The 72,089-nt window shown below is 44.9% G+C and overlaps 1 protein-coding gene and 1 pseudogene across 1 annotated transcript; one reads left to right on the top strand and one right to left on the bottom strand.

Moving 5' to 3' along the window:
* Positions 1–27,112: 27,112 nt before the first annotated feature.
* On the bottom strand, positions 27,113–62,038 carry LOC135459276 (transcription factor BTF3-like). Its single transcript, XM_064735057.1, has 6 exons — positions 61,719–62,038; positions 61,319–61,387; positions 38,880–38,993; positions 38,467–38,668; positions 28,915–28,977; positions 27,113–27,487 (listed from the first exon to the last, which is right to left on the bottom strand). The coding sequence occupies exons 2-6, from the start codon at positions 61,385–61,387 to the stop codon at positions 27,441–27,443; spliced, it is 495 nt and encodes a 164-aa protein (XP_064591127.1). The 5' UTR covers positions 61,719–62,038; the 3' UTR covers positions 27,113–27,440.
* A 5,683-nt stretch (positions 62,039–67,721) lies between these two features.
* Positions 67,722–69,977, top strand: LOC135459262 (forkhead box protein D1-like; annotated as a pseudogene).
* Positions 69,978–72,089: the final 2,112 nt, after the last annotated feature.

The raw sequence follows: 72,089 nt of genomic DNA, 5'->3' as shown, positions 1-72,089 counted from the left end.
GGCACTGCAATGAATTTAGGCTTTTCTTTCAAGATTTCCCCTCCATTATCTTCTGCCCTGAACACAGTCCATAGCTTGATCTTAGCTAAGGGCAAAGTGGGTGAGGTTTTGTAGACCAGGAGAGACATTCCTGCTTGCCACACATCTGAGAAATCAGGTGCTTTGGAGGGAGAGGGAGAGGTTAGATTCCCTGAGGTCTCTACATTTCAGAACAAACATCTGCCTCAAGTATGACCTAAACCTCTGTCAGGTACACTTGTGTAGTGTGTCTGAATTTGCAGTATGAGCCCAGCACATCCCTCTGGCAGAGAGAGATGATCATGGACAGAAAGCAGTTCCTGTTCCCCATAACAAACATCTAACTGGCATATTAGGGACAAGATTAGGAGTTTTAAATAGAATTGATTCAGAAATACTGATGAATAAACTGGCTGCTGCAGCAGGTAGCCTAACAAAATTGAAGCAGCCTTTATAGCAATCTCTATTGGCATTAGGAACTAGCCAGTGACAGATTTCAAAAGTACTGCCAAAGTAAAGCAGTATGAAGAGGCCGGGGACCAAGACCACAAGTTGATAGTAGAAGCACTTAGTATAGTTCAAGATAATGTGTCTTTAGCTTTCAGATGTATACAAGCACAGTTATGGATACAAGCAACAGCAGCTCTGATCATATAGGAAAGGGGTGATGGTAATTTTCCAGCTGAAATTCAGAAAATTGTGTGGGATAATGCAATTGATTTTGAAAGGAAGTTTCAATCCTGGTGGACTATGGTGAGTTTCACCTATGATCCTGTTTCTAATGTGGCCACTGCCTTTGTGCTTACCATATGTAATGCCACTGTTTATGTTATCCATCCCATCATTGCCCTAAGATTAAACCATGAAGAAACAATACTCTATCCTTCAGAACATAGAGTGTGGGCACGAAAAGATGAATGAAAAGTGGCAGACAGTAAACTTAGAATCCTGCATTACTAGAGAACAAATGAGATTCATTTGTGAAAGCAATACTGCTAATGCCCAGGATGTGTTTGGACACTGAACAGGGAATTTGCCACTTTGAAATTCATCCAGTCACTGACCAGAAAACTGTGCTCGTATATACTGGAAAAGGGTGTTTGTTTGAGAACTGCTTGTGCTGCTGTGCAAATTGATAGCAATGTTATTCTGTCTAGTAGAAACCATTCTAATCTCTGTATTTGTAATTTTGTTAAGATTATTGGGTGTGATTTTTAGTATTTGGTACCAGTAACATCCCACCAGCTGATTACAGTCAATTACACAGTGTATCACAGACTACCACCTACCCCTATTAGAGTGAACCTTACATTAGTAAAGCAATTAATTAAGCACCAAGACCTATTAGAATTGAATAGAATTGATTCCTTGAAAAGAATCCAAGAAAGGAGAAAGAAAACCGTAATTACTGTCCAACATGATAAAAAGGAGATAACCAGAGTTCTACAAAGAATAAAATAAAATACAGATCATCACTAGTGAGATGTGATCTTTGAGTGGTCACCAACTGCAAATAGAATCTTTAATAAGTTGTGCCACCCTATTCTAGTTTTACTAATATTAGTTGAGATAAGCTTAAAATTATCCATTACATTGTTAATTTGGAACTGGAGAATACTACAACGAATGGCTGTACTAACCTCTTTATCAAACGTACATAGTGAAGCATTAAAAGACACTTATTGTCATGAAAGTTTTCATTAAGTAAAAGAATTTACTTATTTCCTAGGAAAGGGGGGAATGAGACAGAGTAGGGATCCATCCTGAATTAGGTGAAGTGTCTAACAACGGTGAAAAGTCAAACGGCCAAAGCTGAAGGAAAAACTCACATGCCGAGACAGCAAGGAGACAGAGAAAGAAAAACAGAAAAGACCACGAGGTCAATTTGCCCCAACCTAGAAATTCCTTTGATAAAGAAGAACTGGTGCTAAGTGTCATGCAAGATGAATATGTATGAACTTATTGTGAAACTGTATGCATATGCATTTGGAAGGGGGATAAAAAGAGGTCTGAAATCTTCAGGGGTATTCATGCCCTTTTGGGGAGGCTTGCATCCGGCGCGCGTCGTAATAAAAGCATACCGGGCTTTACAACTTTTACAAGTTGTGAGGTTTCTTCTTTTCTCTACAAAACACATTTTACCAACCAATAAGTGACCCTAAGAGAAATATACTGGGGGTTAGACATATAGGACAGTGTATGGGGCAAGGCTTGGGGGGCTGACCCCTAACCTCTGTCTAATCACTGGATGACCTGGACCAAAACTTCTAGATGGAGGGATGGGATGCTGAGTGATTGACAGAGAGCCATGGTGGGGATTTGGGGATGATCTCATCCCAAGAGAGGGATAACACACATAAAGGCAGTGGGGTACAGTTTGGGATAAACCATTTGGGAAATATATGGGGATACGAAACAAAACTACTTCAAAGTATTACAATGTATAAAAACGCACTACAACAGGCCCTGATTGGCTAATGAGTCAAAACAACTCACACCAGAATCCAATGAAACAATCACCTGTGGGTTGACAATCTCCAAACACATTCCAGAGGAGAAGCAAATGAGATAAGAATTGTTTTCCTTTTCTCTGAGGCTTCTCAACTTCCCAGGAGAAAAATCCTGGGTGAAGGAATTTTTTCAGACAATGTGAATGCCACAGTTTGTTACCCATGTTGCGTGCATTAGTATACATGCACATCTACTGGGCTACTGATTTCACCCCTAACTCAGGCTGACCACCCTTGGGCCTGCTTCCAGAGAGCCCAGCTTCATCCCCTTCCCCCTTCAAACCTAGTTTAAAGCCCTCTCAATGAGTTCCACCAGTTCATGAGCTAAAAGCCTTCTGCCCTTTACAGAGAGATGGAGCCCATCCAGTCCCAGCAGGTCAGGTGCCGTAAAAGTTGTCCCATGATCAAAAAATCCAAAATTCTGCTGATGATGTGAACCCTTGAGCCACTTGTTGATAATGTGGGCTCTCCTATTCCTTTCATTGTTTTTCTCTGACATCAAAGGGACTGAGCAGAACACTACCTGTGCTCCTGCCCTATCAACCACTTGACCCAGTGCCCTAAAGTCCCTTTTAATTGCCCTGATGCTCCTCTTTTCAATCTCATCACTGCCAGCTTGGAGTATCAGCAGTGGGTAATAATCAGAGGGCTGAATCAGCCCAGGGAATCTCTCTGTAATATCCCATACCCAGGCCCCAGGGAGGCAGCAGACATCCCTGTGGGATGGGTCTGGTCAAAATATGGGGCCCTCTGTTCCCTTCAGAAGGGAGTCACCTACTATGATTATCCTTCTTTTGAACATTAGAGGTGGTTATCTGTCTGAGAGATGAAGCATAATTGGAAGACTCACTGGGCAGATCATTTTCTTCTACGTCATCTGGCTGACCCTCTGGATCCAGGGCCTCATACCGATTCTGAAGTGGCACCTGGGTAGGTGATGGGGGTCAGCAGGAATTTTTATTACCTCCTTGAGTAGGGAAGAGAGTGAAGAGGACAGAGTAGCAGGCACATGTGCTGAAATGACTGCATCCTCCATTCCCTGTCCCCCTGCTCGAGGGGGAGAGAGTAGAAGAGTCTGAATTAAAGTTGAGCCCAGGTAGGAGATAAGGTTGGGAAACATATGTTTAAAAACTATATTTTTATTTCTTGTTATCCTAATTCTCTTTTTGATTGGCAATAAATTCAATTAATTTCCCCAAGTCCAGTCTGTTTTCCCTGTGACAGTAATCGGTGAGTGATGTCTCCCTGCCCTTATCTCCACCCATGGGCCTTCTGTTATATTTTCTCTTCCTTGCCCAGTTGGGGAGGGGGAGTGATAGAGCAGCCTAGTGGGCACCTAGCATCCAGCCAATGTCAGCCCACTATAGACTTCCTGCTGAAGCCCACTGCAACCTGGGCTAGCTCTGTACACTCCAGTAGCCACGACAGGAGTGGGGAACGACTGGAGACTGGGGTTTGCCCACAGCTGAGCCTGAAGAGCTGCAAGCTCTACAGTGCACGCTGTTACAGCCATGACAGGGACCAGGCGAAGAGGGAGGCTCTTTGTCTTGAGGTTCCACAGGGAAATTTTATTCCAGGTGAAGGGGGTAAGGCAGAAGAGAGCCCTAGGCACCTCAGTGCAAGGGGTTAAATATAGCTACAAACTAGGTGGTGAATACAGAAAATCCACCAATAGGGGAATTTCAAGGGTGGAGCAAGGGGATTACATCAACACTGTGGGACCAATCAGGATAGGGGGAAGAGAGGGGAAAGGTCACATGGGCCAATGGGGTGTCATGAATTAGGGGATTTCCAAATAGGTGTTTCAATCAAGGATTGGCCCAGGGGGTGAATGGCAGGGAACATTCAGGGAAAAGGGGGAGGGTCGCCTTGACAGGCAGGGAAAGAGGGGCAGGGTTGCCTTGATAGGCAGGGAAGGGACTAGAACAAAGGGAGGGGAATAGCTTAAGGGACAGCTCTAAGGGAAGATAAAACAGGAAAAAACAACTTGAGGAAAGCATGGGGGGATGATAGAATAAACCATTTTACAGTAACTTAATGAAATAAACACAAACTGCAACAACTTCCCTTCTAAACTCCATACTTTCTGTGATAAACACACAGATTTTACAGATCTAATCAGATAACATCTGGTATCTGAATGTACAATGTTTAAAATCTCTTAATGCAACTTTTGCTCAGAAGGAATATATTCAGTTATCCTATTTTGAAAAACACTCTTCTGAAGCACCTAATAGCAAGGAAAGCAAAAATTATTTACTTTAGTTCCTTAAAATGTATCAGTAATTACAGAATCACAAAATATATTGAGTTGGAAGAGACCCACAAGGATCATCGAGTCCAGCTCCCTGCCCTGCACAGCACTAGCCCCAGGAGTCACACCATATGCTATGCCCAAGAGTATTGTCCAAATGCTTCTTGAACTCTGTCAGGCTTGGTGCTGCGACCACTTCCCTGCAGAGCCTGTTCCAATGCCCAACCATCCTCTGGGTGAAAAACCTTTTCCCAATATCTAACCTAAACCTCCTCTGGCACCTTACCTAGAAAGATTTCTAAAGTACTTACTGACAACTTACAACTGAGTATAGATGTTGCATAGTTAAAGCTATGGACTACTTTGTGGAAAGTTGTACTGTAAATCTTCACATACCTCTACAGAAGAGTAATTACTAAAAGCTTTTATTGCCTTATTGTAGATACTTTAACGGAATTTCATTGCTCCAATTTCTATTAAATCATTTAAGGAAATTAAATATTTAAACAAAGATTTCTTCAGACTACCAGTGAGCGTCTTAGTCATTACCTCCCCTGTAACAACAAAAAGGTTCTAACAAAAGATACAGAAGAGACATGAAAGGATTACCTTTATCCAAAAAATATGAAAACAGGGCAAGGACACAAGAAGAAATTGAAGGCATGTGTAGTGACTATCTGACTTCAGCAGTACTTACTAGGAATTTGTTTTAAATTTTTAAGTGGAAGATCTATTGATAATTTCTGGAAGTAATTCTGGAAGTAAATCCATGGATATTATTGTATGCGGCTGCCCTTTAATGATTTGGTTGAGTGTGAGAAATATTTTTAAAATGTGAAAACAAAACATTATTTTACAACAAGTATGAACTTTAATGTTGTGAGCACTGAATGAAAAATAACTACACAGTTAGGGCAGTCCTTCAGCTTATGCTTTGTAATCATAAAGCTTGAGGAAACCTAGGAAATACAGGTGGGAGGAAGAAAACAGATCATTGTCATTTCAGACCAGCTCATATTTCTAATGTCTCAGAGACAACAGATTGTAACTAAACTCAGCAATTGGAAAAGACATAAAACCAAACCAAACAAAACAAAAAAGTGCTCTTGCAAGGAGGCCATATTTCACATGCACACCTTGGGCGCAACAAATAACAACAAATAGACAAAATGTGGGCACTTTTAAAGGTGAATACTAATATGGATTTCAGATAGTTAAACTATACTGAAGTAAGAACATTTACTTTACTGAGACTGCAAAGGCCGGTTTAGAGATTCAGAAAAATGAACGTTTATTCAACGATTTCCCACAAATGACACATGCAAATTTTACTCAGGTGTATTGGTTTTGCATGACCTGGTTTTCGGTAACAGGAGGCCACAGAGATGGCTTATGTGAGAAGCTGCTAGAAGCTTCCAGCATGTCCCTGATGGCTCTGAAGATGGACATGTGGCTGGCAAAGGCTGGGCCAATTAGAAATGATGGTAGCACCTCTGTAATAACATATTTAATAAGAAAATCAAAACAAAGTGTTGTAGTGCACTAGATAGTTTATTTGGTTGGTGTTTTGGCCCTGGGTGGTGGGAAAAGTTTTACTGGGTATGTAAAGGTCATGTGGACTGTTGGTTCCCCCTTTCTTAATCACATGGTTTGTCCCCATACCCCCCTTTTTCTTGGTGGTCTGTCCCACAGGTGGCCCCTCCCCTTGCCCTTGCCCAAGGCCATCCCATTGGCCATGGTCTTCTTTCCCCGTCCCCTTTCCCTGGAGTATAAAACTGCACTGCAAGGGGAGCACGCCCTCTTTGCTTCCTGGGTGGTCTCGGCCACAGAAGTGTCCTGTCTCAAACTGGACACTCGTTTCCACGTGGCAAAGAGCACTCTCGGTCTTTTATCCTACGTCTAGGCAGTTCCGTGTGGGCTTGAGTCCTGAGGAAGCCAGATTTGGACTTATATAAAGCCCAGAGACCCATGGTTCTGCAACAAAGGTTGTGATGCAATTGTAATTTTGCAGCCAGAAAAGAGCGGTGTGAGAATATGTGAGAGGAGAACAACATGCAGACACTAAGGTCAGTGAAGAAGGAGGGGGAAGAGGTGCTCCAGATGCCAGAGCTGAGATTCTTCACCATTGTGAAGCAAGCTGTCCTCCTGCAGCCCATGGAGGACCACAGGGGATGCAGAGATCCACCCGCAGCCCGTGGAGGAGGAGCCCACACTGGAACAAGTGGATGCCTGGAGGTGGCTGTGATCCTGTGGGGGACCCATGGAGAGAGGGGCCCTGCTCCCAGGCTGGAGCAGCCTTTCCTTGAAGGACTTCACCCTGTAGAAGACTGACCCACTCTGCAGCAGTCTGAGGAGGACTTGTGACCATAGGAGGGACTCACGTTGCAGCAGGTCACAGGGAGCTGCTGCTCATGAGATGGACTCAGGCTGGAGAAGTTCACAGAGAACTGTCTCCAGTGGGAGGGACCCCATGGTCTCACAGCAGAGGGACAACTCTCCCTGAGCAGTGGAAGAAAACCCCTATTCCCTGCTTCCATTTGCCACTGGGGTAGGCAGTAGGGCTGGGAAGGAGGGAGGGATGAGGGGAAGGTGTTTTTAAGGGCTTATTTTACTTCTCATTATCCTGCTCTGATTTTGTTAGCAATAAATTCACCTTATATCTCCAAGTGGAGACTGTTTTACCCTTGATGGTATTTAATGAGTGATCTCTCTCCCAATCCTTATCTCAACCCATGAACTGTTTGTTAAAATTTTCTATCTTGTGTCCAGCTGCAGAGGGGTGAGTGAGAGGCTTTCGTGGGTGCCTGGCGTCCAGCCAGCGTCAAACCATCACATCAGGCTAATAAGACAGAATAGTACATGTATATTGCAATACATACTTTGGCCACAATACATGTTTTCAAATAAGTTATATCTCTTAACAGCTAAAAGGACAAAAAATGTGCACAGATTTACACTGATGTATAATTAGCTTAAAGGTAAAGTACTGTGCTGACTTGGGCTGGACTAGAGTTGATTTTCTTCATAGTAGTTGGTATGGGGATATGTTTTGGATTTGTGATGGAAACAGTCTTGATAACACAAGGATATTTTAGTTATTAGTGAGCAGTGCTTTCTACAGCATCAAGGCCTTTCCTGTTTCTCACACTACACTTTGAAATTGCCCGATCCTGAACTCTTTAAAGATGGCTCTTAAAAATTGGCCAACACTGATGAACCCCAATACCTTCAAAAGCAGATTCCCAGGAGATCTTACTAACTGGCTCCTTTAGCAGCCTGAAATCTGAAATCTGCTCTCCCCACATCCAGGGTCAAAGTTTCACTGGCAGTTTTTCTTCTGTCATTGTCAACAATTTGAAACTCAACTACTTTGTGGTCATTGTGACCAAGACAGCCATCAATCACCACTTTGCCCGAGTCCCTCTCTGTTTACAAACAGATCTAGGAGGGCATCTGTCACAATCCATCCTTACGGACGAGTTTCGTGATGGTTTGTGGATTGATCTCAGGGTGCAAAAAAGAACCGACACAGTACAAGGGGGTTTGCAGTAATAATCAAAAAAAATGCACCTTTATTGAGTGACCACAGCAAAATGTGATAGAGGGATTAAGGGAGAGAAAAAGATATGGAGAGAAAAGAGGGGGGGGGGGGGGAATATAGCTACCAAACATAGAGACGAAGTCCTTTGGTCCAGTCCAGCCGAGGATCCGCCTGTTACGTCGGGGAGATCTCAAAATCTCTAGCTAACTCAGAGGTTTTTATTATGATAACTCCATTGGAAATTGTGAGAGGGGGAAACAGATACAATAAAGAATAGATGTAACAGGTAGTCCATGTTCTCAGCAGTAAGCAAGAGTCATTGTCTTCTTGGTCTAGTGGTCACAGCTGCAGGCAAACATCTCGATTTGGTCAGCTTGCCTTCCCCACATACCGCCCCCGGGTTAGGGGTTTCAGTCCCAGTCCTTGGAAAGAGAAGAGGGGCCTTTTCACATGGGGGTTTCATGTCTTGGTCTTTGATGGAGAGGCTTCTTACATCTCCGTCTGTCTGTCACGGTGGTTGTAAAACAGGTGAGGGTCTTCTGTGGGAGACCATCGGAAACTCAGGAGAAGTCCAGCCAGGCCGAGAGGTGGGACAGCTTCCAAGGCTATTGTTGCAAACGGGGCACGGTGCCCCCTTCTTCTTCTCATTGGGCTCAGTGTACCATACAGCAAACAACACCTGTGAACAATAGCTTAGCACTGTGCTCAGGTCTTGAGGCCCATGGCATGTGTAACTTTCTCCTACAGAGAAGACGGGGGGGAAGGGGGGGGGGGGGTCTTCTCTTCAGTGGTCCTCAAATGACGATCGTGAGGCAGATGAGGGAAAATTCAGACAGACTCTCACAGCATCTTAGTCAGTTCCCTTAGTATCTGCACCAAGAAGCTATCTTCAGTGTGCTTCAGAAATTTCCTGGACCTGTTTGTGTCTGCTGTATGATGTTCCCAGTTGATGTCTGGGAAGTTAAAATCATCTATTCTTTGAATTTTATTTTTACTGCTCCTTGTTTATGTAGTTGCTTCCTTTCCCTTAAAGGTGGATTGTGACAATAATGTCCTAGTAGAATTTTTGCAACTGTAAGGTACTTATCCTAAAAGTCTTTTACACCTAAATGTATCAGCCCAAAATGGGTAGGAGTTTTCCTCCCTGGTTCAGAAAGCCAGGTCTCAAATGAAAAAATGTCACTGACCTAGGTCTGCATCTGTGGGCACAAATAATGATCCAGACAAGGGGAGCTGAACTGCTCCCCAACCTTGTGCAAGGAGTGTATTTTGCACTGGACAATGATGAGGCCTGCCGTCCATCTGAACCCTTCATCCTGGTACTTGTTTATTGACATGATGGGATGTAATTTGCAAAAGCTTCTTCTCCTGTTAGACTAGTTTTGGCTTTAGCTCCAATTCGTCTTGAAGGCAGACAGTAATAGTGTCAGGATCAATGAGTTAGGCTCTCTTATTTGGCACAGCAAAACCAAGAGGCAAAAAAGGGACTCTTCACTCTTTTTGTACTCATGCTGCCTTCATTTTGAAAGCTGTGAAATAAATGTGGTTCCAGAAATTAACTGAATCCTAGCATAAGCCAGCACTGCACGTGTAGCATCCCCTGTAGCATCTTCTGTGTTTATGGGAGACCTAGTAATTTCACAGGTATCTAGATGTAAGACTTCTTCAAGATTTCAATTTCAAAATGTTCCATAGAAGTACTTCTTAATAAGCATTCTTGCCTACTCTCTATTTATAGGCTTAAAAATTTGCTTTCTGTTTTCTATTTGCCTATTCAAACCAGAGAACAGATCATCACCTCCAAAACCCATCTGCCTTATTGAGTGAATTGTTTTTGCATTAAATGAGGCTTTTACCTTCTGAAGGAATGCAAACTGCCTTTCTGGAGTGAATTTATTCCTGTCCAGCTTTATTAAATGATTCTGCAAGACAAGCCAGAAAAAATAGCACAGCCCTAAAGACTTGAAAAAACACTGAACACTGAGCAACTTGACTCTCAACCTGTTTCTCTGCTTTAGTTCAACAGGTTATGAAGTCTCTTTTTTTAGGGCTATTTCAAAATATCAAGGATTAATGTTTGGCTCTTCTGCAGATATCAACTCTTGCCTTGAAAATTTGGACTGCTTTTTAGCCTTGTAACCAGTGAAAGGGGTTGCTTGTAACTTCGCCCCAGTTCAACTATTTGCTGATTTTAGTTAAGCTTTTTAATATGCTTCCTCTTCTTTCATTCTTGCTCATAGAAGTATGCGTTCTCCTTTTAAACATATTTTATGCAATTTTAGAAGTCATGCATGAAAAACTTTGTGAATAAAACCAGTTTTGGCCATCTAAACGTTCACAGTGAGTGATGCTGTGCCAAGTGTCCTACTTGATCACATAACTGAAGAATTTGTTTAGATATTGAGGTGTATCACCATGGAAGATAGATGCTTTTACAATTAATAGGACCAAAATGTGCACTGTGTGTGATTGCTTTCAAGATCTTCAATTAATATTACCATGCCAGCTTTTGGCTTTGTCTGATCTTAAAAGTTAATAATAAATTAAGACTGTGATGATAGTTTAATTCTTATCAGATTTCTTTCCACATGCTTCTGCCTTCCTGTTGTAGTCCTGAAACAATTTGGCTCAGCGTGTCCTAAGTAGACATTTTTCTGGTATAAGGAGTCAAAGTACAGAATACCCAGCTGTTAAATATCTTCCTGCAGTGGCTGAAAAGCAGACATCAGCAGTGTGGGAAGATAAGCCAGAGCCTACTGCATTCCAGCCTTCTAAGTGTGGTCCTTTGGATGTCCTAGTGCAGCTGTTATAACACCAATTACAGATTTGAAATAGTTTAAAAATTGGGCAATGTTAAGTGACTTCCTGGCACTCCCGCACTTTTAATCAAAACTACAATGAGAGATGGGACAAGTGATAAGATCTTCCCGACAGTACATATGGATCCCTCATGAGGAGTTCACATGTGTTTCCCTAAGCATTTAGCCACTGTGTCCACTAGAGATGACACAGGTGTCTTAGTTTGGAAAGACATGTGTCTGCTAAGGAAGGCAGGAGCCTCCCCTGAAATGGAAAAATGTAAACCCTCTCCCTCCAAATTGTTATAAATTTGAAATTAAGGGGGTCTCAAGCAAAAATATAGGAGCAGGAATAACAGTTCTTTATTAGGGAAGAAAATATAAAGATAAAATAAACAGTGCAGCAGACCAAAGCAACACTGACAGAGTCAGAACACAACCTGACACCCTGTTGGTCAGGGTGTTGGTAGCAGTCCAATTGGAAATGTGACTGCAGTCCTGGAGTGTCAGGTGTGATTCTGTTGGAGCAGTGTTCTTGTAGAAGGGGGTAGTTTTCTTCTGAAGATTTAGTGGAAGAGGCAGCTGTTCCTCTGGGAAATCCAGTGGAGAAGCTGTGCTGGTGTTCCAGAATCTCAAGATTATATCTGGGTAGGAGTGCTTGGCTCTTCCCTCTGGACAGAGCATCTCACAATGGGATGCTATAGTTCTTATCAGTCATGTAGTGACATTCAATAGCCTGTTATCAGCAGATGTCTCCCCGGAGGGAAGAGTGCTTGTGGAAGAGATAAGGAAAACTACCCACTTAACAGAAGACAACTGCCATACAGATGGCAAATAGAATACAATTTGCTTGGCAATCTAGGACAACAGGTAAATTACTAGATGTCTTCCTAGTATTGTGTCTCTACCATATTTAGTTTTTCTATTTGAAAATCATTCCATACACAAATGAAATTAATACTGCTTGAAGTATGTGGTCTGTGATCCTGACCAAAGGTACTGGAAGGCTGGGAATAATCCAGATGACTTCTTTGGTTCAGAGTCAGAGAAACAATGAATTCAAAATGCTAACTATGTTATTTCAAAGTCACTGAATATACAATAGGGGAAAAAAATCTAAACCTACATGGATTAGACCTCTGTGGCCAAATTTCTCTCTGACTTTGTACTGAAATGTCTGTGGTGTATAAAAGGTGTAAATCAGGTAAGAATTAACCTGTGAAAGGTGGTTTATGTGAGGGCCAGGAAGCAGATACATTTCCTTCTGGAAGATGAGGTCTTAAATGGAAATAATCTTAAGGAAGTGTGAAAAATGATGCTCACTTTTTAAATTTCAAAGGTTTATTAAACCTTAACAAAATACAACAAAGGACTGAAAAAGGAAAAATTGCAGCGATGGGAGCATAGAACTAAACCACCATTGTTGGAGATTTTTTCAGAAATGGCTTAGAAGGCAGCTGTGAGGAGTAAAATTCTCACAGCCTGTTTCTGTAAACAGTAGAAGTTCTCAGGTTATTTTTAATTACAAGTAAAAGTGACAAACATGTAGCAGGTAGGGCCTGGCGTTCGGAAGATCTCGCGATGTTACGGGAAGACAGGGCCCCTGTTCCCTTAGATAAGAAAATTAACATAGGAATGCAGCCCCCTAAACCAGATGCCAGTAATTTTCCATTTGCCCAGTAACTTTCCATCCCTTACTAACCATAGATGGTAAAGACAGACCCCCTTTTTGACGTAGAAGCCCCTTAGACTATAAAACCCCACGAGAAGAGAGAATAAAGGCCTTTGATCATCCACCACATTGGTGTTAGCGTGTTTCTTAGGCCCGAGTGACCCTCGGGAAGGGGTCGCCGTGCTGTCTCTTGAAACCAGGCTGCCTGCCTTGTATCAGAAGGCAACACAAACATGAAGACCTTGAGAACCTTGCATACCAGAATTCTCAGGCAGCTTTCTCATAACAAGTAGATATTCTATCTTTGGCTGTTTTGGGAAAGTAAAAATAATTTTGAGAACCCAAATCTTGGTATTGGAAACATAAGGAGGGGTTGGTGTGTTATCTCTGACCTATTGTGAGCTCGGGTTTGCAATATGCATGAACTTAATTAACACGGTTTTAAAAAGTGATTGATTGAGTGAATAAACGGAGTCGATGCCGAACAAGGAAGTTGGGTCTTCTCCCTCCATCTTCAATACACCATGTGCTCAGCTCCAAAATGGCTGCTCCATCTTTTTATATACCTGGTGTTGCATCAGGTAACCTTAACCACTCCTAAAGTCCATCAGTCAACTCTTCTTCGCCATCCATTGGTGGAGGCTACTTCTTTGCAATTTGATTGGAGGTCAGGTGTTGCCATGTCACACCTTCTAGTTACAAGCCTGCCCTCCCCCCAAATGCCCTGACTACCAAGGCCGTCCAGTGACAACAATACAACGGGGAGAGGAAAGGGGATTATGGGGAGAACAAATCACAATAACATAACTATACATTAATAAAACTTCTCTTAACATACACTTAATATTAATCTCTTAATTGCAAGAGCCAACCATTGCATTACCTATCTATAACAGAAGGCATGCTAAAGGGGGAAAAAAAAGTAACTGATCTTGCAGTTGTTGGTGAAATCCATGCTACATTTAAGGGCCTATTATTTGTCTCTTAGGCTTTGATACTCTACTCATTTTGTATTAATTGATTTTTAGTGAGCAGGGAAAAAATCAGTCACAAAAGTTATTTTTCTAAGAGAAGCTGCTAGCAGTTTGCTCCGTGCCTGACAAAACCAATCAGTGACTAGTTTTGAATACTGACACCTTGTTAAACCACTAGAAAGCAGAACCCGCTTCTATGAACACACATGTTAGAAATGAATGAACCCCAGGAAACGCTCTCTTACTTCTGGCGTCTGAAAAGAGAAGTTCTTCCTCCCCCCTGGCCCAGTGGCTGGGTGGGGGAGGGGAGGCCGCTGGGCCCCCAGCCAAGGTAGGGCTGGGCCACAGCTGATAATATCTTACAACATTAAGTGCCGCCCTGCTGCCAGCCTGGGCTGAGCCAGGGTCCGCTGAGCTCCAGGAGTGGCTACGGGCTGGGCCAGGCCTCCTTGGCCTCAGCCTGGTGGGGAGGGCCAGGCTGGGCCCCAGCGGCTTCCAAGCAGGAGGAGGGGAAGCTATCAACTAGCAGCTGAAATTTAACAAAGCAGGGGCCAGAGACCAGCCATGCGGCCAGAGCAGCCACTGCTGTTCTGGCCGGGCCCCTGAAATCCTGACACAGCCCCCCCCCCCCGCCATGCGTCCTGAAGATCCATCATCACAACTGCTTTGGTCACAGTCCGGCTGGGGTCACATGACCATCTGCAGGCCCTGGGCGAGATAGTAACTCTTTCAGTGCACAGATGAAACTTACAAACATCAATTCTCTCTCTCTCGTGAAAGAAAAGGAAAGAGTAAAGCTACAGAGAGAACAACATGAGACATGAAGGTCCGTAAAAAGAAGTCAAGTCCCAGATGGGAGGTATTGAGGAGATGCCTCAGTCCTGGGCTGAAATCCTCTTGTAAGGCTGTGGGGAAGACATAATTGATACATCAGACTCTTTTCCCCTGTAACTCATTGAAAAGTATGGGGGATGGAGTGTTCAAATTGTAGATACAAGCAATGGCATCTATGTTAAAGCAAGCAAATTTTGAAGTAGCTGTGATCCCATAGGAAGTTTGAACAGAGAGAGAGAAGAGTGATGAAGATCCTTTGCCCCAGGGAAAGAAGAAGACCTCTGTTCCCAGAGATGAAGATGATCGCAAAGATAGACAAAGAGAACCTTTGCTCTTGAGCAGCTCATACTTAAAATAGTACCCCATAAATTGACATGGCCCATGAATGCAGATGTGGGAAGGCTGCAACAGATGGGAGGAACTTCACAATTGCAGATTCCTGGGCATCTGCTATCTGTAAAAATTAAAAGCCATGAGAGAACTGTTTTCTTGTGGAGAAGTCTCCATAGCATGACAAGAGAGACTCCTCTCCCTAAGTGAACTGAAGAAAGACTATTCTAGAAGTGATAAACTGACTGATTTTTTCTCTATGTTGTAAGTGGGAAAGAAAAGGGGGAGAAGAAGTGTTCTGAAGGTTTTATTCGGATTCTTATTATTCTTTCCCTTAGTTTCTATTAATAAAGTTTTCTTTATACCCTTTTAAAGTTTTGAGCCTGCTTTGCCTTCCTCCTAATCCTATCTCACAGCAGTAAATGAGTAAATAATTCTAGAGGGTACATGGACATTTGGCCAGCACTGAACCCACCACATTAATTGGTGCATTGGCCAGGAAATCTCAAATTGGCAAAACAAAACCACTACAGTCACTTCCTGGTTTTATGTCAAGTTTACTCCAGTTTTATTGCCTCATATTTCTAGGTATGATTGAATCAGATGAAAGAAACAGTGTGACATGTCTTGAAATCAGAGAGGGAAATTGTTTAATAATCAAAATCAAGGGAAGAAAACCAACTGTCTTAGTGTAAGTAATTTTAAAATAAAATAATATAAAATGGCAATTCCTGTAAAGTTGTCTATTTGAAATACTGAAATATAATGGTCTTTGGAAAAATAAATATTCAACTTACAGGTTTGTTACAAATATAAAATGCAAACTGTGTTTTCTTGAAAAAATACAACCTGAGGCATTTCTGATTAATTTTCAAAACATCCCATGAAAAACCATGCTATATTAGCATGAACAAGGAAAAAAATTTCCTTTTTCTGTGTTAGTTGTCACAGGAAAGTACTTATTCTAAATTATGAACATTCACTATTTGCTTGATATTGTCTTGAACTTCAGTAACTGTTGAGTTTCATAGATAAGAAATAGTCCATTTGTTTCGTATATATAACCTGAAAAATGTATTTTCAGATTATATGAAAAGATGGAAAAAGAAAGGGACATAGATTAAAACAGCAAGATGTACGGTTTTGTCTGTCTTTATGCTATAAAATATTAAGCAATTGTCAGATAGTCATCACCATGCATTGTTGTATTGCACTAAATAGGAATTTAGTTACTCTGGGTGTTGGGGAAAAACGTTATTGGGTCACGTGAATGGCATGTTCCATGTTCCCCCTTTCACATGGGTTCCCCTCACATAACCCCCTGGTTCTGTATGCCTTGTGGTCTGTCCCATGGATGGTCCCTCCCCTCACCCCTCCCGGATGTGGCCCTCTTTCCCCGCCCCCACCACCTGGGGCATAAAATCCCACTGCAGGTGAGACACACCCTCTTTGCTGCTTGGGTGGTCGCCTGCGCCAGAGTGACCTGTCCCACACGAATAAACTGGACACTTTGACCCACGTGGCAGGGAGCGCTTCTCGTCTCTTATCTCGTTCATGCGGTTCTGTGTCGGCTTGGGTCCTGAGTGAGCTGAATCATATAAGCCCAGAGATCTACAGATACTGCAGATGGCGCCCACATGTTCGTCGCTCACGACGGCCACGAAGTAGCTGGTAATTTCATGCATGGATTACAGTAGCTTTTTGACCTCCACCTTCCCCTGTCTTCTTCGTCGCGTTTTTGCGGGCAAAGAACGTGTGGGGGCAGAGTCGGGACCCCGCTGCACCCACAGTGTAATAAGTAACAATACATTTGTTCATTAATAGCTAGATAATTTAAATTATAAAACAATAGCTAAATAGCTCTTGTTTAGCAGGATACCTATGCAGCCACGTGTGGGAAAACTTTTAAGGAATTGCTTGGGTTACAAACCCCCCCTTGTAACCAGATACAGCTACATCTGGTAACAATTACTAACCTCACTAGAATTGCTTGGTCCGCAAAATTCCACCCCATAGATATAGGAGACTTTCTGAAACACATATGGTAACAATTATTAACCTTGCAAGAATTGCTTAGCTTGCAGAATTTAGACTTATAGATATGCCTTATAAGGAAAGCGGAAAAAAGAGGAAGACTTGGGGCCTTCATCCCATGACCACCAGAAGGCAGAAAAAGACCCCTAGCAACCGGAGGAGCAAGCGCAGAAGACGGACCACGTCATCCAGGAATCCGGAGAAAAAGGACAATAAAAAGCGAACTTTAAAGGGGGAAAGGCGCGCGCCTAAGAGGAGCAGAGACTCCTGGCCGCCCAGCGCTGAATCTTGCTTATTCTTCCTTGCATAATAATAAAGATAATTGTACGGTTCCTAAATTTGGTTGATTTGTTTATCACACACAGCGGGCCGATTCCAGGACGGGGACTTGGTTTCAGCTGTTCCAGCCAGTCACGTCCCCGCGCGGGGTGAGTATTACCCGCGCGGCTTAGTGGGACCCCGGGGGGGCCCTCACAGGGTGGGGGTGCACTCCCGTTGCAGGGAAACATATGGCCCTGAACGGATTGCGTTTTTCCGCGCGGCAGCCTGGGAGGGGCGGCTCTGGCCCTCCGCCGGTCCCTGTGCACTGTTTGGGACGTTGTGTGTTTCCGGCAGCGTGCTCCCACGCCACGGGGCTCGCGGGAGCCGCGGTACCATTGCGGGCGGCGCGATTTAGCAGCGCGGGCAGTTTTCGCGGTGAACCCGGGGCTGCGCGCGGTTTCCGATGCTGCGGCAGCGCGAGCGGTGGCAAAGTGTCTGCGGCTGGCGTTTTAGCCTGGAGCGGACGCGCCGGGGCAGCGGCGGACCCCGCTGAGCGGTGCGGACTGAAATAAACAGGGCCAGGAGACTTCTTCTCCTTTATAATGCCTTTATTAAAAGTGATCAGCTCAGGATTGGGTGGCTTGGCAGGGCTGCAGTCCCCGTCGTGTCTCCTAGGGTGACTCAGAGGAGGAGGATATGCGCAGCTCTGTCCACTAGGGGCAGAGCCGGGGGATCCAGTCCTCGTGGGAGCCTCTAGGGTGTGATGTCCCCGTGAGATGTTGCTTTCCCTGGCTCGGTCTCGTCTGGTCCCGGCGTTGGGACCACTCCCTGCTCAGGGCGAGAGGGGCTCCAAAGGTGTTCAGCATCTCTGCAGGCTCAGCACTCGGCTCCTCACGTCCAGACATCACTTTAGTCTCTCAGTTCTTATTTGGCTCGTTGTTTTTGGGGTTTTCTCTTTGCATTTCAAGTCGGGGTCCCACAAAGCATTCTGGACTTTGGAGTCACTTTGCATAACCCCCCCCACCCTCTCAGGTGTCTTCCCTATGCTGTAAGAGAGCACAGCCTCGGGGAAGGGCCATCTACCCCACCCAGCCAGGTTTTTTGCTAATACAAAAGAGGAGATAAGCCTTAACGACCCGGTATTACAATAACAAAGCACTAAGAATCCTGGCAGAGCCTGAGACTTGGCTGCGTCCCTGCAACTCTTTCTCACAAAAAAATATTAACTGAATTTTTGTTCATAACACGGACCCGCTCCAGTCCCTCACACGGCGGCCACGTGGTGGTGGGGGTGCCGGCAGCTGTTGTTCGCCATTTTAAAACCCGCGCGGTCTCTTACGCAAGTAATTTCATCTCTCCCCGGAGAGGCGGGGGGGAGGAGGCTGCCCGGTTTTTCCCGGATTAGCTGTGGACTCAGTGCTTTCAGTTTTGTTTGTACTGGCTGTAAAGGAAGGTAGATTTGAGTGCTGCAGAGAGCAAACATGGGTGCTAAGTTTTCTGCGGCACAGAGAAGCATTTATAGCCTAATTTTAGAAACCCTAAGTAGTGGAAATGTTACGGTCTCCAAAGCAGTCTTAAAACGGTTAGTTCACTCGATATCTTCTCACTTCCCTCAGTTTACCCAGCACAATGTTTACTCTGTCTCTACCTGGAATAAAATAGGGGCCTTACTAACAGCTAAAGCTGAGCAGGGAGATGGGACAGTTTCTCAGTTTATCCCTGTGTTCCTGGTAATTCGGAAAGAAGTCCTGAAGACGGATTTGAAAGGACAGTCAGATGCATTCTCCCCTCCTGTAGCTTCCCCTACCTCTCCTCCCAAACCCTCTGCCCCTGAACCGAGAGAGACGAGCAAGATCTCTTGGCAGTCCCAGGGTACCTGGAACTGCCAATGCTCTCCTGAGCCTCCGCCTCTCCCCCAGTATCCTGGCCCTGGCAGCTGTGCACCGGCTGACAGAGCATCTTCCCTGCACCCCTCTAACCTAATCCCTGTTACCCCTTTTCCGTGTTCAACCCCCCCATGCCCAAAATGGCGGCAGCCACGTGTTTCAGCCTTCCACTTACCCTTCTTCTCCCCACAATCCTTTTCGCACACCTATCCCCTCCCCCAACCCCTTTCCGGTCCCACAACCCCATCCTTCTCTTGGACGCTCCTCCCCCTCCCTTCGTGTCTCCGCCCCCCATTGCGTCATCCTGTGACTCCGCCCCTGTTTCCCACGGTTGCCCTGCCCCCCTGCCTGCTCTCCACGCCCCCTTGCCCGGGACCCACGAAGGTGGGGCCGAGGCCTGGGGGGGTGGGCCCCTGCCCAGTTATGGGGGTGGGGCAGGAGGAGGGCACATCCCTCCTCCCAGGTACCAAGCCACCGGGGTGGGAGGGGCAGAGGGAGGGGGTGGTCCCCTTCCCAGTTCCCAAGGCAGTGGGGCTGGGGGAGGGGGTGGTCCTCCTGCCGGGTCCCATGGGGGTGGGGCTGAAGGGACAAAGCCTAGGGTCCAAATCAGGGAGGAAGAAGTCATCCCCATGGTGGCCCCTGTTCAGTACACGGGTGGTAGGACCGGTCCTAGAACTTACCAGCCCTTCTCATATCACTCAAAGCATGAATTATGTAAAAGTCAGTTGGAATTTGGGAGAAATAGTGAAATTTTTAGAAGCATGATGAAAGCTACATTAACATCCCTTGAATTTGTTCCTGCTGATATCGTAGATCTTTTCCGGTGTCAGCTTACCCAGTCAGAGTTTGATCTATGGGAAAGCTCCTGGAAGAGATCTCTCAGGGATCTCATGGAAGAACTTAAACAAACCTCTCAAGGTGCAAAAGATTTAGAAAATAATAACATTACTTACGAACATCTGTGTGGCGAAGGGGAGTGGGCTAAGCCTGAGGACCAAGCTCGGGTGTTATCAAAATTCATGCTAGATAATATTTCAAACGCTGCAGATAAAGCTTTTAACCAGCTACCAACTGCTGAAGCTAGTGGTAGTTTCCTTGACATTAAACAGTCTCCTTCAGAAAGTTTCTTGCAGTTTGTCGACTGGCTCCGTGCACAGGTTGAGAGACAAGTACGGGACCCCAAGACACAGATGGAGATAGTGAAAGAGATGGTGCAGAGGAATGCCAGTGAAGTCTGCAGCAGGGTGCTCCTGGGACTGCCTCTCAACCCCCTGCCTACACTGGCATAGATGATGGAATCCTGTGCTAGGAAGGCGGAACTGTTTGCTGCAGGGGAAGTGTGGTCAAGGCCGACAGACCCAGAGACAGTGGCAGCTGCCAGGAGTGAGGAGGCCACAGATGTCACCAGAACAACTTCAATATGTCATTTGCTTCATATGCTTCACTTTGCACAGGACTGCCCCCAAAACCAGCAACTAAAGACACCCTTCACACCAAAAAACCCCGATGCCAGCGCCCACCCGACCGGCACCACGACATAAATGCAGCAGGCTTCCCTGAAGGGGAAACCTCCCTCAAAACAGAAAAGGCGGAGGAAGGGAAGCAGGGTGTGGGAACAAAAAATAAGCATTTACAGGATAAAATCTGGTGGTCTCACAAGCGTTTCAAGCTTGTGACCGCCAAAGCTTTTGCTTTCAGGTCTACCCAGTGGACAGTCATTGGAGTGGACCTGTCAGAGGACTTGCAGAACTTGACAAAAGATCGCACAAGATTGGACAGTGCGTACTTTGTTATTGGGGACACTGCACACACACCCATGGAGATTGAGGTGGCTCCCATGACCATCAAAGGGGACATACCTAACCACATTCTCCTGGCGTACTGTCCACAGCCACCCTTCTATTTGGCCAAGGGGCAAATCATCGCCCAGGCCATTCCTGTTCCAGCAGAAATTTCAGTAGATGACAAGGCGCCAGGTGTATACTGGGCAGAAGTGGTTGGCGAGGACAAAGCCATTATGGGATGCAACCTAATGCGTGGAACAGAACACCTCCACGTGGAAGGGTTGCTTGACACAGGGGCAGATGTGACAATCATACCTGAAATGTTGTGCCTGTTACACTGGGATTTGCTGCCCACGGCTGGTCAAATCCAAGGTGTAGGAGGATTCGCATTGGCAAAGATATCAAAAAGCATGGTGCAAATTGAGGGACCAGGCGGAAAATTGGCCAGTGTCCGTCCATTTGTTACTAATTACAAAGCTCCCTAGTGGGGTAGAGACACCATGTTGCAGTGGGGGGATCAAATTGGTCATCCCTAAGACACCCCACAAGTTAACATGGCTGAAAAATGATCCAGTCTGGGTAAAACAGTGGCCACTAAGTCATGAAAAGACAGAGGAGCTTGAGGAGCTTGTGGCAGAACAATTGGCTAAAGGACACATTGAAGAGACAACTAGCTGCTGGAATTCCCCGGTCTTTGTAATAAAAAAGCCAGGGAAGGATAAGTGGCGGCTCCTCCATGATTTAAGAGAAATAAACAAGATAATTGTGGTCATGGGGTCTCTCCAACCAGGGATGCCCTCCCCAACGATGCTCCCCCAAAATTGGCAATTGTCTGTCCTAGACATCAAGGACTGTTTCTTCCATATCCCCCTACACCCAGAGGATGCACCACGGTTTGCCTTCTCGGTTCCCACCATCAATCGAAAAGCCCCAATGAAGCGCTACCACTGGAAAGTATTGACTCAAGGGTGAAATGCAGTCCATCCATCTGCCAGGGGTACCTGGCTTCATTGCTGTCCCCAGTGCACACGCAGAAAAAGGAGGCAATCATCCTACACTACATGGATGATGTGCTTGTGTGTGCCCCCGATGACATAATACTCCAAGACACACTTGGCCTAGTGGGTAAAGTTTTAACCTCTGCTGGATTCCAACTGCAGGAAGATAAGGTTCAGAGGATGCCACCTTGGAATTACCTGGGCTTGTAAATCACTGCGCTGACCATTGTTCCGCAGAAATTGGAAATTAGGAGTGATCCCAAAACCCTGGCAGATCTCCATTCCTTGTGTGGGTCTTTGAACTGGCTCAGGCAGGCCTTGGCTAGGTCTCACTAACAGGGACGTAGCTCCCCTTCTTAATTTACTGAAGGGAGAGAGAGAGCTAGCCTCTCCCAGGGAGCTGACCCCAGAGGCAAAAAACGCCCTCCAAAAAGTGCAGGAGGCTTTGGCCGAGAGGTAGGCTCATCGCTATAAGCCTCAGCTGTCTTTTGAGTTCATTGTTTTGGGCAAGTTACCACACATACATGGGCTGATATTCCAGTGGTTTGAAATACAAAAAGATCCACTTCTAATCATAGAGTGGGTTTTCCTCTCCTATCAGCGATCCAAAACCATCACATAGCCACAGGAGTATTGGAATAAGAATCCCAATATAACCAGTTAGATGGTGCCTGGGCCAGTTCTGACCCTCGCTGCTGGGCCAAAGGCAGCACTGTGGTGTTTTACCCCAGAGATACCTTGGCTGCTGGAGAGTGCAGCGGGGCACAGGCACAAGTCCAGGCTTGTCAGGACTCCGTTTACCTCAGGAGAGAGAGCTTCTGGCGATGGTGAAGAGAAAATAGGAGTGGATTCTGCTGGAGGGTTGCCAGATATTTATTCCATGGTTACAGAGGTCTGCACCGGGGCAACTGCTGCTAACAGAATACCGGCCGCATGGTCTCATTAACCTTATAAGCTCGGGGACAGGGGAAGGGGAGGGGACAGGTGAGTTACCAACCAGGTGAGAGGGGCAGGGTCTCAAGGGAGGATGACACTTAGACAGGCCAATGACCTCTGGGCATAGGGGCATCTTTTGAATCTGACTAACCACACGACGCCTTGCTGGAATCTTAAACCTGATTGACAGGGCTCACTCAGCAAGGGGGCGAGGGGGCAGGGAGAGAGGCATAGGCACACCTGGTAAGGGACCTGAAAGTTTAAAACAGGACATTGCAACACACCGCAACGCAGGAGCTAATAGCTCAGCTAGTCTGGAAGGCCAGGCTAAGATTGCGTGAGCTGGCCGGTTGTGACTTTGAGTGTATTCACCTTCCAGTCCACCTTTCTAAGGACGGAAAGAGCGCTCCCAAGAGGTTAACCATAAAGAGGTTCGAGGACCTGCTCCAGAGCAGTGCCAGTCTCCAGCTATCCCTGGACAGCTACACTGGACAGGTATCAGTCCAAGCCCTGTCACACAAGCTGTTCAACAAGGAATTCCACCTCATTGCTCCTGAGAAAAGGAGTCGTAGGCCACTCAAGGCGCTTACAGTGTTCACTGATGTGTCCGGGGCATCCCACAAGTCGGTGATGACTTGGAGAAATCCCCAGACCCAGCATTGGGAAGCTGATGTTGAGTTTGTGGAGGGGTCGCCCCAGATTGCTGAGCTAGCTGCAGTCGTAAGAGCCTTTGAGAAGTTCTCGGAGCCAATTAATTTGCTTACCGATTCAGCCTATGTGGCAGGGGTGGTGTCCAGGGTGGAGCAGGCAGTCCTCAAGGAGATTGAGGATAGGCATCTCCACAGATTGCTCTCAAGACTAATTCATTTGGTTTCGCAGCAGGAGCACCCTTTCTATGTGATGCACATGAGGTCGTACACCGATCTGCCAGGCGAGATCGCCGAAGGTAATCGCAAAGCAGATGCCCTTGCCGCTCCAGCAGAAATGGCACGCCTTCCAGACATCTTTCAACAGGCAAAGCTAAGTCACTAGCAATACCATCAAAATGTTCCAGGTCTAATCCATCAGTTCCAGTTAACACGCAGTCAGGCTCGAGCCATTATGGCCACCTGTCCCAATTGCCAGCTTCAGGCAGTGCCATCCCTGGGTGTTGGGGTTAACCCCCGAGGCCTTGGGAGCTGTGAAGTGTGGCAGAGAGACATCACACACATTCCCAGTTTTGGTCGCATGAAATACATACACGTCAGCGTAGACACATACTCAGGTGCGGTTTATGCCTCTGCCCATGCAGGGGAAAGGGCTGTGCATGCCAAACAACACTTGCTGCAAGCCTTTTCAGTATTGGGGATCCCTAGGGACATTAAAACTGACAATGGCCCAGCGTACGCCTCCAAGGAGTTCCTAGAGTTTGTCCAGCAGTGGGGAGTGGAGCATAAAGCAGGCATTCCCCACTCCCCCACAGGTCAAGCTGTGATTCGAGCGTGCCCACCATACACTCAAAGAAGTCCTGGCTAGGCAGAGTAATTCTGCAGCGTGGATGACTCCACAACCAAAGGTCTGCAAAGCCCTATTTACCATTAATTTTCTGAATTGTTCATTTGAAAACATGAATCCTCCAGTAATACGTCATTTCAATAATAACAACCGGTTTAAGTTGTCACAGTGTCCACGAGTTCTCATTAAGGACCCAGAAACTTGGAAAACCAAGGGTCCTTATGAGATTGTCACCTGAGGGCGTGGTTACGCGTGTGTATCCACCCCCTCAGGCCCTCGATGGATACCCCAAAAGTGGGTAAAACCTTTCGTCCCCAAAAATCCAGCTCCAGCAGACGGGGATAAGAAGCAAGCAGCTGTCGCTTCCAAGAGAAGACGCTGCCGGAAAAAGAAGGAAGAATCTTCCTAAGAGAGTTAGCTACATTCCGGCAGACCCATGAACTTGTATGTGTTTGGGTTTTTTTTACAAAAACGTTTGTTTTCCTTTGTAGAACAGAAAATGTACCTCCTACCTAACCTCACGATGAGCCCTGTCCGAGTTGTCATCCTGTTCATGCTGAGCAGTCTGACAGCTGCGTGGATCATTCCTCAGCCACGCCAGAACGTCTGGGTGACCCTGGCACAGATGCTCCAACAGGAAAATATATGCTTGTCCACAGCAGCAGCAAAAGACCCCATGTCTACCTGCCTGGTAGGGATTCCATTGCAAGCTAGAGAGTTCACAGACAATGTAAATACACCTATACCTCACCCAAGTCCCAGACCAAATCACACAACCACACAAAATCCATCACCAACGAGCTGTAACAATGAAAAACCCCATAGAGGAGTGGCTGCCAAAGCTACCCAGAGCAGCTCAGGAGCCTCAAGAGTTAGAGCTGTTGGGCTCCTCCCCTGCACCATACTGCATACACTTCTTCTTTATCCCACGTTCCAACACCAAACCTTTTAACAACATTAAACAGTACCGAGAGGAATTCACTGCCAATAGGTGGTGTAAAGTTTTAAGCCATGTTGCAGCAGACAATCCAGACCATTCACATCCCAAGAGCCTCCCCAAAGGTTTGTTTTTAATCTGTGGAGACCGGGCATGGGCAGGAATCCCTTCTCAGCTTTTAGGAGGGCCATGTACCATCGGGCGGTTGTCCCTGTTGGCACCCAACCAAACCATGATTGGCGAGTGGACTCATAAGAACAATTCAGTCAGCAAAATTCATAAGAGAAGCGTAGACAATTTGGACCCAAATTGGGATGCAGAAATCTTCCATTGGGCCAAGTCAAAAAGAGTTGCTGTATCCCTGTTCCTTCCATGGGTTGCAGCAGCCAAGGCTCTAGGTGAATTGGGCCACCTAGAGTGCTGGGTAGTCAAACAGGCAAACTTGACATCCATGGCCCTCAGCTCCCTCCTAGAAGACGAGGAAATTACCAGGCAGGCCACACTCCCAAAATCATGCAGCCATAGATTTCCTCCTGCTGCTGCATGGACACAAGTGCCAGGAATTTGAAGGACTGTGCTGCCTGAACCTAGCATCAAAAGCACCCAATGTCCACCTGGCTCTCCGAGAAGTTAAAAGCCTGATCAGACGACTCAAGCAGGAATCCGAAGACTGGTTCAGCGGATTGTTCAAGGACTGGGGACTCTCAGGGTGGTGGACCTCTATAATGAGGACAATTTTGTTGTTTTTTGTTGTTCTTTTCCTAATCATGTTAGCATTCGGAATTCTACGTTGCATGCTCTTTAAGGCTATCAATGGTTTGGTCTCCAACACAGCAGAGGTCAACCGCTCAGAGTTTGTGGAGCTAAAGCAAATTGACAAGCCTGCAAACCATGAGTGGTGGACAAATTCATAATCAGCAGCAGAAATAGTCCGACACATTTCTTATGCCCCAGGTGGTGGGGGCGGGGAAAGAGGACCACGGTCAATGGGAGCGACATCCGGGAGGGGTGAGGGGAGGGACCATCCATGGGACAGACCACAAGGCATACAGAACCAGGGGGTTATGTGAGGGGAACCCATATGAAAGGGGGAACATGCCATTCACGTGACCCAATAACGTTTTTCCCCAACACCCAGTGTAACTAAATTCCTATTTAATGCAATACAACAGGATGTGGTCCTCCATGGGCTGCAGATGCATCTCTGTTGCCCCATGGACCTCAGTGGACTGCAGGGGGGAGAGCCTGCCTCACCCTGGGCTGCAGGGGAATCTCTGCTCCAGTGCCTGGAACACCTCCTACTCCTCCTTCTTTCCTGACCTTGCTGTCTGCAGTTGTTTCTCTCACATATTCTCACTCTTCGCTCCTGGCTGGTGTTACCCAGCTTCTTCCCCCCTTCTAAAATTTGCTGTCCCAGAGGTGCTACCACCATCACTGATTGGCTCAGCCTTCCAGGTCTGTTTTGGAGCTGGCTGGCACTGACTCTGTCAGACATAATGGAAGCTTCTGGTGTCTTCTCACAGAAGCCACTCCTTCAGCTCCCTTAACCTTGCCATGTAAACCCCATACAATCATAAAGTAGTTGTAGAATACAGGTCTCTTTCTTAAATTCAGTACATTACAAAGTGTCTTAGGAATACAGTGCATGTGCTCTGACCCACAAACACTAGGAATTCACCAATGAAGTCTTAAATGCTCCATTATGCACTATAATTTTTTTTAGAAGCCAGTTTTCTAATAGAGCAGAAAGGAAGATGCTCTGAAAAAAAAAAAGCAAGACTTTTATGATTGCTTAATAATTATCGTCAATTTATTTTTCTTGCTTTTCTGACAAAAAGCCACACCAGAAAGTTCATTTTATATTCTTTATTGTATGGCAAAGTTCATTAAAGATGGGGTAGCTTGTAGACAAGATGCTCAAAACTTGTGTCTAGGTAGAGATTGATTAGCAATCTGACTTATTTCGAAGCATAGGCTTGTTAAACTAGGCCACAAAAACAATACTGTGTACAAGCAACAACTGAATAAGAGCTGCAGGTTCAGGAGTTTCCAGATATTACACATCTTAAGATCTCATCAGGAAATAAAAATAAAATCAAATAAAAGCAGTCACAATATAAAATAACAGTTCCATGTAGCTTTTCCAAGTTTTAATTTTATTCACAAGGTGTCACTTAGTTCAGTTTGCCTCATTCTTTGAAGCTTCATCAAAGTTTTCAACAAGATCTAGAAAAAGAAAAATATTGAAATTCAAGTCTGAGCTACTTCAGCTTTGCCAATTCCTTCGCATTCCCCCCCCCTCAAAAAAAAAAAAAAAAGTCCCAGGTCATATTAAGTGGTTACATGGTAAACAAAATAAAATCAGCTTATAAAGTACAAACTAAACAACATTTATGGGTTTCATGGTTCATTCGTCTTGTTCAAACAACTAAGTTTGAAATACTTTATTATAGAGCACAATTTTAGGAGCATTTAACTTCACCATATCCACAACAGAGCAGTGATATTGAAAAGGCAGTTTCTTAGCAGTCTTCTTATTGACTATTAAAAAATTATCTTAGCCATAGCTATTATTCCTATGTGGGAAAAATATACTAGCTCAAACCAATGATCCATCTAAGTCTCATATGGTATCTGAAAACAATGCTCACAGAAATTCTATAAAAGAATCACAGAATGGCCTGAGTTGGAAGGGACCTTAAAGATCATCTCATTCCAACCCAGACATGGGCAGGGACACCTTTTACTAGACCAAGCCCCTTCCAACCTGGATTTGAACACTTCCAGGGATGGGGCAGCTACAGCTCCTCTGGGTAAGCTGTGCCAGTGCCTCACCACCCTCACAGTAAAGAATTTCTTCCTAATCACAGAATTACAGAATCATTCAGGTTGATAAAGACTTCCAAGATCATTGGGTCCAGCCTTTGACTGAACACTACCTTGCCAACTAGACCAGAGCACTAAGTGCCACATGCAGTCATTTCTTGAACACTTCTAGGGATGGGGACTCCACCAGTTCCCTGGGCAGTCTGTTTCAATGCTTAACCACTCTTTCTGTGAAGAAATTCTTCCTGATGTTCAACCTGAACCTCCCTTGGCACAGCTTAATGCCGTTTCCTCTCATCCTGTCACTCGTTACCTGGGAGAAAATGCCAACTCCCACCTTGCTAGAACCTCCTTTCAGATAGTTGTAGAGTGATAAGGTCTCCCCTGAGCCTCCTTTTCACCAGGCTGAGCCCTCTCAGCTCCCTCAGCCCACTGCTCATAGGACTTGTGTTTTAGATCCTTCCCCAGCTCTATTGCCTTTCTCTGGATACACTCCAGCACCTTAAAGTCTTTCTTGGAGGGGTTGAAAACCAGACAGTATTCAAGGTGCAGCCTCACCAATACCAAGTATGGAGGGACAATATCTAAATAGTATCTAATTAATATCTAATGCATATCTACCCTCTTTCAGTTTAAAGCTGTTCCCCCTTATCCTGTCACTCCATGCCCTTGTAAAAAGTCCCTCTCCAGCTCTCTTGCAGCCCCTCTTCAGGTACTGAAAGGAATGACCAGTCAATACTCTTACTGTCCTTGGCCCAATCTTATACTACATATATTATGTCTCAGCAAAATTCACTTCATTTCCTCCACTGCATGCATGTTCTTACCTGGAACTTCATCATCATCATCATCATCACCACCAGTAGCAAGTGGTGCTTTTCCATCGATAGCTGCAAGAGTAAGCAGTTCAAAAGCATCAGTCAAGCTCACCATAAGCATCTTGATTACAAAGGTGTGTTGCTTTTTGAAAATATTATCAAAGAGTCTGAACTAAATTTCAATTCTCTATCCAGTTCCCATGCTCAATAAAAATCTACAACTAATTGTATGTTACTAATAATGCTCAAACAAACCAGCTGAAAAATGAGAAGATTCATGTCAAACAAGTTTACTACTCACCATCTTGGTTCTAGATATATAGAGTGCTTTGTGTGGTAATAATTTTCAGCTAAAAGCAAAGAGACCAATTTTACCAATTTCTCTTAAAAGCAGCTTGGTTTATTGATTACTCAGTGGTTCTTGAGGCTTATATATTTTACAGCATTAGCAAGTTATAAGGAAATCTTAGGATCTTATGATCCTAGGCCTTCAAGAAAACTAAGATGCAATTGTGAAGCTGCAAGTAGACACATGACTAGAGACGATTAAAGATATTGTTCCCTGGCAAAGCCAGAGGAATATGGAACTGGATACACAATTTTATACTTCAGTGATTAAGGTAACCACATGTCCTGGTCCACATCTCTACTGACTCAGTAATTTCTTAACTATTCCCATTACATTTGCCAGTGCTAGTGAGACTTAACCCTGTCCATTGTAGTAGACCAATGAGCATCTGTGAAACTGAAGCAGTATAATGCTAAAAATAGATATCTCAAGTCCTGAGGTGTTTGTGCCACTACTTTTACTGCTATTCTTAACTACTACCTTAAGAATATGAGACAGCTTAGCCCATGACCGCCATTAAATCCTAATTAATCCTTCTCCATTTTCAAGAAAAGCGTGAGCAAAGAGATAGGCTTATACTAGACTTCTGAAATTGCTGCATCCCAATATCTAGAAAACGAAAATAGATGAATGCATAAACTTTGTTCTGAAAGGGTTTCAGGGCAAGGTCACCACTGTCAGTGACCCATGGAGGTCCATGGTGGAACAGAGATCCACCTGCAGCCTGTGGAGGGCCCCACACCAAAGCAGGTAAATGCCCGAAGGAGGCTGTGACCTCTTGGGAAGCCCGCACTGGAGCAGGCTCCTGGCAGGATCTGCAAAGAGAGGATCCCATGCTGGAGCAGGTTTGCTGGCAGGACCTGTGACCCCATGGGGGAACCATGCTGGAAAAGCCTGTTCCTGAAGGACTATACCCCATGGAAAGGATGCTGGGGCAGGGGAAGAGTGAGGAGAAAGGAGTGGTAGAGACACAGCATTAGGAATTTAGCACAACCTCCATTCCCCCTTCCCCTATGTCACTCAGGGGTAGAAGAGTTGGAAGTGAATTTAAGCCCAGGAAGAAGGGAAGGGGGAGTGGGGAAGGGGTTTTAAGATTTGTTCCTATTTCTTATTATCCTACTCAATTTGATTGGTAATACATTCAATTAATTTACCCAAGTTGAGTCTGTTTTGCCCATAATGGCAATTGGTGAGTGATCTCCCCCTGTCCTTATCTCAACCCACCAGTCTTTTATGGTATCTTCTCCCCATCTTGCTGATGGATTGGACTGAGAGTACATCTTGGTGGGTACCTGGCAGTCAGTCAGCCAAAGTCAACCCACCACAGCAATCTGCAGGCAAGCTTAATGTGGCAGCATTTAGCCAGGCTTTTAGCACAGTTGAAAAATGCGCAAGCTGTGGCTAAACCCTATAAATTCCTGCAACTGCATTTGTTGCCTTTAAGATACACCTAGCTTATCTTAAGCATTATAACCTAAAGAGCTCTGTCCTAGGGTGATGTTATGATGCTTGTGTGGAGAAATAGCTACGTGACAAGAACCCAGCTAATCTGAGTTTCTGCACCTGCAAAAAACAGTGTCCTTGAGCATGGCTGTGGTACGATAACAAGCAGTGAGAGAGACATGAGAAAAAGAAATGTAAGTTTTAAAGAATGAAGAAGAGCTGATATTGTAGTATAACCAATAGACTGCTTAGCTTACAGAATATGCATGAGCTTATTACTTGTTGTAAATAAATGTAAGGTGCTCTCAACAATAAACGGAGCTTGCTGATTTTCATATTGAGGGTCCCGAGCCTCCCTGCGCTGCGACATGCTTGTATCCCAAATCATCTGTTCTGTTTATGCTGGATATTATATTCTGTGCCTTCAAGATTGGCTCTGACAGTGAAGGTGGGAAGAGGAAAAAGCACGGAGTTTCGTTATCAGCTGCACTCTCCCCCACAGTCTGCTGGAACACAGAACTCCACTGTTGTTGTCTGGGCATGGACGGGGCAGAACACAGTGCTCCTTTTGCTTTTTAGTTAGCTTAGCTAGCTGAGGCAGTCCGAATTTTCCCTGGACTGTTTTTCTTTCCCTTTTCTTGGAACCGTTCAAACCTGCTCTGGACTGGGATCCGGGGAAACAGCGAGAGCTCGCACTTTGTAGCCCACCAGGGCCTACTCTGGGCAGCAGCCTTTCCCAGTGCCGGAGGGACTGATAACAGAGCGACCACCCCCAGGAGAGACTTTCTGAATCTGTTATCTCTTCAGAGAGGTGAATGAGTTTTGTCATCTGGTATTGTTCATTTTTTGTGCTGGGGAGTGCTTTGCCTGTTAAATAAACAGGTTTTCTTCCACTTCTACCCGAGGAAATTCTTCCTGAACTGGTTGAGGGGAGGGGCCATGTGGGCTTGTGTCCTGGGGTGACGTTACGATTCTTGTATCCCCATTCATCTGTTCTGTGCCTTTAAGACTGGCTCTGAAGAGTGGAAGTTTTGTTTGGGTTTCTCTTATCAGGACACAGAGACAAGCGGTACACAGGGCTGTTTTTTCACTTCCAGCTTCAGCTTGCTGCTTTTGCTTGCTCTCTCTTTTTCTGCTCTTGCTTCTGCTCTGCTTTCGCCTCTGCTTATTAGCTAAAACAGTCCACATTCCTTCCTGGACTGTTTCTCCTCTCCTGTTTCTGTGACCATCTCGAACCTGCTCCGGACTGGGACCCGGGAACACCGAAGGTTTGGCTGCAGCGGCTGGCCCAGCGCCGGAGGGACTGAGAACAGAGCAACCACCCCCGAAAGAGACTTTCTGATTTTGCCATCTTTCTCAGAGCGGTGTCATCGGGTATTGTTCATTTTGTGTGCTGGGGGGTGCTGGGCCAGTCAAATAAACAGGTTCTTTCCACCTCTCTCCAAGGAATTTTTTCCCGAACCGGCTGGGGGGAGGGGTCGTGTGGGTTTCACTTTCTGGAGGGGCCCTCCTTTGCAGATTCTTTAACAAATTTGCCCTAAACCAGGACAGGCTCAAAGAACAGTTGCTTCCAAAAATGCACCACAAAAGCAGCATGCCGAGCTACTCTGCATATGTGGTATGATGTCTATCGTTAACAGGCATCATAACATTCCCACTGTATCCAAAAAGGCTTTTGTTTAAAAGGGTTATGTTTCTTTGCTTACATAAAATGACAAGGTTTCAAGTAGATGTGCATCCTCCTAGAAAATATACTAGTGCATTTTTGTGCATTAATACATATATTTTGAAGCCACAAGTCCCCCTTGGAATTTAACTTACAGTCTGCTAACATAGTTTATCAAATATACTCTATTTCTTAATGAGAATGGAAAGCTACAGAAGTGAGACATAACTGAAAAAGAAAAGGTAAAAGCCATTCCATATTTTGAAACAAATCAATTTACAAGGTACAAATAATTTCAATGCTTTATATGTGGAGCAAATATAATGGGAGTAGAGGATCTGTCTATTCTACAAATGTGAGCAGGCTGACACACTAAAGCAGAATGATAATCCATCTAGTCTACAGTTCCTGACAGAGGTCTGCCTAGACACCAGTGTAGATGCACATGAGGTCACATCTAAGGAAGTCTGAATTTTGTATGCTGGTGCAAGAAGAGAACTCAGTGAATCCTGGAACCCATAGGCTACTCCAGTGTAGTAAACCCCTCAGGTTTAGCCAGGGCCCCTTGGAGAATCTGAATGCTGACACAGCGGCAAAGAAGTTTCCTGTCTCCAGGGACATCCGCCTTATACCCTATCCCTATAACCATGTAAGGCAATATGTTGTTAACCCTACTATTGGTCACTTATGGTCACTCTAACACCTTTGCCATTGGTCAGGATTGGATCCAGGCCAAGTGTATAAAAGTAGCATACTGTACCCCTACTAACTCGGAAGAAGAAGAGCTGAGACCCTTCACAGACCCTCCAATAAAGCCATACTCGTGGAACAGCCAGTGTCTTCTGCTTCTCCTCTCTCTACCGTCTGCTGGAGCCTTAGGCCAAGGGAAAAGCTACCTAGCAAGCAAAGCTTAAATCACAAGAGCTGCTTAATCACTAAGAGCTGAATATTCTCTGCTTGCTAGGGGGCTGACCCGCAGCCTTGGTCTGAGAGCGAGCTGGCTTCTGGCACCCAGTGCCCTTGGGGACTGAGCTCTGGAGCTGTGAAAGCTTGCCCCAGGATAAGACCAAGCAAGGCTCATTTACTCCAGCTTCTACCAACAGTAAAAACCCACATAAAACATCTTTAAGGCTATCACTCTTGGGTAGGAATTACTGGAGCATGAAATGCTACAGATGTGCATGGGGATTGTTTATCCGAATGCCACTCCCAACATATACTAATGGCAAACCCTGACTGCATGAGCCAGCTATAATGGTTTTACTCTACTCAGAAACTTCCCTAAACCAGAAAGAACTGTACCATCTCCTGATGCTTAACATTAAAAGGTGTAAGTCAGCCAGAAGGGGAATAAATTAATTTTCATGGGGCTCAAGGAACCAAGCAGGGCAAGAGTGTCCTGAGTAATAAGCCAGCTGGACTTATAAACAGAGCTTTAAACTAGATTTACTGGAGGAAGGACATGGTTTTCTAGGCACTTGAGAAGAGCCAGGGCTGCCAAGGCATGAGGAATAAACAGAAAACACCTGTGAATTGCCTCAAGGGAATTAGGGTGAGCTCCTCTAAAAAGGGGATGTGGCTGACAGCCCAGCTGAAGTGCTTCTGTACCTGTGTATGCAGCATGGGAAACAAACAGGAGGAGCTGGAAACAGCTGCCCAGATGGAAAACCATGACCTGATTGCTATCACAGAAATTTGGTGGGATGAATTGCATGATTAGAGTGCTATGATTGATGGCTACAAACTATTCAGAAGGGACAGACAAGGAAGGAGAGGTGAGGGAGTTGCTATCTATGCCAAAACCAGGATTGATTGCATGAAGTGATCTTTGAAGAACAGCAATATGCAGGTCGAAAGCTTATGGGTGAAAATTAGAGACTAAGTCAAGAAAATAAACTTAGTGGTTCAGCTGCAGCCTTCAAATAAAGATCCCCTTTTATATTACCTCCTTACTAAAAATATCTCGAGTTTCATTTCCAGGTTGAGAAAAAGGCAACAGCAGGAAGCATCATGCTCGCATGCCCTGATCCTGATAGGGATCTTTAACCACCCAGATATCTGCTGGAAAAATGTCACAGTGAATTGCAAGCAGTCCAAGAAATTAGTGGAGTGCTGAAGTGAGTTGACTGTGGCCAGACACCAAGTGCCCACCAAGCTGCTCTATCCCTTCCCTCTTCAGCAGGACCTGAGAGAGGAGAAAATAAGATGGAACAAACTCATGGGTCAAGATAAAGGCAGGTTAATAAAGCAAAAGCAAAGGTCACATGCAAAAGCAAAGGAAGATAAATATTTATTCTCTACTTCCCATCAACATACGTCTGACCACTTCCTGGGACAAGGGATTCAGTATGTGTAGTAGTTGCTCCAGGAGACAAATATCTTAATGAATGCCCCCTCCTTCCTCCTCCTTTCTCTTAACTTTTATTGCTGAGCAGATGTTAATATCCTTTTGGTCAGTTGGGATCAGCTATCCTGGCTATGTCCCTTCCAAAGATATTTGCCCACCACCAGCCTACTGTTCTTGGTGGGTGAAGAGGGGGTATTGTTGGAGAGACAGCCTCAATGACAAAGCACTGGTATGTGATCAACACCTTTCTAGCTACCAGTACACAGAACTGTGAGAGCTGCTACAGGGAAAGTTAACTCCTTGTCAGCCAGACCCAATACAAGTGCTTTGAGGACAACTTTCTAGTACAGGTGATGAAGAGCCCAACCAGAGGAGAGGCACTGCTGGACCTGTTGCTCACTAATGCGGAAGAACTTGTGGCCTTAACCTGAGACATGAAATTCAGATCAGATATTACAAAAAAAAAAAAAATTACTGTTAGGGGGGTCAGGCATTGGAATAGGTTGCCCAGCAAGGTGGTAGAGTCACCATCCCTGGAGGTGTTTAAGAGGCATCTGGATCTGGTGCTGGGTGATACGGTTTAGGGGTTACAGTAGTAGTGTTGGGTTAACAGTTGGACTTGATCTTAAAAGGTCTCTTCCAACCTTGATGATTCTATGATTCTGAAGTTTCTTTAACTTATTGGAGAGGTCAAGATTGGAGGCAGCCTGGGCTGCAGCCATAATGCCTGGATAGAATTCTCAATTTTGAGGGGTACTGGATGAGTAAAACAGTAGTCAGGACCCTAAACCTCATAGGGGCAAACTTTCAGCCATTTAGAGCACTATTGCGAGGGATTCCTTGGGAAACTGCCTTCAGAGATAAAAGAGCTGGGAGCTATTTATGTCATGTTTATATCAGATTTCTGCCTTAATTCAAACCACAGGAGTTGTATGACTTGAACAAGTTTCTCCATTCTTTCCCAGCAGCAATGACTTACACCATGACAAACATGCTTGTCAAGTCAAACACAGCCCCACCCTTTCCCAGACAAAAGTACAACTTTATCATAACTATAGCAAAGCTATTATTTGGAACAGTATTATTCCACATATAAAAATGTGATGAAGTGAAAAAAAAATAACAATTGTAGCAGAAGAGTGGCAGGCACATTGATTTGAGGCATCTGTTACAAGCATTTGTCTCTGGGACAGGTGGCATCCAAAACAACAGGGAAGAATTAACATGAATCATAGAAACACAGAATAGTTTAGGTTGGAATGGATCTTAAAGACCACCATGTTCCACCCCCCCTGACATGAACAGGGATACCTTCCACTAGACCAGGTTGCTCCAAGCCCTGTCCAACCTCACCTTGAACACTTCCAGGGACAGGGCAGCCACAGCTTCTCTGGGCAACCCATGCCAGTGCATCACCTCCATCTGAATAAAGAATTTCTTCCTAATATCTAATCTTAACTTGCCCTCTGTTAGTTTAAAACTGTTACCCCTTGTCCTATTATACATTCCCTGATAAATAGCCCCTCCCTTAAATAAATAGTTGTCTCACCTTTTTATAAGAAGAGAGATCTTAACAGGTTCATTTTAAATCCTTCAAGTTTTCTTTCTTTCAAGCCCCACTTCTACCAGAAGGAAACCACACAGCTGACACTAGGAAGGAGGGACCTGAGTTTCATTGGGAAAGCAGTTTACCTCACCTCCTGAACACTACTTCTAGCAGAATTTTTTTCGGTGGGAAGTTGAGAGAAGAGAAGCATCATCATCTTGAGGAATAGAGTCTATCTTTGCTGGCAGCAAAGCACAGAAAGAAAAACCATTACAATCAAGATCATAACTGCCACAAAAAGCAGAAAGTAAGTAGGAAAACCCTACATGCAGGAACTGAAACATGGTCCTGATGCCTTGCAGTGGCTACCTAGAACAGAGACTAGACAGAGTTAAAAGAAGAAAGTGGGTATTTATTAAAGGCCTTCAATAGATACACCTTGGGCAGTGCAAAAGCCTTGCAGAGACTACCCCCTAGATGGGTGACAGTCATGAGTTTTTCAGACAGATATAAGTTTGGTCTATTTGCATATCAGAGGTTAATTCTCCAATTACAACTTTAGGTAATGAAATCATATTGCTCCGGTTTGCTTCCCCCCCCCCTCCCCCATTCACTTTTTTTTATATTTTTCGGGGCCTGAGGCAGAGGGTGTCCTTGGTTCTCAGGCCTGGAAGGATTGTTTTGTCTGACCAAAATGTGAAGAGAGCTTACTAACACTCTATATGGAGTTCAGAGTTATACACTGTCCAGGTTTAGAGCAAATTTGGGGAAGAATCCCCCCAAAGGAGCTCCGGTGGGAAAAGCAGATCCAATCGGCCCCTCCCCCCAACTGGTCCGGGAGGAAAGAAAAATACCTCCTTGGAGAAAGGTGGAAAAAAAACCCCCCCTGTTTATTAAACAATAAGACCAAAACAGTATCAAAACAATGAGACCCCTTGCCACTCTAAAAGAGATGACAAACTGAGAAAACCCTGGGTTCAAGCAGCAGCTCACTCAGTCTCTGATCAGTCTCTCAGTGCTGGAATTGTCGCAGGCCAGGCCCGGCCCGGTGGGCCTCAGCTGCAGCTGCCGGTGCTCTCCTGGGTGTTCAGTCCAGAGCAGTTCCAAGAGGTCCAAAGAAAAGGGAAAAAAAAACAGTCCAGGGAACTTCTTTGCCTCAGCTAGCTAACACTAACTAAAAAGCAAAAGAAGAGCTCTCTGTCCCGCTGTCTGTCCGCAGACAACACAGTCAGGAACAGGAATGTGGAGGAGTGAGTGCAGTGTCTGAAAACAAACTGCGCGCTTCTTCTCTCTCCCCCTTCACTCTCTGTAACACTCTTAAAGGTACAAAACTTATTATTATTCAACATAAACAGAATGAGACGATTGGGGATAAAAGCATCATATAGTCAACCCAGGACATACACTAATGCAGTACAGGATCTGAAAAATATAAATGCTAAAAACTTAAGGCATCACTCCCAATATCAACAAGCCTGTCTTCTGCTCCCAAAAGTTACCCTGTAGCAGCAGCAGCAGCACCTTTTCCAAACACCAGATACTTAGGTCCCTCCTCTACTTTTCAAACATAGTTTTAGGGAGAAAAAGTGTTCAGGTTATTTTACTAATCTAAGGATAGAATATGAAATTGGTGTATCTAGCTTACTGATCATGCCAGTCCTGTTTGCTACACTGTTCTACAAACACAGAAATTATAATATATTTCCTTACAAATGCTGTATAAATGCCTCTTAGCTATCAGAAAGCCCATGCAAGAAATAATACCTTCACCACACCTGTGAGGGAACAAAGCAGTAGCAAGATGTCTGTCCTCAAGTCCCTCTCCCTATTGTTTATGTTTCCATTAAAAGTGTCAAAACAGACATACCTTCTTTTAAAACCTAACTTTCTCAGAGTAACTCTATCTAGCTTTAATGAACTAGGTATGCCAAAGTATGGTAGCCACAGCAAGTAGTAAACTACCAAGAAATCAAGTCTGGCTACAACTTTCTAGTCCTGGACCAGCTGCAAGACATGCTGAGAAACAGGGGCCTCTGCTTTATTCTGTTATATTCATTGTTGGATTTGAGCTATAAATAAGATTTAAGTGTCTCATTTCTTCAGCATTTTATAATATGCTTGCAGACAGTAAGAGTGCATTGAATTTCACTGCAGCTATTCAAATAAGCCCCATAGCTGCCAGCAGGAAATGCATTCAAGTTTTAACTTACATTGCTTGGGTAGGGCTTCTGCCAATCTTCTCAGGCTAGTCAAACTGTCAGCTCCAAGCTGATTTAAGATGCTAGGAAGCATTTCTGTCAGCTGCTTTGTCTCAGCATGGCCAGTGATAGTGAAAGTGTTAGCAGCCAGGGATGCCTGAACTTTAGGGTTATTGAAATGAATGACTGTTCCTTGGTTGGTGAACATATTAACCTGCAAGGGGAGAAAACAAAACAACACCAGTATTTCAAGCAGTTTAGCACAATTTTTCAATTTAACAGGAAACTAGTTGAAGTTCCTAAAGCTCATTTAAGCACCCATAGATAATTTACAGGCAAGTTTAACATGTTACTTTCAAGGAAATTATGTTTTATACATTTTATACTTCTATAGAGAAAAGCATTTTCCCCTTTTAAACAATTACCTCTTCAATTCCAGAAATATTGTTGACACCCAGTTTCTTCAAAGAAAACTGAAGTTTCTTGTCATCTGCTGTAGCTGTTCTATGAACAACCTTCTTCTTTCTGCGGGCAGTACCCTTTGAAAAAAAAAAAAAAGGTTATGAATTAATATTTAATTAGCTGTTTGCAAACTCTAATTCTTGTGGCCATATAACTACTCTTCAGCCATCAACTTTGTATGCAAGGTTCTATTTCTGTGTTACAGCACACACAACCCCACTCCAACTGTACTGCAACAGTCTTTTCCTTGCTAAAGCAAGCTGTTCTGGTTTTGCATTAATTGATTTGTAGTGTTATAGATACATATTATAATACTGAATTTTCACAAATATTAAAATGGATTTATATGTGTAGTGGTAAAGTAACTTTGATATAGTTTTTATTTCTGTTATTAATTAAGCTTAGACATAGTAGTGAAATAGCTATGCTTGTGTTAAAATGCCTGCTTGGATGGGATAACATCCAATGAACATAGGATAAGGACACCTGCTACAGATATGCCAACTATCAGCACTCACTGTCTGAAGTAAGTATGGACCAAGGCCCAAACTGGAAGTGATAAAGAGGAGGCAAAACCACAGCCAAAACCCATGCATGTTCTAAAAAGGCAGATCCAAGGAGGGGCCATGTAAAATAGTTCCTGGAAAATGTAAACTAGTTTGGGGAAAAAAGTTTACTATGCATAAGGGTCTATGAATATGCAACAGGCTGATGCGATGAAAAAAGTATTTAAGGGGTAGCCTGAAGATGTGTGGCCTTGGCTGAATGCCAAGATGCACCCAGCCATAATAACCTTTGCTCGATGGTCCTTGTCTCCTATTGTCCTTTATTAAATTTTAAAATTTTCACAGGAGAGTGAACATGTTTTTCACAGTAGTAAAGAGGGAAAAACGTCAGCTACAGAAGTTATTCTCTATGAGGAGCTACTAAGAACTTCCTCTGTGCCTGACAAAACCAGTGAGTAGTTTTGAATATTAGCAACCTGTTAAACCACCTAAAAGACCTGAATCTGCCTCTGTGATATACACATTTAAAGACGAACAAAACCCAAGAATCGCTCTCTTGCTTCCGGCCTTGAAGAGGTAACTGGGTGCCAGTAAGACCGGCCCCGCTCTTCCGCGGCCCAGGCGGGCTGGCTGGGCAAGGCCGGGCCCCAGCGGTGGCCGGGCGGGAGGAGGGGAGGCTGTGGGGCCTCGGGTGAGGCTGGGCCGGGCCGCGGCTGCTAACATCTTGACGACGCTAAAGCCTGCCGCCAGCCCGGGCCAAGTGGGGGCCCACCAGGTCCCGGGAGCAGCTCCGGGTCCCCGTCCCTCCCCCCGCCGCCCCTCCCCAGCGCGGCCAGGCCAACCCACAGCTCAACTGAAATTCTGCCACTACTGAGTTACACCAGAAACTACCAGGCAAAGGGAGGGGAAGCCGTCAGCCCGCAGCGTGCTACTGCTGAGTCCTAGCCTGGCTGCTGAGATCCTAGCTTCCTTCCAGCGCGGCCCCATAGAATCTTCCATCGTAAACAGCTCTAACCACTGCCCGGCAGAGATCACATAGCCCTCCGCAGGCTCTAGGCGAGATTTTAAGTCTTTTAGTGCATAGATGAAACCTACAAATATCAATCCTCTCTCGAGTAAGAAAAAAAAAAAAAAAAGAAGATACATAGAGAACAACATAAGACATGAAAATCAGTGAAGAAAGAGCCAAGTCCCAGATAAAAAGAAAATTAAGAGATGCCTTAGTCTTAAGCTAAAATTCTTTTGATAAAGCCATGGTAATGAACTGTAATACACTAAAATATCCCTTTAATTAATGAAAAAGCATGAAGAGAGTGTTCAAACTATAGACATGAGCAAAGGCATCTATGCTAAAGCAAAGCAAGTGTTAAAGTAACTGATTTAAATGAGAAGCTTGAACAGAGATGAGTGATGAAGACCCCTTGCCCTTGTGAAAAATGCGTATTTTATGATTGGCTTTTCGCAAATATTAAAATGAATATTATATGTGTTGTGTTAGAAAGTTATGCTGTATTAATTCTCTTAAGTAGTGTTTTAAATATAGTTTTAGGTTATAACAAAATGTTATAATAGAAACTATGCTATGTAGCATACTTTTTTCCTAAAGAAAGGGCTCACACTGAGATAGCAGCCACAGGACACCTAAATCTTTCAGAGAAAAAGAATTTATTGCCCCATTATCAGGTGAAACTAACTTTTTCCTGCCTCGCTCAGTCAGGAAAACGCCGTTAGGATTAAGAGGAAGAAGTTGATGATGACCAGACAGAATCCTGTGTTTGAATGGAATTTATGCATCATGTATGAGATGTATGAATATGCAACAGGTTATTGTTTTTAAGGGTTAATCCTTTGTTAACGGGTGTCCTTTTTCGGGCTTATGCTGCCCAGAAAAAGGTACCCGGATGTCCGTAACTCTTTGTTTCTATTGTCTCATATTGTCCTAATCCAAACTGTCCAAAATATTATTACTCTAATTATATTGCTATTTTTATAACCATTTTATTATCATTAAACTTTTTAAAATTTTAAAAATAAGTGATTGGTGTGTTTCACACCCCCAAAGAAATAAAAAACCTCTGTTCCCAGAGATGAAGATGATCTAAAAGACAGATTAAAAAAAACTTTTGCTTTTAAACAGCTCATCCTTAAAATAATACCCCATAAGTTTAATATAACCCATAAAGGCAACTGTGAGAAAGCTGCAAAAGATAGGAAAGACTTCACAATTGCAGATTTCTGGCCAGCTGCTATCTGTAAAAATTAAAAGCCATGAGATAACTGTTTCTTGTGGAAAAGTCTCCACAGCACAGTGAGAAAGACTCCTCTCCCTAAGTAAACTAAAGAAAAATTACTTGAACGATAGTAAACGGACTAAAAATACCAAATTTATCTCTTTATACTGCCAGTAAGAAAGAAAAGAGAGTGAGAAAGAAATGTTCTGAAGATTTTTTGATTCTTATTATTCTTTCTTTTAGTTCTGTCATTAAAGTTTTCTTTATACCCTTTAAAGTTTGAGCCTGCTTTGCTCTTCTCCTAATCCTTATCTCACAGCAGATAATAAATAATTCTAGTAGGTGCCTAGCAATTAATCAACATAAAACCCACCACATAAGCTTTGCACGTTTGTGAGAAGTGTGAGATTTTAGGATGCAATGCACCACAGAAGCTTTATTTCCCAAGTCTCATGGGGATTCTGCAACATCCTACTTAGGAAAGAAAAACTTTCAAGTGTATCCTTGTCTGTTACCATAGGCATAAAACTGAAAACTGATCATCTCCTGAAGACTGACATACTCTACAGTCCTGCATGCCTAAAGAGTTGCAAGCTTAATTTGGTGACAAATCAACCTCTGCAGAAAGATCTATTCAGACATCATTCCTAGGACTAACCCCTAACAATATCTTTGATCTTTAAACTTCCGAGTAACTGAATTCTTTATTCAACTGGTTATACATTCATTTCCAGACAAAGCAGTGTAATTCCTGAAAGTATATGTACTGCACAGCAGGAGGTGTGTGCAAGCATAACTGCTACAGCAATACTAATGATGATCAGAGTAGTGACAGGCCATGTCTGCACTCCAGTAATTTATACCATTGTGGTAAGGGGGGGGGGAGGGGGGGGAAATCAGGTCCACAATGGTCAGGAAAACCTTTGCTGGAATGCCCCTAACCATCAGCTTCCTAGTGAAGAATGTACAACAGATTTTAGTCTACCATCCCAGTAAATACAAATGATCTCTCTTTTTTTCTATCCCTTATTCTTTACAGTGTAACACAATATGGAGTTGCATCTGGTTTATGTTAGGGATTACCTAGAGCTCTGAATGCCAACTGTTTAGGTGGAACAAGTTACCTAAAATTAGGATGAACTTCCATTGTTATTGGAATTAAATACCTATATAGATGGATGGAACGTGCCTGGGCTCGTCTGGCCCTTGCTGCTTGACCAAAGGCGGCAGCTATTGTGGTTTCACCTCAGAGACACCTTTGGCTGGCTGGATGCTGCAGCTGGGCGCTTGGGACAAGTCCAGGCATGCAGGAGCTCAGGTTTACCTCTGGCCGAGAAGCTTCAAGGCGAGGTGAAAGAAAGGAGTCGGGTTCTGCTGGAGGGTTTCGATCCAGAGCTTTATTCCTGGCCCACAGGCCTCTGAATCGAGTAACAGCTGTAACAGAACTTCCCGAACTGCGTGGTTCCTGTGTCTTTTAACCCCAGGGAGAGGGGGAGGGAAGGGGTAGGGATCCCACCAACCAGGTAAGGGGGGAGAGTCTCAGGGGACAAATGACACCTGGATGGCCCAATGTCCCCCAGGGCTGAAAGGCATCTTTTGAACTTTGCCAATCACACGATGCCCTTCCGGAATTTCTGGATTGACAGACAGCACTCAGCAGGGGGCAAGGGAGGGGGGAAAGGAGTAGTGATTGGCACCTGGGGAAGGATCGGGAAACTGAGGCAAACCATGACATCACACCGCAACAGCCCTCCACCTAAATAGAATATTTATCTTCTTTTTAAGATCTGCAGTCCTGCAATGTTATCAAAATCTTCCATCAGAGACAATGTGCAAACTTTTCTCACAAGAAAGAAGAAAAAAACCCCAAAACAGTTGTGATCAAGGTTAAAGCCCTCTGTAGCCAATACACACATGCTAGTAACATGCACATAATCATCAATATAATACAGCAGTCCTCTGCTTAACTAGTAATCCATATAAAGAATACACAAAATCACCAAGCCAGTTAATTACTGGATTAATCCTGATTTAAAGCTGCTTACATGTGAGAAATCATACTCACTTCCAAAATTTCAAGGTTTATTAAAACCTTTTCAAAAATACAATAGAAGACTGAAAAGAGAAAATATTATGGTGCCAGGATCAAAGGATCTTTCCCACCATGTGCTAATCTACACAATGGATGTTCCACCTTTTAACCCTTTAGCCCCTTCTAAAGTTCTGTCAATCAACTCTTTCTTTGCTGTTCAGTGGTGGAATTGACTTCCTTAAATTTTGATTAAAGATCAGATGTTGCCATAGTAACAAGCTGACCCTCCCAAATGTCCCAAACCCAGGCCACCCTCTGATAACAACGCGAGCAGGGTAAAACATAACTATAACTCTATAAAACTTCTCTTAACATATATACATAATATCTGCCTTTTAATTGTGAGAGTAAACCATCGCATTGCTCATATATCACAATCTCCCCTTTTCCACAAGTTATTTGGCTCGAACAATTGAATTCAATGACTCACACTAGCATCTGTTGATGTGGGCAAGGACAGAGGAAACCAAATAGAAAAAAAAATCCCCAGTTCACTCTAAACAACCTTATCCGGAATGAACAAAAGGACATTACAGCGGTCGGGCATGGCTTTTTACCCCCATCTACCGTGCCTAAGGGGTTGCTACCCATAGTAGGCGTACCTTAGGTGTGGGTACAGAGGCAAACTCGGTCTTGCCCTTCAGTCTCTCTTATTGAGGAAGACAGCTGAGGAATTATAGAAGTCCACCATGGTCTTTTTGCCCTTACCTTACCATGCCTATGGGGTTGTTACTCGCAGCAGGGTTATGGAGTCTTCCTGGTAGTGAACAAAGGGGCCAACCCAGTCTTGCCCTCCTTCATCTTATTTTCTTAAGGAAGCTGTCCCATTACCTTTTACGGCCCACTTGTGTCCCTCCCCTCAACAGATGCTGGTAATTCTCACCTATTAAAACAGTTCTCGAGGTGGCTGGTGGGAGCTTGACTCTACTTTTTGAGGATCTTGTTGGTTTTCTGGTCATCTCTTGGTCTCTGCTTGAAAATCAATCTTGTTTCACCTGGCCTGGATGTTATAGTCCATTCTTTGTGTTCTTCTACTGGGCCTTTGACTCTGTTGGCGTGAGTCCATCCCTGCTCTGCAGTTCGGACAGCCAATTCAGTGGTAAGCAGTACATGAAAGGGACCTTCCCACTGAGGAGTTAGAGGCGGATCTCTCCATGAGTTAGGGGCTGATCATCACCCAACCTCTGGGGTTAATATTATGAATTCTGATATCCAGGGTGGTGGTTTGAGGAATTGCCCCTTTATGTCTCAGCCCTTCTAAGGTTTCTGCTATAGACATAACATATTTCTTGGCATTGGTTTCTCCTTCCTCATAGGTGGCAACCTTCGGAGGTGAGGTCAAGAAGGGTAACCCAAACATCATTTCATAGGGTGACACTCCCAGATATGACCGGGGCTGGGTTCTAATTCTTAATAAGGCTAAAGGGAGATATTTTATCCATGACATTTGGGTTTCAATCATTAGCTTAACTAGAGTTCTTTTAAGAGTTTGATTAATTCTCTCAACCCCATCAGAACTCTGTGGATGCCATGGAGTGTGTAATTCCCATTTTACTCCCAGGGCTTGAAGAATTTTCTGCAATATCTTAGATGTGAAATGAGTTCCTTGGTCTGAATCAATCCTGTTTACCATCCCATATCAGGGAATGATTGATTCTAGGAGTGTTTTACTCACAACATCGGCATTGGCTTTCACAGTGAGTACCGCCTCTACCCAATGGGTCAAGTGATCTACTATCACTAGCAAAAACTTGCAACGTTGTTCCTGGGAAAACTCAGTAAAATCTACCTGGATGTTTTGAAAGGGCCGTAAGGCTAGTTCTTGCCCTCCCCTGGGTTTTTTCCTCATGACCTTATTTACTTGTTGACATATCCCACACTGTTCAGTCACCCGCTTAGCTATCCCATTTGCCTCCCATCTGCTAATCTCCACCTCCCTTCATTATCTTTCTTGGCTCCTATTTTAAGGAGTTCTTCCTCTTCTGCTGCACTAAATACCGTGACTTCTTGCATTTCTCCCATGAGGGTTTACCACCATCATTAGTTTTTCTGTCCCTTATTCAACTGCATTCTTAGCTTCTAAATCAGCTAAATTGTTCCCTCATGCCTCTTGAGTCTCCCATTTTTGATGTCCTTCAACATGTACCACTGCTACTTCTTCTGATAATTGTTGAGACAGAGTAGGGATCCATCCTGAATAAAGTGAAGTGTCTAACAACGGTGAAAAGTCTGTGAGGCCAAAGCTGAAGGAAAAACTCGTATGCCGAGACAGCAAGGAGACAGAGAAAGAAAAACAGAAAAGACCACGAGGTCAATTTGCCCCGACCTAGAAATTCCTTTGATAAAGAAGAACTGGTGCTAAATGTCATGCGGGATGAATATGTATGAACTTATTGTGAAACTGTATGCATATGCATTTGGAAGGGGGATAAAAGGAGGTCTGAAATCTTCAGGGGTATGCATGCCTTTTGAGGAGAATTTTCTCCATGTGCGTCCGGCGCCGTAAATAAACATACCGAGCTTTACAACTTTTATAAAGTTGTGAGGTTTCTTCTTTTCTCCGCAAAACATTGTAAGGTTTCTAACACTTCTAAAACAAGTTTTTTGTGAATCAGTCCCTTTCCCTTTGAATTTAATAGGCCCCTCTCTTCCCAAATTTTTCCAAAGGTATGAACTACACCAAAAGCGTATTTTGAGTCTGTATATGTTATTCCCCTTTTCTGTGCTAATATTTCCAGAGCTCGTTTTAGGGCATATAACTCACATGCTTGGGCTGACAAGTTGGAAGATAACTATCCCTTTTCTATGGCTACTAACCCTTCATTCACTATAGCATATCCCAATACTTGGTGCCTCTGGATTACTCTTAATGATCCATTAATGTACAATTGTTTCCCTCCTCAGAGAGGTTGATCCGTTAGGTCCTCTCTTATTCTAGTTTGATAGTTTATAACTTCTAGGCAATTATGTATTAATTCCTCACCTGGTTCTCCATACAAAAACTCTGCAGGGTTGAGTTTGTTACTCACGTTTACCTTTAAATCATTACCTATTAGGATGGCTTCATACTTTAGCACTTGGGAATCAGTGAGCCATTTCTCAGCCTTTTGGCTTAGGATACTTTTCACTCAGTGCAGGGTATATATTCTCAGTTTTCCCCCAAAGGTAAATTTTTTGGTTTCCTCTAGGAGTACGGTGGTCACGGCCACCGCCTGAATGCAGGTTGGCTGCCCCCGGCTAACAGGGTCCAGCAGTTTTGATAAATAGGGCACTGGTTTCCTGGATCCTCCCCATTCCTGGGCTAGTACTCCATGAGCTACCCCTCTTTCTTTATCTACAAACAGATACAAGGGTTTGTCTAAGGCGGGAAGACTCAGTGCTGGCGCACTGACTAATTTTTGCCTTAAAGCTTCAAGTTTTGCTCATCGTCTTCATCCCACCTAATCTCTTCTTCTACTAACTTTTCATACAAGAACCTGATGGCCTGAGTGTATCCTTCAATCCACAGCCTACAATATCCCAACAAGCCGAGAAACCTTCTAACTTCCCTCTTAGTATTTGGCCATGGGAGTGAGACTAACCCCGCAATTCTCACAGGGTTCAGTCATCAGCGGCCTTGGCAAATAACATGTCCTAGGCATTTTGCTTCCCTCTCTACAAATTGCATTTTCCCTTTTGATACTCAAAGTCCTTGGTCTCCCAGAAAATTTAACAATGCTTTGGTGAATTCCCGAACTTTTTTTTGTTCCCATCCTGAAAGAAGCAAATCATCTACTTATTGAATGAGTTTTATCACAGGTTTGATGGAGAAGAGTTGTAGTACTTCTCCCAGGGCTTGATCAAATAGGTTTGGGGATTCGGAAAACCCTTGGGGTAACCTAGTCCACCAAAACTGTTGCTTCCTCCCGGAATCAGGGTCCTGTCATTCAAAGGCAAATGTATCCCTACTTTTTCTCTGCCAGTGGACATGCCCCAAAACCCATCTTTTAGGTCTATCACACTAAACCACTGGTGTGATGGGGGCATATTACTCAAAAGTGTATAGGGGTTAGGCACTACAGGGTATTGATCCACTGTTCATTTGTTTTCTTCTCTTAAATATTGGACAAGCCTGAAAGTCCCATCTGACTTCTTTACTGGTAATATGGGTATATTATGGGGGGACATACATGGTTCTAAGGTCCCTTCTTCAAGCAGGTCCTGGATGACCAGTTGCAGTCCTCATCTCCCTTCCAGGTGAGAGTGGGTATTGTCGTACCTGAACTGGATGGTTCTCATTAACTATTTTTATTACTATTGGTTTCATGTTTAATTTGCCTCACTTTTTTGGTTTTGCCCACACCATTTCATGAATTTTCTCCTCATTCTCTTCTCTTAATTGGAGAAGCTTAACTACCATTTATTTTCCCTTCCTCTGGGAGTACTCCAATGTCTAACTGCACCTGTAAATCCCATCTTAATAAATTGCACCCTGCTTCTGGAATTAATAGAACATCCCCAATTCCTATTTTATTTGCCTCTTCAAACGTTACTTCCTTTACAACTAAGACTTTGAACCCTTCACCTTTTGCACCTACTACTTGCACGGTATCTTGACCCTTTTTGCACCCCTTTGGGATTCTACAAATACAAGTTCTTTCAGCCCCCATGTCTACTAGGAATTCGAATTCTTCGTCATGGGGACCTATTTTTAAAGTTATAAAGGGCTCCTGATGGTATTCTGTCCCCAGGAGGTAAAGCCCCTGACACCTCTAGTCTTCTGCTTCTCCTTTTTGCTCAGTCTCATAGACCCTCAGGTCCTTTTTCCTCTGGGGGCAATTCTTTCTGATATGCCCATTTTTTTAAATTAAAAGCAAACTGGTCCTAGGTTCCCCTGTCCCCCCAAACATTCGTCTTTGTGTCCAGTCCCAGGGGGCTTCATCCCCCCTCCATCTATCTTCCGGCATTCGGGCCCCCCCCTCCCTTACCTGAGCAATTCTTTATGTGCAGGTTTCCTTCCCTAATGGTAGTTACCATTACCTTGGCTTTCACCTTGGCCTTCTCTTCATCTCTCTTTACATACACCTTCTGTGCTTCCCTTAAAAGATCCTTTTAACCTCTTTTCTTGCCAACCATCTAATTTTTCTAACTTTCTCCATAGATCTGGCCAGGCGTGAGTGATGATATTTATCTTTAGTAAGATCTGTCCAGCCACTGTGTCAGGGTCAACCTCTGAATATTGCCTCATATTTTTCCTCAATCTTTCTAACCACTCTGTTGGGGTTTCTTCCCACTTTTGCTGCTCATCGAAAGCCTTACAGGCATTTTGATTACATGGTGATGCCTCTTTGATACATCTTATAATCAATGTTCTATATTCCTCCATGTCTTGCCTCCCCCCAGTGCTGTTGTGGTCCCCATTGGGGCACACTATGGGCATTTTCAGATCCCCAGGAGGTCCTTGCACATGCTCTCTTTCCCAAATCCATACCCCAGCTGCCCAGATCATCTGTCTTTCCTCTGGTGTGAACAACATGGTCATTATCGACTGCATTTCTTCCCATGTATAAATATTGGGCCCCAGAAACTGGTCTAACTGCTCCCCTGATCCAATGGGGTCCTCTAATAGTCCTTTTAATTCCTTTTTAAACATTCCCATGTCAGAGGAACTGAGAGGTATGGTTACAAATCCAATTCCTCCCAGCACCCCAGCCAGTGGCATTTCCCTCAGGGGGTATAATTATAATCCTGATTCTTGGCTCCCATCTTCTGATCTGCTTTCCTCCCGGGGTGCTACCCTGTTTCTGGTGTTTTAGCTAGGCCCAACAAGGGGTAGGGGAGGTGTAATTAGAGCTACTGGAGGGGGAGGGGGTGTGTAAGTGGTCTAATGGGTCCCATTCTTTTTTTTCTGCTACCTTAAACATGCTCACCTTTGAGGGTGCGGTTTCCCCTTCCCAGCAAACAGCATAGTCACTCTCTTCCTGATTTGTAGCAGCCACAGGGCCTGCAAGGCCTCCCTGGCAGTCAGTTGCCTAAGATGAGTAATGCCTAGTCACGATGACTGGATCTAAGAAGCCCCTCTTTCGCCTTCGGACCCTCATTATCTGTCTGTAAGACAATAGGTCATATTCGCCTTGACCCTTACTATTGGACTGTTTCTCAAAACCCCTATACCCTATACAAACTCCTATTTCTGTGCTGTTCAGCAGAAGAGCTGTCACTGTCACCCTTCGCAGAAGCTGCCAATAAAGACACCTCTGTGGAACCTCATACAGCCTTCTCCTCGTTCCCCATCTGTCTGCCAAGGCACTTAGCAAGCAAAGAGCTGAAATCATTAAAGAGCTGAATTCACCAAAGAGCTGATCTCACTTAAGAGCTCAGCTGCTTGCTAAGATTACCTGCGGCTGGGAGCCTGCCTGAGGGACCTGGACAGGTTGTGCTTAGCAAGACTTCGCTATCCAGACACCTACAGCAGTCAGGGTCGGACAGACCCTGAAAACACCCTGCCGTAATACTGATTTAATTGTTTCTTAGCTCTTACATACATGTTTAATGCCTGACATATCTATCCTTTGTCTGACCCATATCTGAGCCAGTATACATGGTCGCTCCTAATTTCCTTTCTGGTCCATTCTACTGTGCAGTACTGAATCATTTTGCTCTTGTCCTTATCTCTGGTTTTGGGTTCATATTTCCACTGGGCTAGTTTCTTTCCCAGTGGACTATCTGGGGGTATGCCCATTGGTTCCTCCTCAATTTCTGCTTCTACCCTTGGGGATTTGCTACTCATCCATGACCCCATCCTGACCAGCAGATCACAGGTCTTCCCTTGACAGAGCCCACCTTTCCAACCACAGGCCCTCTTGACAGAGCCTGCCTCCTCCAATCAGCCAATTACCCAGTCTCCCAGTAAGGTCTGCCTCCCTAAGAAGGGAAGGAAAGGAGGAGAAGAAAGAAACCAGGAAAGGAGGGAGGGAGGGAGGAAGGGAGGAAGGAAGGAAGGAGAAAAAAGAAAAAAGGAAAAAAACTTAACTTCTGAAAAACACCGACGATCCTGGGGCTTTCATCCCAGGGTCACACTCTGCTCCCCGCCCCATCTGGCTCAGCAGCTCTTCCCCTGCTGTGATTTGGTCCTGCAGCTGGCTCCGCCCTGTCACGATTCAAGGGTGTGCAAACCACCGCTTCACGCTGACCGTTACACCCACTCCTGGGCAACCACCCCCTCCCCCTCGCTGCAAACCTAGGCAGTCGCCCCTCTCCCAGTCTAGTCCCGGCTGGCTCCAGAAATCCCAGCGCTGTCTGCGTACTAGTCAGGTGCTGCCACATGTGGGCTCACTGACTCCCTTTGCATGTGCTGGCTGGGAACTCTGCCATGGGTCCCCGTCCTAGCACAAGCCTGCTGCTCGGGCCAGCGCCGGCACCGTCACCACTCACCCCCCCCCAGCACAAGCCTGCCAGCCAGGCTAGCGCCACTGCCGCTCGGTCCCCCCTGGCGCCTCCCCCGATGCCACCACCGGCTACCACCGCTCAGCTGGCCCGGGAAACCACAGCGCCCGTCGCGCACCAGAGTCAGGCAGTGCCCCATGTGGGCTCACTGACTCCCCCCGTGTGCGCTGGCTCAGTGCTGCAAACCCCTCACAAACCCTTCAATCTCATGCATCCCACCAGCCACGGGGGAAATCCCCGCTTTCTGCTTCACCACGTGTCCCACCGTTCCCTCCTACTCTCCAATATCCTAAAACTTCAACAGACCAGGACAGGTCTAGTATAGTAATGGCATGAAGTTCCTATACCAGAATTATGGAATAATTATCTGGCCAAAGATAGTTATGAGGATGTTACCCACCCCTCTTCTTCTCTTTTCTTTATCCAGCCTCCTGTTGTCTCTGGGATTCCAACCTCTGACCACTGGTGGCCATGGGAGAGTCGGATAAATTCCGCCAAATTTGTGGCGAGGGGGCTCCCCTTTTGAGAACTTCTAGTGCCACCGGGGCAAGGTGTAAATCCCAGGGAGAGCCCCCATTGTGAGAAATGATATTCACTTCCAAAAATTTAAAAGGTTTATTAAACCTTCTCAAAAATACAACAGAAGACTGAATAGAGAAAATATTACGCCGCAGGGAGCAGAGGATCTTTCCCACCATGAGCTCATCCACACAATGGATGTTCCACCTTTTAATCCTTTTGTCCCTCTCAAAGTTCTATCCATCGACTCCTTCTTCACTGTTCAGTGGTGGAATTTACTTTCTTAAATTTTGATTGGAGGTCAGACATTGCCATAGTAACAAGCCAACCCTCCCAAATGTCCCAAACCCTGGCCACCCCCTGATAACAACACAAGCAGGGTAAAACATAAGTCTATAAAACTTCTCTTAACATATATACATAATATTTGCCTTTTAATTGTGAGAGTCAACCATCGCATTACTCATCTATCACACTAAATATCCATTTAAAGGCAAAAAGTTTCAACGCATGAATAAACGCTACTGGAAACTGTCAACAAGAGTTCTGCTGAATAGAATCACAGAGTAGTTTGGGTTGGAAGAGATCTCAAATATCATTTAGTTCCAACCCCTTGCTATGGGCCGGGACACCTTCCACTAGACCAGGTTTCTCGAAGCCCTGTTGTCCTGGGTTGACATTATGATGTTTGTATCCCCATTCCTCTGTTCTGTGCCTTTAAGACCGGCTCTGAAGAGTGGAAGTTTTGTTTGGGTTTCTCTTATCAGGGACACAGAGAGAGCGTACATCGGGCTGTTTTTTTCTCTTCTTGCTTAGCTTGCTGCTTGGCTGGCGTGCTTTTCTGCTCTTGCTTCTGCTCTGCTTTGCCTCTGCTTATTAGTTAGTTTAGCCAAACAGTCCACATTGCTTCCTGGACTGTTTCTCCTCTCCTGTTTCTGTGACCGTCTCGAACCTGCTCCGGACTGGGACCCGGGAACACCGAAGGTTCGGCTGCAGCAGTTGCCCCAGCGCCGGAGGGACTGAGAACAGAGCAACCAGCCCCGAAAGAGACTTTCTGATTCTGTCATCTTTCTCAAAGCCGTGTCATCTGGTATTGTTCATTTTGTGTGCTGGGGGGTGCGGGGCCAGTCAAATAAACAGGTTCTTTCCACCTCTCTCCGAGGAATTTTTTCCCGAACCGGTTGGGGGGAGGTATTACAGCGACCTGAGGAGGTCACTGGGTGAGAGAAGGACGAGAATCTTGTTCCTTGATCAGAAGGCTTGATTTATTGATATATAATATATAATACATTATAACTATACTAAAAAGAATAAAGAGTGAGCTTGCAGAGAGCTGCTAAGCTAAGAACAGAATAGAAGGAATGAATAACAAAGTTCTGTGTCCAGGGAACCTGTCCCTGAGCTGCTCCTGTGACTGGCCCTTAACTGGAAACATGGAAGATGAGCCAATCACAGGATCACCTGCCACATTTCACAACAGCTGATAACAATTTGTTCACATTCTTTTTCTGGGGCTCTGCTTCCCAGAAGATGAACAAATCCCAAAGAAAGGATTTCTATGAAGAAATGTCTGCGACAGGGAGGGGCCGTGTGGGTTTTGCTTTCTGGAGGGGCCCTCCTTTGCAGATTCTTTAAAAAATTTGCCCTAAACCTTCACACCTGTCCAACCTGACCTTGAACACTTCCAGGAATGGGAAAAAGACAACTTCTTGGGGCAACCTGTGCCAATGCCTCATCATGCTCTGTCTGGGACCTAAATTATTCAGGCCTTAAACATTTTTATGAAGGAGTTTTGCCCATTATAGCAAAAAGTGTATAAAGAAGCTACAACCACAGAAACCTTCCTGAAGAACTTTGGACTGTTAGTTAAGCCACCTAGATAAGATAAAGGGGACACTATAGTTCAATCATCTCAGGTCTAAGGAGAAACAAACAAGGCTGAGGGAAAGGAATGCATTCACAAGAAAGCCAAACCCAGCAGGTACGCTGAGAATCATCTGTCTGGGTTTGGGGTGGGGGAAGACCACAGCCCACAGAAGTCAGGTTTACACAGACTCCCCCTGAAATGAGGGCAGAGGGAAGGAGGTTTCAGGTGCAAGGTATAACCTCTGGTCAGAGACACTGAACACCCATTCTCCTTTACACAAACTGTCTCAGCTGTAAAACCCCCTACCCCACAGGCCACATTCATTGGACATTCACATGAGAGGCAGCTGAGAGGGTGTCATAATCCATCATAGGCCTCCCAAAGCACTCCCCAGAGGCCTTGCACCACAGGACTGCATGTGATGCAAAATGATGCAACAGATGCAGAGTCTGCTGCAAGAGATTCCCTCCCCCCCCCCCCCCCAGGGGGAGATACCTGGATATTCCCACCTGGCCTAAGTGTATATTAACCCAGCAGATTCTATGCTTTTGGGGGAACCTTCACCACCAAGAAGACCAGATGGAGAGGATCAATGGAACATCATTGGGATCCACAGATGGTGATATTTTCCTTATTCTGTCTCTGTCACTCTCTTTCTGTCCCTCCACCTAGTTTCTATTTCTTTCTCTTCTTTTGTCTCTCTCTCTCTCTCTCATATTTACTATTAAATAAAACTCGTACTATTGACTTTGGCATATGGTCTCATTTGCACCTTAATTTGGGCAGAGGAATTTCTAAATAACTTTAAAACCGGACCATAACACCCTCATAGTGAAAAGTTTCTTATGTCCAATCTAAATCTACTTTCTTTCAGTTAAAAACTGTTGCCCCTTGTCTCATCACTCCATGCCTCTCTGTCCTAGATTGCAAGGTAATGTGTGTATTCTATTTGCCATCTGTTAGAGGTGTGGCAGTTATCTTCTGTTAATTGGGCAGTTTTCTTTATCTCTTCCACAAACCAATCCTCCCTGGGGGATACATCTGCTGTTAATGGGCCATTGAGTGTCACTGCATGACTGATAAAATTACATCATCTCATGGTGAGATGCTCTGCCCAGGGAGAGGAGCCAAGCATTCCATCCTGAATATAATCTGAGATTTTGGGACACTAGGACAGCCTTTTTCCCACTGGACTCCCAGAGGAGTAGCTGTCTTCCCCACTGGATTCCCAGAGGAAGACCAAGCCCATCTACACCACTACCGGACCTTCAGAGGAAAACTCCACCTTTCTACAGGATCACTGCTCCAACAGAACCACACCTGTCACTGCAGGAGGACTGCAGCCACCATCCAATCGGACTGCTACCAACACTCTGACCCACAGGGTGTCAGGTCGTATTCTGACTCTGTCTGTTATTTTTTGTTGATGTTTGTACTATTACATTTGTATTTTTAATTTTCCTAATAAATTACTGTTATTTGTATTCCCGTATCTTTGCCTGAGAGCCTTTTAATTTCAAAATTATAATAATTTGGAGGGAGGGGGTTTACATTTTTCCAGTTCAGGGGAGGCTTCTGCCTTCCTTAGCAGACACCTGTCTTTTCAAACCAAGACACTCTCTAAAAAGTCCCTCTACAACTCTCCTGGAGCCCCTTTAGGCACTGGAAGGGGCTCTCAGGTCTCCCTGAAGCCTTCTCTTCTCCAGGTTTAACAGCTCCAACTCTCAGCCTGTCACCACAGCAGAGGTGCTCCAGCCCTCAGAGCATCTTCATGGCTTCCTCTGGACTCACTCCAACAGGTCCATGTCCTTCTTATGTTGGGGATGCCAGAGCTGGATGCAGTACTCCAGGTGGGATCTCACAAGAGTGGAGCAGAATCGTCTCCCATGACCTGCCTGTCACACTTCTTTTGATGCAGCCCAGGATAATGTTGGCTTTCTGGGCACCAATCACACATTGCCAAGTCATGTTGACCTTCTCATCAACCATCACCCCCAAGTCTTTCTCCCCAGGGCTGCTCTCCATCCATTCTCTACCCAGCCTGTACTCATGCTTGGGATTGTCCTGGCTCAGATGCAGGACGTCACACTTGGCCTTGCTGAACTTCATGAGCTTCTCAGGGGCCCATTTTTCAAGTTTGTCCAGGTCCCTCTGGATGGGCTCCCTTCCCTCCAGTGTGTTGACTGCACCACACAGCTTGGTGTTGTCAACAAACTTGCTGAGGGTGCACTCAATCCCACTGATCATGTGGCCAACAAAGATGTTAAACAGAGCCGGTCCAAATACTGACCCCTGAGGATGCCACTAGTCACTGCTGTCCCCTTGGACATTGAGCTGTTGACCACAACTCTGAGTATGACCATCCAACTGATTCCTTATCCACTGAGTGGTCCATCTGTCAAATCCATGTCTCTCCAGCTGAGACAAGGATGTCACATGGGACAGTGTCAAATGCTTTGCACAAGTCCAAGTAGATTATATCAGCCACTCTTCCCTCATCCACCAACACCATAACCCTATCATAGAAGGCCACCAAATTTGTCAGGCACAATTTGCCTTTAGTGAAGCCATGTTGCCTGTCACAAATTATCCCTATTTTCCATGTGCCTTAGCATAGTTACCAGGAGGATCTCTTCCATTATATTGCTGGGCACCAGATAGGTAACTGATGGGCCTGTAATTTGGTCTTCCTCATTTTCCTTTCTAAAAACATGGGTTATATTTCTCCTTTTACAGTCAGTGGGAACTCCATTGAACTGCCACAACTTCTCAAATATTATGGATACTGGCTTAGCTGCTTCCTCTGCGAGGTCCCTCAGGACCTGTGGATGCATCTCATCAGGTCACCAGGACTTTGGCACCCTCAGGTTCCTTAAATGGTCTCAAACCTGCTTTTCTCCTAGAGTGGGGGATTCTTCGTTCTCCCAATCCCTGCATTCACCTTCTACAACTCAGGTGGTGTGCTGGTGAAAACCGAGGCAAAAAAGTCATTGAGTACTTCAGCCTTCTCCATGTCTTGGGTAACCAGGTCTCCCATATCCTTCCAGAAAGGGCACACATTTTCCCTAGTCCTCCTTTTATCACTGACGTACCTATAGAAGATTTTTTTGTTACCCTTGATATCCCTGGCCATATTTAATTTTATCAGTGCTTTAGCTTTCCCAACCTGATCTCTAGCTGGTCAGATAATCTCTCTGTATTCCTCATAGGCTACCTGTGCTTGCTTACACCCTCTGTGGGCTTCCTTTTTCTGTTTGAGCTTGTCCAGGACCTCTTTGTTCATCCACACAGGCCTCCTGGCATTTTTGCCTTATTTCCTCTTTGTTGAAATGCATTGCTCCTGAGTTTGGAGGAGGTGATCCTTGAATATCAACCAACTTTCTTGGGCCCCTCTTCCCTCCAGGGCCCTATACCATGGCACTCTACTTGTCAGAACCCAGGAAATTCCTCTGGCTGCCCTGGAGGACTTTAACCCCTGCCCAGGGGGCTCAGAGACCTTGGCACAGAGCCCAAGATCCCTGTGCCTTTGATTTAGCCCTTGGAAAAAACAATTACCAAACTTTATATGAAGAATTACAAGCCACGAAAGTTTAAGTAGAATGATAGTGAATTTATCATGGGGTGAAAAATAGATTTTTGAGGTTTTTAGAATGGGGGTTCATGGGGCAAGATGGAGGAATCTGGGCATGTCCAGCCTTTCTCCTTCTTCTTCTTGGCCTCCATCTTCTGCTGTGATGTTGGCACTTTTAGATTGGTTTAGAATAGAAGCTCACTCTCTAACATAGGTGATAGGTATTGGAAAGTAATTGTAAATATTGTACATGTAGTTTTTAGTATAAAAAGATAACACCACCCCGGGGGCAGGCAGAGTGCCTCTGACTGACCTGCTGAGCGGACCTCGGCAGGACAGGAGAAAGAATTTTATAGATAAGATACAATAAACAACCTTGAGACCCAGAAATTAAGAGTTCTGACTCCTCTCCTTTGACTGCCGGGCTGGGAAAAGACACTTTCTAACCTATCTCGGGGTCACTCTGACCAACTAGAGACCCCGAGATCTACCAGGCAGATCCTTGAACTGGCCCAAGTCTGCTCTCCTGAAGCCCAGGGCAGTGAGATTGCTGTGTGCACTCCTTGCTGCCCCAAGGATCTCAAACTCCACCATTTCATGGTCAGGGCAGCCCAGGCTGCCCTTGAGCTTCACACTCCCCACTAGCCCCTCCTTGGTGAGAATAACATCCAGCATAGCCCCTCGCCTCATTGGCTTCTCTGTCACTAGGAGAAGGAAGTCATCAACCCATTCCAGGAACCTCCTGGATTGCTTGTGCTCTGTTGTGTTGTCCCTCCAACAGGTATCAGGGTGGTTGAAGTCCCCCACGAGGACCAGGGCTTCTGAATGAGAGACTGTTTCTATCTGTCTGTAGAGAGCCTCACCCACTCTGTCTTCCTGATCAGGTGGCCTGTAGTAGACTCCCACTATAATGTCACCTGTCCCTGCCCTCCTTATAATCCTGACCCATAAACTCTGTCAGCTTCTCATCCATCCCCAGGTGGAGCTCCATGCACTCCATTGACATAAAGGGCAACACCACCTTCTTGTCTCCCCTGCCTGTCCTTCCTAAAGGGCCTGTGTCCTTCTATTCAAACACTCATCACAGGAGCCTCCCACCATGTCTCTGTGTTGCCAGTAAGATCATAGCCCTGGAGGCATGTGCACATCCTGTTTATTCCCCATGCTGCATGTGTTTGCATAGAGGAATTTAAGTTGGGTCCCTGATAAAGCTGATTTACTGGCTGGAATTCTTTGGTGCTGCTCTTCAGATGCTCTCCTACTGACCTGTGATCCCTCTCCAGGCTTTGGGCATCTCTCCCCGGCCCTGGCATCTCACCAGGAGGAGTGGGATGGACTGAGTTTCCCCTCTCTCAGCAATTTTGGTTTAGAACCCTCTTCACCAGCTTGGCAAGCCTATGACTGAAAAAGATCCCCTTCTCTGACAGATGGACCCATCATCCGCTAACAGATCATGTTTCTCAAACCAAGTCCTATAGTCTAGGTAGCCAAACCCCCAACTGTGGCACCAGTACTGTAACCATTTGTTGATTTGCCAAATTTGACTAACACTTTCAAACTCCTTCCTTTTGATCAGGAAGACTGATGAAAAAACTACCTGCACTCCAGAGCCCTTTACCACTGCTCCCATTGTCTTATTTTAGAATAGCTTGTGTTCTAAATACAAGCCTGTATTGTGTGCACATTTCTCAGGTATAGAAACAAAAAAATTGCTAACAAATTCTTGCCTTAAAACTGAAACTGTAATTAACATGTTTACTAGCATACAACTATACTCAACATACTTTTTTATTTTCAGATTATAAGTAATCACAAAGCTACATAAATTCAGACGTTAAAATAAAAAGGTCTTCTACGCATGTTATTCTACAATGATAAGAGTATGAGAAATACAGAAACCCCAGCTTTGTTCTAAAAAGCAAGAAAACAGCCACGGGCATCTTAAAGATTTGTCATGAGAATTTGGAGTATAGCTCTCTAGTCTATTATGAAAACTATACCCAAGATCATTTACTGTTAAAGGTCTACTTACTTCAAATCTTAATCATAGAATATCCTGAGCTGGAAGTAACCCACAAGGATCAGAGTCCAACTCCTGACTCTGCACAGGACAGCCCCAGGATTTACACCATGTGCTTGAGAGCATTGTCCAAATGCTTCTTGAACTCAGACGGGCTTGGGGTTGTGACCACTGCCCTGGGGAGCCTGTTCCAGTGCCCAACCACCCTCTGGGTGAAAAACCTTTTCCTACTATCCAAACTAAACCTCCCCTGACATAGCTTCATGCCATTCCCTTGGGTCCTATCACTGGTCACCAGAGAGAAGAGATCAGTGCCTGCCCTTCACTTCCCCTTGTGAGGAAGTTGTAGACTGAAACTACAGTTGTAGCCTGAGGTCTCCCCTCAGTCTCCTCTTCTCCAGTCTGAACAAGCCAAGTGACCTCAGCTACTCCTCATATGGCTTCCCCTCTAGACCCTTTACCATCTTTGTAGCCCTCCTTTGGATGCTCTCTAGTAGCTTTATATCTTTCTGTGGTGGTGCATACCCCCCCTTTTTCCAGGCCACACTGTGATCTCAGAAATGCTTGTTAGGCCTCAGCCTTGACAAACAGCACATGGGCTCAGCTCTTCTTGAGCTTATCAGAAACACTGTCTGCTCCCAGGAACTGCTGCTAATGAGCTCCTGTTTTCTTTATGAACAGCCTTGGAAACGGTTTTCCTTGTCTGAATGGCATAATATCCCTGTTCTCACAGTTTCAAAGAAAGTGTTGACCCAAACTGTGTCCAGGATGAAACACTGTTATGACTAAAGCCCACTCTCTTGCGACCCTATAAACAGTGGTCTAAAATGAGACCCTTTGAGCTCTTCTAGACTGCAGCAGGCTGTGAACAGCAACCTCCCTCTGAGTGGGGCCTCTTAGACCCAGCAAACTCTCATGTTTGCTGTACTCAGAGGATTGCTGAATTACGTCGAGTCCTGGGACAACACCCCCACTCCTCAAGGCCTGACCCTTCACCCACTGGGGAGGTGCAAAGCCATCTGAAATTAATATTTCACTTACACTTGAGGGGAATTTTTCACAGGTAACTTGCACTGATTCTTTATGTCTGTGTGCATACACATGCGCTATAGGAAACCTGGGAGAAATGCTGCTTTCTTAGGTGTTAAAGTACCTTAGATATATAAGTAGGTTAGGCCTGTAAGTAAGGTTAAGTCATAAGCTAAGTTAAATGCTACGAGTGCTATTCCTCAGTTGTTATGGTTAAGGTATAAGTGTTGTTCCTTTGTTAAATTCTTAGGTTTCAAGTATAAGTTAACTTAAAGTACTGTTAAGTTTGAGTGCTGTTAAGCTTTTAGGCTGTATTCCTTTTTATCCTTATCCTCACTATCCTTTTGCCACATGCCCACACACATGCATACCCCCGCATCCCCCCCAGATAGTTCCCAGTTCATTTCTGTTTTGATTGCCTGGATTTTGTTTGGTTTTGTTGTTGCTTGTTTTCCTTGGTGTGCCTTAACTGTCTAGTAAGTGACAGAGTGAATTTTGCTAACTAACTTTGTCATGCTGTCGCTTAATATTAAATCTGGACTTTACCGATACCCTTGCAGCTGATTTTTTAAGTGATCTCAAACAGTTGTTTGTAACACTTTCTTATATTGTGGTGCTCAAAACTGCACACAGTAGTCGAGTTAAGGCTGCACCAGTGCAGAGCAGAGCAGGACAATCACCTTCCTTGACTGGCTGGCAATACTGTGCCTGATGCACCCCAGGACATGGCTGGCCCTCCTGGCTGCCAGGGCACTGCTGACTCATATCCAGCTTACCATTGACCAGGACCCCGAGGTCCCTTTCTGTAGTGCTGCTCTATTTTTCATTCCTTAGTTCGTACATACATCCGGGGTTGCCCCATCCCAGATGCCTTTTAATATAGCCTATATAAGAATATAGGCTACAATTCAGCTATAAGATAAATCCAAACAGAAAAGGCTGGAGGTTCAACTCCTACATTCTGCTTCTACTGAATTGACTAGAGATCACTGCAGCAGTGCAGTTTCCCCCAAGGACAGTCCAGCCAAGGCAGGAGTCTTTAAGGCTGCTCCCCACCCAAGTTTTCAGGATCCCACATCAGAGGCCCAGTGTATGGACCGTGACACACAATCCTGAAGGCAGGGATGAGAGACAGTTCCTACCTTGCCACCAATGCGCACTTGGGCCTGGAGCTTAGCAAGCTTTTCTTGGTTCATGATCGTTTCTTTCATCTGTGGAAGCAACAAGAGCACCCATGTAAAACAGGTCAGGAAGCACTCGGCGGCCCAGGCCACAACCTGGGCCCGGCAGTAAGGTAGGTGAGCTCAAGGGGCTCCACAGCTACTCCTCACTACACTCGCACACCCGACGGAAAGCCGTCCAAGCCCTAATGGAGAAAGGAGCGGTCGGTCTGCCACACACAGTGCCATACACAGCTCTCCTGAGGCCCTGCCCGTAAATGCCATGCCTTGCCTTGCTCCAACCACAGCCGCCCACTAACCCGCAGCCCTTGGTCGCGCAACAAATTCCACGCTAGTCCCTCCCCCACCATCTCCTTTGTACCTTCTTAGAGCGGAAGCAGCGGTGCCAGAGCGGGGAGAGATGAGAGTTGTGGGAGTGGGATGAGGATAGAGCGCAACACGCGAGATGGCGGCCGGAAGGGAGACCAGGCACGCCGCTCTGCCACTGCCTAAGCCAGGAGAGTGCGCCCTATGCGGCAGTGAAATCTGGAGAGGAGGAGCCGCCACCGCGGGAGGAGTTAAAAGCATGAGATAGTGAGTGGAGGTGACGCTACTTGCAGAGCCATGGAGTCTAGTAAGCTTTGCTGTGCTGCTAAAAGTAAATTTATTTGTGTGGCTGAGCTGGGATGCAAGGTAAAGTCCGCGCCTCTTCCCCGCTGCCCCCCCTTCTCTTCCCCCTCTTCCCCCCTCCCTTCGGGCGTGTTCGTTTCTGTTTGCGATCTGGTTTGGGGTGTGTGGCCTATCTCCCTTCCCTCCCTGCTTCCCCCACCTTCTCTTGCTTGCAGCCTCACCTGGCAGGGTTTTTTTTTTTTTCGATTAATGGATATGTCCTTTTTTTTTTTCCCTAGAAGATATTTAAATGCTGTATTTTCTCTCTTGGTGATGCAATTCAAACCTTGTCCCCGTATCCATGATTTTTCTTTTAGATCCAGTTCTTCATGAACTGCTCTGGTGTGGGTCCCCCATAGGGTCACAAGTCTGACCAGCAAACCTGCTCCAGTGTGGGGGTCCTCCTCTCCACAGGTCCACAGATCCTGCCAGGAGCTCGCTCCAGCATGGGCTTCCCATGGGGTCAAAACCTTCTTTGGGTGCATTCACCTACTTAAGCCTGGGGTCTTCCACAGGCTGCAGGTAGATCTCTGTTTCCTCAGAGACCTCCTGGGCTGCAGGGGGACAGCTGCTTCACCTCGGTCTTCACCGTGCACTGCAGGGGACACTCAGCTCTGGTGCCTGGAGCACCTCCTCCCCCTCCTTCTCTACTAACTTTGGTGCCTACAGGGTTGTTGCTCCCACATATTCTCAGTCCTCTCTTCTCTGGCTGCAATTGCTTTTGCACAGTAACTTCTTTCCTTTCTTAAATATGTTGTCGCAGAGGTGCTACTACCATCTCTGATTGGCTTGGCCTTGGCCAGTGGTGAGTCTGTCTTGGAGCCAGCTGGCATTGGCTCTGCCATACATGGGGGAAGATTCTAGCAGCTTCTCACAGAAGCCACCCCTGTAGCCCTCCTGCTACCAAAACCTGGCCTTGCAAACTCCATACATTTCTTCAGATTCACAGCCTGACATCAATATAAAAAAAAGATTTCAGAATTACAAGGCAAATTGATGATTGCAAACATACAAAATGTTTTAATAAGCTGAAATACTGAAGTGAAAATGAATCACAGAAAGATTATTCCAAGATAGAAGTTGTAGAAAGTGCAGTCCCAGCTGTCAGGCTAGGATTCGCTGGCTTGGAGGTATAATATCATATTCTCTCATGTGAGGTTTTGAAGACAAATTATGCTGAAAACCACATCACTGAGTTGAATCAACTGAAGCAATTGAAGAACTACAGTTTAAGGGAGTCTGTAAAATTTGGTTACATTTCCTGGAATGAACAGCTGACCTTCCAAAAGCAAACTTTGCATCAGAGAAAAAGCATTTTAGAATGTTACAATACTATTGGCTTCTTTTCTCCAGTCCTTTTTGTGTAATTGCATCATAGAAAACATAAACCTAAAACTGTTTTTACTTGTATCTGAAGAACTTCTGGTGAGAAATGAAACAGAGCCAAAGCCTGTAGTACTGAAACAGTGTGAGCTCAGCAAGCATCCTTTCAGTTCTGAAAAAGGATGAAACTTAGGATCTTAATCCTCAAAGAATATACATTATTGAAGCAAAGTTCATTAGCTGCACAGAAGCATCATAGAAATGGAAAAAGACCATTCAAATGGTTAGTCATTGAGAGGAATGGCAGATTTGTCTTTATAAACAAGCTGTGGGTCTGCTGGTAGAGAAAACTAGCACTGAGAGAGAAAAGAAACAATGGGAAGGATTCCACTGATTGATGAATGGAAAAAGATATTTGCTTTTACAAATAAACTTTAGGTTTGCTGATAAATGAAATTGGACATTGAAAGAAACAATGCGAGAAAACCCTAAATTCCATAAGAATGAAAAATTAAAAGGGAGGGTAATACATTAGAGGGAAATCTTCGGTATCAGGCATATCGGGTAGTCTGTACCTCTCAAGTACAGACTGCCAATGGGGAAAGAGAGAAGGGAAATGCGGCCAGGAAATTATGATAAAAAGGAGACTGTGTCCTCCAAAAATTTCAGACCCCAGGGGAATGCCCCATGGCCTCTCCCTTTATTTGAATAAAGTAAAAGGACTCTTCTGTCTCCTTTTTGGACAGAAACCTCTGATGTTTGTGGATTAATTTTCCTGACATCATGAAAATTGTCTCCTAAATTATGTGAAAGGCAGAATAATGACAGAAGTTGCTATTAAAGTGCCAGTGGAAAAGCTCTCCTGAAAGGCATGTCCAGTACTGTCTAAGTAATAATACGGTATGTTGAGGTGTTAAGTTAGTATCATATTCAGGAAACAAATCACAGATCATAGACATAAGTGGTTGAGTTAAAGGGGAATAGTATTTGTCCTGATTGACAATGATCACAAAGATCACATATTCAGTATATTTTCAGGCAGTGAAGGAAATCTGCCTAACATTCAGTCTCTTTAGGGAATGTTTGTTCAAAAGAGTGCTGTATTCAACAGTCAAGAAAGCAGAAGTATATGGCACATCAACAAAGCACCATAGGAAATAATAATGTTCTCATTCCTAATGTAGATGCTCCAGGACATTATGGGGGAACTGATAATTTTTTTTTAAATATGAACATATGTTAGTAATCTAGTGAAGGAAAATAGCAGCATTAGGGGGTCCAGGAACAAAGGTGTTATGAGAGATATGAACAGAAAAGAAACCATCTCTCAAAGTTGAGACATAAGATTCACTAAAGAATCCTTAACTTTTGAAGAGATACTAAATATATAAACATTGAATGGGAGCCCAGGAAGAAGAAATTTAGGTACAGTGCTATTTTCATCTCATATATTAGTGTTGTACTATGTATTGGTGGGTTCTATGGAGTAATAGACTTCAGTGTCTAGGAAGAGATCGAGTTCCTCAGTAAATAGTTTCTTTTTTTCACCATGCCTGTAGCACTTAAACTCAGCAACCCAAAATACCTGGGCTTCAAGCCACATCACAAGCCTTTCATGAGCTATGAGATGTCTCTCTAACAACCCACAGAGGACAATTAGAGAATAGTTAGAGAAATGCTGCATGAAGAATCCCCTGACTTCTTTACCAAATACTTCAGAGTAGATGTTAATCAGATTGGTAAAGGCTTGCCTAGAAAAGCTTTCATGTTAGTCTCTCATGGTAGAAAGCAACAATTAAGATCTTGCTAGAGAATAGATAAAAGTCAAAAGTCACAGCATTCCTCACCGTCTATGTATGAAAAAGATGGTACCTTATATTAATGCAGTGATGACAGGATCAAGCAAATAGATTATTCCTGTAGATGTCCTATACCCAGAATTCAAGAAAACTTGATTGCTTAAGCCATGATCACAGAAATGTTTTGACCACTGCTGAGTTGCACGTCAAAAAAGTTGTTAAGATGTGACCCCAAACCAGAATAGTCCTACCCAAGGATGGCACATTTATAGCCCAGGATGAACCAGGACTAAATTTGCCACGCTTTCAGATGTGTACCTTTCAACATGCACCCTTAGACTAATGTTTTGGCAGCTGCAAGTGTGAAATTGATTCTGGATTTTGCCTTTGACTTTCTAGGCCTCCTGATCCAATTTGATGTTCAGTGGGAGGTAAATGATGAGTGCAGGTGACCAGAGGTGGGGAGGCTGGATGGAGGTGAAGATCTTTGTCTTGGTTTATAAGACAGGTGTCTGCTGGGGAAGGCAGAAAGCCTCCCTTGGAATGGAGAATGTAAACCCCCTCCCCTGAATTATTATAATTTTGAAATTAAGGGGCTCTCAGGCAAAGATATGGGAATAGGAATAACAATTCTTTACTAGTATGTATAACAAGGCAAACAAAGCAACAGCAACTACATCATTAATAATAACAGAACCAGGAACCAGGAACCCAGTAACAGCCTTTTCGGCTGCAGGCACTTTTCCCCTTGGTGTAGTTACGGTCACAGCCAGCAGGGGTGCTGCCCAGTGGGTAGGGCAGGTGCGATGATCTCCACACGGCTGCAGGGGGCGCTCCGGCACGGGCCTGGGGAGCAGGTGGCAATGGCGGCTCGGCCGAGATGGGAAGGGGTGGAAGAGAGAATTTGCTTCACCAACCCTTGGGGCAGCCGATCCCGGTGCCCTTAGCAGGACTCTCGGAAGCAGCAGGCTGGAACAGCAGGGATGAGCAGAAAATCCCGGGGCGGTGGACGAGATGTATCAGAAACTCCATGGCAATAGCTGGAACCTGCGGGATGTCCTGGCAGGGCAGGGGGATGCGGGGCCCAGCAGCAGGAGAAAGATTCTCCGCTGGGTTATGGTAGTGGCAGTGAATTCCTTTCCCCAAGCAGCAGGTCCGACCATACTCCTCCAACACCCAGCAGAGTGAGAGACAGCGTTCCCAACTCTCCAGCCTTCGTCTTTTTAGCTGCCTCTATTCTCTGGATATCTGTGTCGTCCATCCCCATCCCCCCCCCCCCCCCCCCCACTCCAGAGAAACTCAGAAAACCAAAGGAGTTCCCCCTCCCCGCCTTCTCAAGCACACAGCCATCAGTGCTTCTTAGCAACTCAATGGGAAAAAAAATTCCACAAGTAACAAGGAAAGAAAAGAAAAAACCCAACCCCCAACATTATCCTCCTTCTGTAGTATTATCAATTAATTCTGCTCAAGCCCTGGCAGGAACCTGCCACCCCCTTAGTTTTAGATGAAAAATCAATCTCCTCTTTTATCACAGTATAGCTTATCCCCAAAGATTTATAAGTGAACAAAAAGCCTACCTGCTGATCTTCACTGCATTTATGAATGGGATCATACTCCTTCAGGGCTTATTTGCCTTGCTACAGAATTAAATTGAAAACATCTGAAATATCTGAGACATTAGTTATGGAATCTTCCTCCTAATTTGCCAGAGCTTGTCTACAACAAAAACTTTGGGTCTGGAGAATGTTGGAAAGGTTTTCAATAACTAGTGGAGACATGAAATCAAATGTAACTGAAACAAACACTTGTTCATATGATGAAGACCCTGCTGCATTAGCTACAAGGTCCAGTGCTTCATTTTGAAAATCAATGATCCCTCCACTAGTGTGAAAAGTGCATGCTATATGGCTCTACACAGATATTTACTATATGTATTATGCTGTCTTGATTAGTAGTGCTGTATTAACATTTTAATAGTATGGTAAATGTAGTTTTGTAGTCAAAAGGTAACTTTTGTAGTTAAAATAGGATCTATGTATGTGGGATATTTTTTTAAGAAAGGAATGAGATACTCGCACCAGATAGCGGCCACAGGACACCTAAATCTTTCAGAGAAAGAGAATTTATTGCTCTCTTATCAGAAGAAACTAACTTCTTCCTGCCTTGCCTAGCCATGAAGACACCATCAGGATTAAGAGGAAGAAGTTGACACTGACCAGACAGAATCCTTTGTTTGAATATAATTTATGCATAATGTATGAGATGTATGAATATGCAACAGCCTATTGCTTTTAAGGGTTAATCCTTTGTTAACGGGTGTCCTTTTTCGGACTTATTTTGCCCAGAAAGAGGTATCCAGACTGTCCATAACTCTTTGGTTTTTATTGTCTTGTATTGTCCTAATCTCAATTGTTCAAAATTTTATTACTCTAATTATATTACTATTTTTATAACCATTTTATTATGATTAAACTTTTAAAAACAAGTGATTGGTGTTTTTCACAACTAGTATTGTGAATATACACTATCTTAAAAGAGTATAAATTATACGTTAAAATAAAAACTGGAAAAGCAAATGTAGGCATCTTGTGCTCTTCTGGAGGATCATTTGGATGTGGCTCTTGTTGCAATCACAGATGCCTGGGAACACTTACAGCCTGAGGTGAACAAGAAATCAGAGAGAAGAATGGCAAGGATTGTCAACAATACAGAATTACTTCCATGCTAATCCAGTGATTCTCAAGCAGAATGCTTCATCCTGAAAAAGAGCTGACCTAGCAAAGTGTGATAAAATCTACAAAATCATGAATAGTAGAAAGAGGATGGTTAACAACAGTTGTTCATTGCCTCCACCCTTCCTCTTCTACAGCATCCTCCTTCTTCTCCCCCCTCCTCCTCACAGGACTAGGTGCTCTCCCTCCCCCTCCTGTCCTGCATCCATTAATGTCTGGGGGTCGAAATGAGGAGAAAGAACGGGGAACAGATTTGCCGGCATGGTGGCACAGCCCTTCAACCCCCCAAAAAAGCTAAAGACAAAAAAAAAGGAGGGGAGAAGAGAGAAATTTTTCAAGGCAGTAAAAATATCCCAAAATAAAATCAAAAACAGCTGCTGCCTCTGAGCAGGTGGCAAGAGCGCTTTTGCATCGCAGTACCAGCAACTGGCAGTTCTCTGCAGAGCAGCACAGGTACCTGGTGGTGGCTAGGAACACATCTGCTTGCTTGCTGCACCGGACTCTGCCAATGCACTGTCCTGTCATCATGCCATGACCCTGAACTTGGAGATGTCTGAAGTGTCAATGCTGCTTGAGGAGACTGATGACTGATGATGAGGATGACAAGGAGCCGCAGTCCCACCACCCCTGCCGCTACTCCTACACTGAGGATGAGGAGGAAGACAAAGAGGGTGTGGGTGACCTCCATGACAACACCCTGCTACTACAGTCACACATGTGTGGTGGCAGTGGGGTGGGTGACCGCTTGCAGCCCCCTTTCAGCATGGTCCACAGAAGGCAGCAGTAGTGGGGTGCACAGGGGTGGCAAGAACAATCTGGTGAAGCCACCTTACTCCCTACATTGCTCTTATCACCGTGGCCATCCTGCAGAGCCTTGAGAAGTGGCTGACGCTGAGCAAGATCTGCAAATTCATCAGCAGGCACTTCCCCTACTACTGAGAGAAGTTCCCTGCATGTCAGAACAGCATCCACTGAAGCCTTCGGTTTTAGCTTTTATATTTTTCAGATTCTGTACTGTGTTAGTGTATGGTTCTGAGCTTCATATTAAGAGATGGTAAGCTCTCTTCACAGAGTAGGTAGACAAAACAATTCCTATCCTAGCTTGGGACCAAGGAGAACCGATTCAAACTTCAGGCCTAAGAGCATAAGCAACGTGGACTGCAGAGAGAAAAACAACAAGGATGGGACTTCATAAGCTAAAGCTATAATTAGACAACTCCAATATGCAAATGGACCAAAACTTATAAAAGTGAGAGACCTCGTGAGCGGTCGTCCATTTTTGTGTCCATTTGGGGTTCATCTTGGGTGTAGCCCTGTCCGGGCTCTTGTACTGCCCAAGGTGTATCCATTGAGGCCTTTTAATAAATACCTACTTTATTCTTTAACTCCGTCTAGCCTCTGTTCTAGATCAGACTTCACAAGGCATCACTACCACAATCTCCCTCAGTGACTACTTTGTCAAGATTCCTCACAATCCCAGCAACTCTGGCAAGGGCAACTACTGGATGCTGGACCCCATGTCTGTCAACATGTCTGACAACAGGAGCTTCCTGAGCTGCTGAAAGTACTTTAAGCAATAACAGCTCTTGGCGCCCAAGCTCCTCCTCCATACCATGAACCCTGCTGCTGCCTTCTTCCTTCAGCCCCTGCCCCCAGGATCTGCAGCAGCCACCCTGTGTTTACAGACCCTATGGCTGTGGCTGTGGCCTCCAGCTTCAGCCCTACCATTGCCAGTCCACTTTCTTTGCCTTCCATCACTCCTCCCTGCCAGCCCGCCAGCCCCTCACTACCTCCGGCAGTGTCCCTGGATCAGCACTGCCTGCTTTTGCTGCGCTGCTGGGCCTCTTGCTGCCAGCAGCGGAACTGGCATGGATGCCCTTCTGCAACATGCACCTGCTAGGCCTAGTGCTGGTGGCCTCACTGCATGCCTCCAAGCCCAGCAGCGGCATGGTGTTGGCCCACTTGCCTTTCTCCATCAGGAACATCATTGTGAGGAGGCCTGGCCCCGGCACACGCAGGAGCTGCGCCTCAGTCGGACACACTGTGGAGCACCAGCAGTGGCCTGTGCCTGACCACTGCCCTCCCTGCTACCCCTGGCTTCATGGCCCAGATCTCTAGCTGTTAAGAATTTCGGAGTTTTTCTGAATGTAGGAGCTGGGCTATCTTGTTTCTTTGCCTCCTGGATGCCTGACAGATGCTGTGAGCAGTGGAGATGAGGGATTTCTGCAGTGGGGCTCAGGGGCCATCTTCCACAGCCAACAGGCTGCCCAGGACCTATAGTTATTCAAAGCCAGATCAAGGTGCTGCATAGACTGATGGTCATGCTGTTGGAAAGTTCCTTGTTACTCCTTTAAAAACAAGCAAGAAGAAAAACCAACTAAAAAACACTTATATCTCTAAACTGTTAAAGTTCAGAGATTCTCAGGTCTAGGTGCTTAAAAACAGTGATGTACAGGAAAAAAATGCTTGATGGAGCATAGCAAATTGATTCATTTTAGTACATTTTTTTCATGTTTATTACATTACGGTCATAGTTGGAGACAGGCACATGACTGAACACACTAAGATCATGTGACAAACATCACATGTTCATTATGGAAGCTCCCTTTTACAGAGGGTTCAAAATTCCCCAGCTTGAACAACTGATTGGTCAACATGTCAGTACTGCCCAGCTCCCTGGCCAATGATATGTCTGCATTCAGGTTTGAATGGGATTGGCTGGGGTCCCCTGTTTGAGTTGGAATCCTACCCATTGCCTCACCCGGGGACTTGTTTACTTCTAGGTTATGACAAACTAGTCTAGCTGAATTTGGTTTCTTATTATGGCCAAATTTGTACAGACTCAGACCAGCTGTGGCTGTGACACATGAACTTTTGTCTTGGGGTGATTTTATTATAATGCTTTATGTATCTGCTTTATGGCAAGAAAATAATAAGTGCTGTAGCTTTAAGATGGCCCTGGGGGCGGGGGGGGGGGGGCAGTGAACCTTGGGATCCTGCACAGGCTCTATTCAAGCTCTTTTTCTCCGGGTTCTCCAGACAGCCTCGACTGGGATGCGACACTGTTCCTTTTGTTGAATTGGGGTTTGTTTGCTAGCATGAAGCAATAAGGTTTTTTCCCTTCCCCTAGCCTGGAGGCTGTACTGGGAATACTCTCGGCGATTTGTTTCTTTTTTCCTTGAACTGTTTTGGCTTGGCTTTGTTTTTTCTTTTTGGCTCATCCAGGGAGCTGATGGGACCGCCCGGAACCCAAGACCTTGGAGGAGCTTAACTGACACGAGAAAGGATGCTAAAACCCACCTGCTTCAGCTGCTGCAAGAAGACCCGTGCCAAAAATCCAACAGGTTCCCAGCTGCTGTGAGCTCTTTTCTCCTCCCGTCCCCATAATAAAGAAGGGCAGTCGCCATCTTTGCCTCTCGGGCATGTGAGAAGGTGGGGGTGGGGTGTAAGGTTCATATTTTTTTCTCTCTTTTTTTCTTTTTTTTTTTTCTGTGCCTTGTGGGCCCCCTAATTTTTTTTCTTTTAAATAAACAGTTTAATTTTTTTCACTTTTACCCCCTGGAATCCATTTCTCTCATTGGCAGAAGAAAGGTGTGAAAAATGACCAGATAATATTGGCTTTTGCATTTATATATTAGCTTATGCACGTTGTTGTGCATAAGCTGATGGCCCAGCTGATGTGCATGTTCACTAATGCACGCAGCATGGGTAATGAACAAGAAGATCTGGAAGCCATGGTACAACAGCATAGCTATGATGTAATTGCCATCATGGAAATGTGGTGGGATGACTCACACAGCTAGAGCCCTACGCTGGATGGCTACTAGCTCTTCAGAACAGACACGAAAGGGGGAAGAAGTGGAGGGAGGGGCCTTTATATTAGGGAGGATTTTGTTGCCAGGGATGTTGAAACTTATGATGATGAAGTTGAATGACTATGGGTAAAAATTAAGGGGAAGGCCAACAAGGCTGGCATCCTACTGGGAGTCTGTTATTGTCCACCCAACCAGGAAGAAGACGCAGAAAACTTATTCTATAAGCAGCTGGAGAATGTTTGAGGATCACCAGCCCTTTTTCTTGTAGGTGACTAACGTACCAGACATCTGCTAGGAACTTAATACAGCAGAAAAAAGACAATCCGAGAAGTTTTTAGAGTGTGTGGAGGACAACTTTTTGTCACAGCTGGTGGGTGAGCCCACCAGGGGAGGGACTACACTAGAACTGTTGTTT

This window comes from Zonotrichia leucophrys, chromosome W, assembly GCF_028769735.1.
Source record: "Zonotrichia leucophrys gambelii isolate GWCS_2022_RI chromosome W, RI_Zleu_2.0, whole genome shotgun sequence".
NCBI lineage: Eukaryota > Metazoa > Chordata > Aves > Passeriformes > Passerellidae > Zonotrichia > Zonotrichia leucophrys.
This window is presented reverse-complemented; position numbering and strand designations above follow the sequence as displayed.

What these genes read in the sequence shown, in the direction of transcription:
- LOC135459276 (XM_064735057.1), bottom strand. Translation starts at nt 61,387, where the DNA reads ATGAAAGAAACGATCATGAACCAAGAAAAGCTTGCTAAGCTCCAGGCC. An exon ending in ATATTTCTGGAATTGAAGAG is followed by an intron (nt 38,669 to 38,879) that starts GTAATTGTTTAA and finishes CTCCCCTTGCAG; the next exon opens with GTTAATATGTTCACCAACCA. An exon ending in TGATGATGATGAAGTTCCAG is followed by an intron (nt 27,488 to 28,914) that starts GTAAGAACATGC and finishes TTCTTTTTCTAG; the next exon opens with ATCTTGTTGAAAACTTTGAT.